General features: G+C 40.8%; 1 protein-coding gene and 1 long non-coding RNA gene across 2 annotated transcripts; both read left to right on the top strand.

Annotated features, from left to right (window-relative positions):
- The first annotated feature begins 44,888 nt into the window (after nucleotides 1-44,888).
- Nucleotides 44,889-54,698, top strand: GHITM (growth hormone inducible transmembrane protein). Its single transcript, XM_014250460.2, has 9 exons — nucleotides 44,889-45,002; nucleotides 46,351-46,510; nucleotides 48,019-48,118; nucleotides 48,363-48,474; nucleotides 49,646-49,787; nucleotides 50,510-50,618; nucleotides 51,711-51,899; nucleotides 52,480-52,651; nucleotides 53,470-54,698. Exons 2-9 carry the CDS (start codon nucleotides 46,382-46,384, stop codon nucleotides 53,555-53,557), a joined length of 1,041 nt encoding a protein of 346 aa, XP_014105935.1. The 5' UTR covers nucleotides 44,889-45,002; nucleotides 46,351-46,381; the 3' UTR covers nucleotides 53,558-54,698.
- Nucleotides 54,699-63,389: 8,691 nt separating this feature from the next.
- LOC148183763 (uncharacterized) lies at nucleotides 63,390-70,957 on the top strand. The gene is made up of 3 exons (XR_015773216.1): nucleotides 63,390-63,798; nucleotides 65,799-65,861; nucleotides 68,402-70,957. It is a non-coding gene; the product is annotated as an uncharacterized LOC148183763 (long non-coding RNA).
- The last annotated feature ends 1,132 nt before the right edge of the window (nucleotides 70,958-72,089 follow it).

Here is a 72,089-nt window from a genome sequence, read left to right as displayed (position 1 = left end):
CCATGAGGGAAGCCAGACCATTTTGAAATGTTATGAGAGCAAGGCAAGCCTCACTGCTGTGAGAGAAATGTCCTTCAGAGCAGCAGAGACACCTAAAGCACAAGAAAGAAAAGTGTGGAGTGCAACACCCTGCAAAGACACGTGAGCTGTGGATCAGCTTTCCCAGTACAAAATCTGGAGTCTGGGTTTGTTCTTCGCAGTGCTGCTGGCTCTGTCTGTCACAATCTGGTCACCCAGGCCAGAGGTGCAGAAGCAGCAGGCCAGAAAGGCTGTGGGGTAAAGGCTGAAGGGATGGCACTGCCATCGGCTGGCGTCGCTGATGTGCCCCAGCAGCGACCAACAAACCCTCAGGCAGAGAAAATCAATAGGCGCTGCTGAAATGTCTGGCTTTTGCCTTTTTGCCTCTCTTTTCTCACAGTTTTCTTCAGGCCACAGGTCTGGCCTTAATCTGCTGGCTGTGGAAGTGCTTGGACATGACACCAGGTCTTTCCAGCTTCTCTACATAAATCATACTTAATTTAAAATAAATTTCTAATGGGAATATATGACATAAAAGTTTTCAGCTGGCAGATCATTGTCCACCACATGCCGTGTCTTTCTTTCTGGAAGCTAGTACCACAGGAGAGTCTGAAAATTACTTTCTTGTAATGGGACTGCCTTCTCTTCACTAGGTTTGCATTGATTTTCCTATAATTTTCAGCTATGAGTTAGAGGATGTTTTAATCCTGCCGCTCCAGCATCTGAAAAGGTAAAGCGTTCTGCCTGTGGTATTGCAATGACTATTTCAGCATGGCTAGAGTTAGCTGAAAAAAGTATTTCAAAGGTGGTTTTAGGATGACTTTTTTTTAGCTGCCTCTTTAAAAAAAAAACAAAATATAAAAAAATAATAAAAGTTATATAAAAGGATAACTAGGTAAAATGTGGACACTCTCTGGAATGAAATGGGAGACCTGGTTACCCAGGACATGAAGAAGTCTGAGGTCCTCAAGGATTTTTTTTTCCCTCAGTCTTCACTGCCCATGAAGTTCAGCAAGGCCAAGGCAAGGTCCTGCACCTTGGTCAGGGCAATCCCAAGCACAAGCACAGGCTGAGTGGAGAAGGGATGGAGAGCAGCCCTGAGGGGAAGGTCTTGGGGTGTTGGCTGATGAGAAGCTTGATGTGACCTGGCAGTGCATAAAGCTGCATCCAAAGCACCGAGGGCAGCAGCTTGAAGGAGGTCATTCCCCCCACTCTGTTCTGGTGAGATTCTATCTGGAGTATTTCATTGAGATCTGGGGTTCCCAGCATGAGAAGGATGTGGACCTGTTGGAAAGAGTCCAGAGGAGAGCATAGAGATGACAAGAGGGATGGGGCACCTCTCCCATGGAAATGAGCTGAAAAAATTGGTGTTACTCAGCCTTACAGTGACCTACAGGACCTACAAGAAAGGTGGAAGAGACTTTGTACAAGGCCATGTAGTGATAGGACAAGAGATGACAGCTTTAAACTGAAGGAGGGTAGTTTTAGGTCAGATATGAGGGAGAAATTCTTCACCAGTGAGGCACTGGCACAGGTTTCCCAGAGAAGCTGTGGATGCCCCACCCCTGGGAGTGTTCAAGGCCAGGCTGGGTGGAGCTTTGAGCAGCCTGGTCCAGCAGGAGGTGTCCCTGCCTTTGGCAGAGGGGTTGGAACGAGGCTGGTCCCTTCCAAATCAAACTGTTCTTTGATTCTGTGATAGACACACCAGTGCCCTTTAGCCACGGAGCTGTACAGTACAACGGCAGCACAGTGAGGACACAACAAATCTAGCCAAAAATCCACAAGGCTGGGGAAAACTTGATAGTGTTCAGACTATGGATTTTTGACTCCAGGAAGTTTTGTCATGAGATGCATTATCATTTGGCTGTTAACATTTTTATCTTCATTTAACATCACAAAATATTTGAGGTGAGCATAAGCAGAAGAGAAGCTAATAGACATTTTGACCAGGTGTTTTAATGAGGAGTAAATTAAGTAATTACAGAATCAAGAAGGAACCTTGCATTTTGGGATCACTGGTTCAGTCTCTACCAAGACCAGCAACAGCCCTGGGATTTCTACTTGCTCTTCGTATTTTTCTCTGCATCTCACAGAGAACGTGGAGGAGGAGATTTTTTCCCAGGTGCTTTTTCCCTCTTTCCTGCTAGCAGACTCTGTTGGGAGCCCAAAGACTTAGCTCAGGCTGGCCATTATTCCCACTGCTAAAATAGGATATGGATAGGACATGTTGCTCCTATACCAAAGCCTTCATACCTGAGTTCCTTCACAGCTGGTTTTCCTCCCTTCATTTACTTATTTTCTTTAACAGGAAAAAAAAAAAAAAAAAAAAAAAAAGTTACTTTCTATTGCCAAGAAAGTAAGGTGGGTATGCAGTTGCTTAGTATAGCTGAGGGATTCAGGAGCATCAATCAGCAGTTCCAAAACACTGGTACTTCCACAACACCTGTTAGAGTATTTAAGATGGAAAATCTTGCAGCAAATGAGATGAGCCTCTTTCAAAAGGTCTCTGTTTTTCAAAGCTTTTGGAAGACTCCTGAGACATGAGCCCAGAAGGCTGCCCATTTAATACATGAGAGACCAAATTTTGTTTAATATTGTCTGTTTCAGAGGAGATGCTCCTGGCAGATGCTGTTTATTGAAACAAAAGCTTGATGGCTTTTGCTAATGATGGTGTAGCCTACAAAATATTTATGTTCTGGGAATACTCCAAGTTGTGATCTTTTGGTAGGAGTTTTTATTGATGGAGTCTAGTACCCCATTATGGTAAATTTATCCTTTCCTTAGAGTTATATATATAAAACCTTTTCTCTGTCATTAGTATTCCTGTCTCCAAAATGAGAATTAGCATTGCAGGATATTATGGTATGGGTGAAAAGATGAATCATTACTCTTTGGAAAGGTAATTAACCTCCAAAGGCATCTGCCAGAGAGCTGCCATTATAGCATCAGCTGCACTCTGTTTCAGTTTTAGCCTTTGCCTGTCCTCCTCCAGCTCTCAGAGGTGCGTTGTTTATCAGCTCAGCTCAGTGCAAGCAGGAAGATGGATACCTTCAGCACAACAAGGAGCTGGGTGACAAATGCAGGGCTTTCACCAGAGGAACACCCTGTGCTTTGCTCTCTTGCCATCAGGATGCAGAGCAGAGCTGTGACCTTGGCAGTGCACCTGAGCAGGTGTTGGCAACATCCAGTGCTGCTGATTAATAGTGCTGGCTCAGTGCAGGGAGGGCTGCTCGTTAATTCAACGAGCAAGAACGTGTCAAGGAAAGAGGAGACCCTTAGGACAGGGCCCTTAGGCGAGGCCTGCTGGTCTGTGTCATGGAAAGACAGCTGTACAAAAGGCACATGGACTTTGTGGGAGAGAGAAGGGGGAAGAGCATCTCTCTGGCTGGCAGTTCAGGTTGGAATCCTGGTACGAGGGTGCTGTAGCACTGAGAGAGAAATACTCACCCTGTCTACAGGCACTTGTTTGCTAGTAAACAAAAAACACTGCTCCAAACAGAGATGATTAACGGTGACAGAAAAATTTAGGAACTGGGTGGAAAGCTTTATTCTGCCTTGATCACAACTACCAGTTATGTCAGTAGGTTCTGATTTTTTCAAGACTAATGGTAGGTGTACACTCATACAAACATTCAACTGTGCACTGATCTCACCCTCAAGGGACTGTGGATTTATCTCGAATGCCGTCAGATTTATTTATAAAAGACAGAGTACACTTACAAATGCTCCATTGTGCTGTTACTTGGAACAGAGTGAAACCTGGTCCCAATGGATAAGGCAAAATGGAAGAGGGTTTTTAAGTCTTTGCCCCTCCCAAATGAAGTGATTTTTAATTGAAACCATTGATGAGTTTCTATCAGCATACATGTAAAAAAGGAAAAGACAGTGAGGATTTCATGCAGAATTCCTGGTAAAGAATGTACATTTTGTGGCAATGCTGGAGGAGTGCTCAACTCAGTGTGTCCATGGTAGCAATAAGCAGTCTGCTGCTGTTGCTGCTGCTGTTGCAATGCATGTTTTCCTATTGTGAAACTTTGGGGTGCTGTCACCCTTCAGTGACCAATCTGTAGCTTAGCTTTTCCATAACAAAGAGCTGGAAAGATGGTGGAGATGATCAAGAGACATCTCAAATAGGAAAGACTCTCATGCTTCTTGGATGTCTTGTCTTCCTGGATGCCCCTAATTGTTTTCCTAGACACTTTGTGTTATTGGCTACCTAGGTTTGCAGTTTCCAGTGCTGGTCTTTTGCTAGTTCAAGACAGATTTCCAGAAATTTTGAGGGGTTTTCTCCCTCCTCTTATATGTCTGTTCCAGCATGTGTATCCAGATCTGGTGCCAGAGCTGTACATGCTTTTGCCTTCCCCATCCATAATGTGGTTGGGTTTTTGTGCAGATGGGCATGCAAATATCTTTGTTTGCAGAAAAAGCATGGCTTCTTGTACAAAAATCTCTGCTTACATAAGAAGCACGTTGTTCTCAGCAGATAGTGAGCTCTCTCTAAACCTTGGCTCTTCAGTAAGAGCCAAATGCCACAGTGACAGAATTAAACTCACTTTAGTATAAAAGCACTAGGGATGCACCTAAGCAGTGCTTTAAGCTTTCAGGTATGGGAAAATGCTGCTGCATAAAAAAACCCCAATTGTTTCCAAACTCTGTTAGTGATTTTTATTTCACTGTTTATAGTGTGTTCAAAGCATGAAATGATGCACCTCCTGAAGTGCAATGTTCATTTGAATCCATGGGTTCCAGCCTCTCCCAGTCAGTGGGAGTCTCTGCATTGATCTTGGCAGGCTCTGGACAAGTGTAGGCAGAGAAGACTGATTGTGTCACCAGAATGATGAGCAAGCTGCACACCCTCTTCTGTTATTGAGAGCTCAACTCACGCAGGCATTCTCCTCAGGTTCTTGTTCAGTTCCAGGTAGTAAGGAGATTTCACACGTACATCCTCACATCCCTATGCAACCCTTGCCTGGTAGTAATGCTTTGTAAACAACCATCCTTTGCCAGAACAGTGCTTTCCTAGAGCTCTGAGTCTGAGAGTTTCTGCAGGGGAAGCATTTCCTCCCAGCAAACTCTTTTGTATCTCCTGACAAACGGCTCTACTAAAAGAATTGTGAATTTGTGTGGGTTTGTTTCTCTTTGCTGCCTCTGCTGTTTCAAGCATTCTCAGGAAGGTCAACTGACCTTTATCAAGCCTTGGCCACTGGCAAGATGATATCCATAATGAGTGTACTTCGAGCAGCCAGTGCTCCAGCGTGAGTGGTTTGACATCTGACCCCTTCAGCACAAATAGTGCAAGACACAGAAGACACTTGACTCCTTTTCCTAGAGGAGAACAAATTCCAACTGTGTACCAGATAGGGTGTAAAATATTATATACTTATGACCTAGCTAGAAGAATCCAGTCTTTCGCTTGACCTAACAGTTCTTGATGTTTGTTTAGTTTTTTTCACTCTATGTGTGAACTGTACAGCTGTCTGGAAAGATGCAAAGGTTACTAATTTCCCAGTATTGTTTAGGTTTCTTTTGATGTCACTTGCCCTACACTTTAAAGGAGAAATTCCTTAATTAAATCATTAATATATGGAGTATTAAAATGAAGGCAAATAAAATGCAGGGGCTGTAACACGTACTTTTCACTTTCTGTGATACAGGCCATAACACCATATGCTCCACGTTGGCCAGGGTTTTTACTAACACTCACTTTGTGTTCCTCAATATCATGACAGAAATGTTTTCCCAGGTCAACAGAGGTGAAAAATCTAAGGTAGGGTATGCACCTTGTGATGAGAGCTGACTGAAAGGTGCCAACATGGCAGTCCAGGCCTTGAGTGAATACAGTGAGGTAGAGCTTAAATGAAGTGCTTCCTCACTACTCTCACATATTTTAATCCATGTTTTTCTTCTTAGGGAAAATGGTTCATATTAAGCCAAGTACAATATAAACATGCTTACTAAAGTAACCTTCTGTCTACCTTAGGGTTTTTTCCACATGAGCTGTCAGGCCAGCCAAACACAGAGTGTACCACAGGAAAGTACTGATGGCAAATCACTTCTTCCCTGTGTTTGAGGGAACAAAAACAGGAGAGATCCCTTCTAAAAGGGAAAGGCCCATGTACTGGCCTTATAATTTTTAAATTTGCATGTGTTATGGCATTTCACTCTCTCTGTGTTATTTCGCTTCTCTCTTCAATGAGCATACCTTTCTGCTCATTGTGAGGGGTGCTTATTGCACTCTCCTTGAGGTTTTCATGTCTGACTGTCTCCTTGGGGAGAAACAGTTGAAGTTTTGAGGCAGGTTAGGTTTCTGGTTTAGTGTCATCTAACACCTTTTAAAGGAATTACATCTTCTCTTTGAGCACTGAAGCTGGGATCTTATGATGTATCATTTAGATAGGGAGAGATCACCCATGCCCATTCCAGTGTCTCTATTTTCCCATTTGTACAGTACATCCAAATGTACTTCTGTTTCATGCTGTATTCATAACTGACCTGAAAGTAACTTGGGCTTTTGCTGTTGCACATTGTTAGTTTAATGGCAGAAAGAGTAATCTGGATTGATTGTTTGGGATGAATAGTCTCTGACTCCCCATCCCCACTCCCTGATTCAGCCAGTGCTTTGCAGCTGTCCTGTGACACCAGGCAGTACAGGAGTTTACTTCTCTCTGAGATCTGGAGGGCTGAATTCAAATCACTCTGTGGAATTTGACTTTCTTTGAAAGCTGAAATGGTTTGCCTCCTCTGTGCAGAAGGTGTTGTTAAGTTATACATTTTTATTTTTTTTTAAGATTAGTTCTGTAACTCCATTCTTGGGTTTCAGTTGTACCCTGTAGCTGTGCAGCTTTTGCACAGCTAAGTGCTCTGCCCAGAGGGTAAGGGACCAAGCCAGCCCATAAGCAGAGGTGGTCCCTGGGAAAAGGGAAGAGGGAAACAGCAATGCACTTGAACTGGGGACTCTGAAGAAGTGAATTTCTTCTCATTTCCTTACCCAGGTGGTACTCTGAGTTTACTGAAGATTCTGCAATTAACAGGGCTAAATGCTTTACGCAAGAGATGGAAATAAATAACTGAGGTTAAAACTTAATAGGATACCTGCACTTCTTCAACTAAAGACTAAGTTTTAAATAAAGATGTTACTAGCGTCACAAATATGTGACTTTTTAAATGCTTTCTGCAAACATTTTTGCCATTTTTTCAAACACAGGAGGGAGGATAAAGCCAAACAGATTTTGCAGTTCAAAGAAACGAAAGAAAGTAGAATTTAATGAAGGAAAAGTCACAGCAAATATGTCAGGAAAGGACCTCCACTAAGTAGTCACCTATGAGGGGGTGTGCCTGCCCCAGAGATTCCACGTGTATATTGTGTAGCTAACTCAGTTGCTAAAGGAGAATTCCATTTCAAAACCCTGATAGAAATCTGTGTGTTTCAGGTTGGTTTGGATGAAAACCAAAGGCTCCAAGTGTTATTTCTGTTCTGATAGGCCGAGTTAAGGTTTAGAACTCAAGCAGGTTTCAAAGGCGTGTTTGTATGTGGGCCATTTGGGCTTTGGCTGCTTTGAGCCATCAGGGTGTGTGAGGGGAGCAGGCTTGGCCCATGCTCTGAGTCAGGTGGCAGCCATACAGTTGCATTAGCAGAAATTACCCTAAATTAGGATAATATCTCCAACTGAGTCTCCACACAGCATCCAGTGAGCTGCAAGGGTTTGCATGTGTTCACCTGCACAGGACTAGCTGAACATGCTCTGGTCTCCTTTTGAATGACAGTCATCTTTGCAGTATCAGAGAAATCTCCATCTCTGTTAAAGCACAAGCTACTGTCTGTTCTGCATTTTGGAAACACAGGTTTGGGGTCTGTGGGACTTAAATCTCTACTAGATATCCTTATCTCAGCAGCATTTGCTGGGATTTTGGTGTGTTGGGGCTTTGGTGGGGGTGAGTTTGTACTGGAGTTTTAAAAAGAAAACTGTTAATTTTTCTTTTTGCTTAGGAGTCAAGTGGTTCCTCATGTGAGGGCCAAGCAACCCTTTTGGTAGGGATTTTATACTGAGACCTGATCATTATGTGCAGGTAGATTTATTGTTGGGTGTAATTTTAAGGACAAGTAGGCTTTTTAAATACTCCCTTCCATGACCAGAGGATACAGAGAAAAGTAATAGGGATGTGATCATTTGAAATACCTTCTTGTACTCAGAAAATTATGATCATTTATTCCCTGTTCCTAATTCAGTACTCATCCTGATTTAAAGATTTTAATTTTACTTGTAATATTATTACCAGTTGTTACATTATAGAAGTCTATTTTTCTTCTGTACCTCTGATCTAGATTAATGCAAAATCAGAAGTTGCTTGAACTCATTTGAGATTAAATAGAAGAAAAATGAGAGAGAAGCTTGAGGAGGTGGAAATATTTCAGGATGTTATCACATACTGCCTGAGCACTTCAATTCCAAGGTGATACATACCTAAAAACACCAAAGACAGATGTATCTGGCCTTATCTCACCGTGTAAATGCTCGGTAAAATTACAAAAAAACCTGAAACAATAGAGAAAGGGGCTTTTTCTTCCTTTTATACCTCCAGCTGTGACAGTTACCCTTCAGAGAGCCTGTCATATCTTTTGATAAAAGGTCCATCTTCAGTTTTAAATGGGAGCTATCTATGCTGAAGCAGAGATTCAAAAGCACTTTCTATAAACAGTCCCTCGGGAGCCTTTCGCTCCCAGCAGGAGAAAGAAGAAGAAGAAGAAGAAGAAGAAAAGCCAGCTCCTGAGTCAGGCTGTCCTTGTCAGAGGGGCAGGGGGAGCCTGAGCCTGCTCCTGGCAAGGCACGGCCACCTAGCCCGGGTGGGCACCAGGGCACACTGGTTCCTCTGCTCCCACGGAGGAGTTCACAGCCCTTCTGCACAGACAGTGATTATCCCAGCCTCCGAGGATTCCAGAATCCGAGGATTCCTCTTCTCTCCTTGAGAGTGTGAGGCAACGCCGTGGAAGTAAGTGATGTGGCACTCTGCTCTCACAGGCGGTTTTAGGGATATGTCAGATAAATGTATGTGGATCTGAGAAAAAAAAGAAGCAAGAAGTAAAGCCAGCTCCTCACCAGGTGTGGCATGGTGCAATTCTCAGGGAGCTGTGAGCATTTAGTCCATGTGAGGATCTGTCCCCAAGGCTGCTGTGAGCAGACAGGCATCTGTCCCTGACCTCTGCAGCAGCAGCTGCAGGAGTTTGGATGAGAGAGAAGCCTGTAATGAGCCCAGGCTGTCCTTCCCCAGCCCCTCCTTTTAGCACAGACTGTTATCCAGGACACTTGCTTGCAGAAAATGCTTGTTATTCAGTGGTGAAAACTCCCTGAATGCTGCTGAAGGACACTTTTTCTTTACCACACATGCACTGTGTCCAGTAGAAATTGATTTAAAGACAGACAGAAAAAACACTATCCCAAGAGCCATCCAGGGTGAATTTTCTAAATCGTTGGTGTGGGAGGGAATGAAAAGGTCTGCATCCTGCTGGTTACTTTTCTGCACTGAAGGATCTCACCGGGTCTGCAGCACAGGAGAAAGGCAGTGATGGACAGAGGCGTGTGTGTGAGCAGGAGGGAACAAGGATCTCTGTGTGGCTGCAGGCTGCAGGATATGAGGAGAAACAGTGAGTAGCAAGAACCTCTCCTTTGAGACAGAAATACTTTAAAACGTTTTTCTGAAAGGGGATGCCTAGTATAGACTTGGTGAGGGAGGGTGTGCGAAACACAAAAAAAAAACCACTTTCAACAATAGAGCTGCTGCAATGGTGAGCTCGATGGTGCCACCCAGAGTACCTTTTTACATAATATATGATGCTCTGTGTGGGTCTGGAAACTGGGAAGATTAAAGCAGATGATCTTTCTGCATGCAAAGCAGCCAGAGACAGCATGATGGATTATTACTGAATACATTCCTGGCCGTGCATAATCGTGTTCTGATCTTCCTTGTTGAAGTTGTACCACCATCTCTCTGCCAGACTATGTTACTTAACACATAAGAGCCAAAAATACTCTTTATGTCTCCATGCTTTGATCATAACTCTCTCTGGGGTCACTTGCATTGGAAGTAGGTTACTGCCAGCTCCAGTAAAATATTAAAACGGCATCAAAACAACTCAGAGCATACCAGCAAATCAAACCAGGTAACTGGCTGCATGTAAGGTCTGGAAAAGAGCTGTCTGTTCAGATTTTGATAGGCATGAGCTTTGTTTAACGCTTAATGGTTATTTCTGCACTGTCTGATGTCTGATTTGCACTGAGAATGTTAATGCAAAACAACAGAGGGGGATTGTTTTGTCATTTAGTTTCCTGACATTTCTATTTGACCTTTATCAGACAAATATTGTGCAACATATTTACTGAATAAGGGTTAAATAACCCTTAGCAGATAGTGGTGGACAGTACAGAAGAAAAATCCTCTCTTTCTTACAAATGAAAATCAAAGTCAAAATGAAAGTGGCCAAGCTTCAGGAGCCCTGAGATCCAGCTGCTGAGGGTCAGGCCGGTGCTCTTGGTCTGCACAGCTGAGCTGCAGCTCCCCTGGGGACAAGATCTCTGGTGACATGGTGTGTACTGCTGCCTTCTGCCTTGGTTAGAAGAGATTTATTGCAGGCTTGTCAGTTTGGATCATTACCTGCCTTTACATCTGTGCAGTGTCACCTACTTCAAATAATCTATAATTTATCCCCTGCATTAAACAACTTTTAATTGCACACGGTACCTATGAACACTTAGGTGCTTTTCACTTCTTAATAAATACAAGTGAGAAATGCAGAAACTGCCAGAAAATGTCTTCTTGCTTTCTCTTCTCTTCCCTAGCTCAGTAAAGAAAACCTGGAAACTTAAGAAAAGATTTAAATCAAACTTATGTTTAGATATCTTTTTCTCAGAAATAAATACCAAAAGTTATTTTGAATCAAGGTTTAAAATGGAGATAATACTCCTTCACTCAAATCCCAGAAGCATTTCAACAGTCTTTATTTCAACACTTATCATATTGGCAATTACCCGAGATTTTTATACATATATATATATATATATGTATATGTAAGTATAGATATACCCACAAGCAGTCTTCAATTTACATTCAGTATTACTTTGGTCCTTAATACCACGCTGTGCTAATTAAGTTGTAATGAACAAATGTGCATCATTTGCTTTCCAAGCTTTTTCACCTAAAAATGCGAGATTTTTACATTCATTATGGCATTAATTCTCCACTTACATACTGTTACTGAGCCTTTTGGATATAACCTTTAAGAATATTGATGCTTTCTAGTTTCAAAATTTTAATTTCTAGCCTTAAAAGGAGATGTCAACAGGTGAAAAGTGTACTTTAATACCTTATTATGCTGCTCAGCTCTGTCTCTAATTCTATGAATATTTTTCATTTATTCAAACTTAAAGAATTTGTGCCATAAATATACCTTACATTATTTTTATACAATAAACAAGTGATACAAATAATAAATTTTTCATTCTCAAAGACATAAATATGATTTAATTATCATATCATGATACTTAAATATATTAATATATTAATAACCATGATCAGCACATAGCTAGTAGGGGTATACAATTTTTGTGATGCTTCCATTTTTTCTTTAAGATGTCTGGAATTGTCTCATTCCAGTTTGCACAGGACTCAACACAAAATGAGACATTTATCGAAAGCGACTGGCTGCCTCTAGACAGCAAAAGCTTGGTTTTTCCCGACCTCAAAATATTTGCTTGTCATGAGTTGCAGAGAAGGGAACCATTTGGCTGGGCTCTGGTTTTGGCTCCCATTTCTCCGAGCTGTTCAGCGAGGCACAGAGTTCCTCCCTGTCCCCCTGCACTGCAATATGTTCAGAGTGGCTGAAAATTCCATGGCATAGATGGTTGCCACGCTGAGCAGAGCATGGTTGCGAGGCTCTGGTGCTGCTGAGCCCACAGCAGGGCCCTGAGCAATAACTGCCCCCAGTTTTCCATGGGATGGGTTTTCCATGGGATGGGTTTTCCATGGGATGGGTTTTCCATGGGATGGGTTTTCCATGGGTGCTCCTCAGTTTCAGCCAGCGCCACGAGAGGCCAACCCCCGGAGCTCCCCTGCAGCTGCACCCTGCTAACAAACACTAAGTTGGTACCTCCTTGCTGAGGACAGGCAGCCCAGTAAGCGCAGCTTGTGAAAAGAAAATCTGCCTGCAGGATTAGTTGTATCTGTGAAATCAAGAACTTGTGATGTTTGTTCCTTTCGAAGCCAATTCTTACCCCTAAAAGGATTCTGAGATGCAGTTTCTTGCCAGGCAGTCCTGTGTTCCAACTTGCAGACCAAACCACAAGGGCTGGCACCAGAAATAACTCCATGCTCCATGGCCTAAAGGATACCTGTACTGAATCCTGTTAAAAATACAGGATGTATGCGATTCCTCTGCAGTTGCAGTTGTTTTCCTGCCTCTGGGTGACTTGTGACGAAGAGCAGCTTCTCTTCCAGGAGTTGTGCAGCCTGCTCCTGCAGCTGAGGGAATCTGGGGAGCGGTGGCAGTAAAACAAATCTGAGTATACATGTCCCCCAAAGCCACAGGGAGGCCCTGATGTGCTCCAGGAGATCAGAAAGCCTGGAGAGAGATCAAAAGCTGTGACAGCAATGTCAGTGTTGAGAGGGCAAGAGAAGCATGAGGAGAGCCTGTGTGTTTCCATCTGAGAGGCTTCAGAATCTTGTGGCTCTCTCTCCACACGTCTTTCCATCCCCTGCTAGGTGCATGTTTCCCCTACATGGCACTAGAAAGTTGCAAGCAGGAACTTCAGGCATGGGGGAAAAGTGGAAACACAAACCTGTCCTGCAGCCACACAGACTTTTTTCTGATGGCAGCATCCTACTTCTGCCTGGCTAGGCTAAGATGTTTTCCCTTTGGGACTTGTGGAGTTTTTACTGGTTTTACTCTTGTCTTGTCATCTATGTCTTGGGCATAGTCCATTTTTCCTCTAGAGAATTGTTTAAGACAATGCACTGAGGAATTAGCTCATGCAAGTCATTCCTGAGCACAACCAAAAAGCCTCAAAAGTGATGAAATGTGTTTGTGTCATCTGTGAATGCATTGATATTTATCCCTATTGTCCTTCACATTTTCAATTCAAGCAGCACATAATTTATCAGCTCTGTTGTCAAATGCTGCATGTAATTGTGTTAAGTAGAAATCTTGGTGGGAGAGAAGGGAGAGCATATGGGGGAGATAACCATTCACTTTTTCCCAGGAGAATTGCAGAGCAGACCTTGCTTTGAATTTGGTGGCCATTCACTCTTTTCAAGTACTCCCATGGCACATGTTGTAAAAGTGGAGCAGCAGATCAAATGTAAGACTGTAGTTCAGCAGGGGCAACACAGGTAAATGTCTTACTGGAGCAATGCAGAGCATGAGACTGGAAACACTTCAAGGGCTTGCCAAGATGAACAGTTGCATAGCAGCCCCTTGCTCATTGACATCACTCTGAAAATGAAGATCACATCTGAAAAGACGCCAGTGCACTGCAGCAGTCTCCTTTTAGTATCACTATTTTGCTACTTTGAGTAGAATTCAGTTTAGTTCTCTAAGTGTCCTTCATGAAAACATGTATACAACACGGTTAACAGATGGCACCACTCAGACTGGGGATGGCAGCTGCAAAAGAGGCTGGAAAAAAGCGACTGACATGCTTTAATTTCTATAGGAGAACATGGCTCTGTCTGTGTTCCCTGGTTGTTCTGTATTCAACAGCTATGGAGTCACAGCAGAAGACCTGGCAGTCAGATCCCTTAATGTGTACTTTGCAGGGTTGCTAATTAAGACAGACAGTTAGGGAGCACACCTATAAAGTATGGCTATGAAAGTAGCAAAGGGGACAATTGTGTACAAGGGCCTCCACTTTATTCCCCAAACTAAGGCTACTGCAGTCTGTGTAACAGCTGGTTCTTCTGTGGCTTCTCCCTTTCTCCATCTCTCAGCATGCCCTCTGACAGAACAGGAAAGTGTTCTTGCTTATGTCTTTGTCAAAAAAGCATGGATAGATTCTCACCAAGATTTTTTGCATCTTGTAGGCCTAAAAAATGACATTGAAATGACATTTAGATCTTCCTGATAGTTGTTATCTTCCACTCTGGAGAAGCTGCAGTGCAGGGAGCATGCTGGGAATTGACAGACATCTTGATGGGTTTCCCTGGACCTGGTAAACCTGGTTAGGAGAGAGCTCTTCTGCAATTCTGTTTTTCCAACACCCTTAGTAAAGCATTGAGGAAGTACACTGTTGTTGGAAGGAACAGTCAGTGCCTGCAGTATGAGGCAGTCTAAGGATAGTAGTATGGAAATCCTTTTTCTTTCTCTTTTTATTCTTTTGATCATGAATGGAGATATGGAAATTGCAATAAAACTGTGTTCTCCCAAGGTGCTTTGCTCATAGGAAAAGGGAACATTGTGACCTGGAACCTCAGCATCTTAAGAACTTTAACATTAAGCCCAGACTTTGAGTGTGATGTGTTTAAAAAGAGGAGATTTCTTTAGTTTGGTTTGGTTTCCTCATGGAAAGGATGCTGTTCCAGTGCAGAGCACTGCTGTGGTATTACTCCATTGGTAGAAACTTTTAGGGCTTTGCCTTTTCCCCTGCTGAATGCTGGATCTGTGCTGTGAACCTTAGCTGACATTGCCTGCTCGAATAGGACCAAACAAGGCAGCTACTGAGCTGTCACAGGGGACAGGGGAGAGGCTGGACAGGGAGCCCCATCCAGGCACCAGCTCCTACCAACCACATAACCCTTCAACCAGCCTGGGAGGGAAAAGCTTTTCCTGCTGTGATAAAACCGTGCCCCTTGCACTGGCTGCACTGGCTGTGAGTGAGTTTGTGCTGTAGCTTGAAAAGAAAAAAAAAAGAAATCCTGAAATAGGATGTGGTCTGCTGTGGTGTGTCAGCCATTTGGGAGCACTAACAGTGACGAGTGCCTGTCTTAAGCAGAACAGGGGGTGTGAGGGATTTGAGCAAAAGGGGTTGCCAGACTGGTAGTCTGATGTCAGCCCTCACTGTGCCAGAAGAGCAGCTTGTCCCCTGCTAATAGATTAGCAGAAATTTCTATGCCTCTCTAGCATATTAACAGCAGTTTGCCTCTGTTTTGTTATATAAATAGATTAAGCTTTAGCTGTCCTCCTATCAGACAAATTTTCTTTGCCTTTTTTTTTTTTTTAATAATCGTCAGATTTTCTCATCAGTTTTGTCCTACAAGCAGAGCTTTGAAAAAACCCTGAAGAGCTAACTGAACAGCTGCTTTTCTTTCAGCATCTGTAGCTGTTTAATATTTTGCTTGTCTGTCTCTTCAGGTGCACAGGGGAGAGGGAGCTGCTCTCTCCAGTCTGTATCAAGACAAGCAGAACTTGATCAGCTGGGGAGAGAGGATGAACTGCCACAGCAGTGCCAAAACTTCTGGCTCCTGTTCTTGAGCTTTGCTGTTTGTGTGTCAAAAATTGAAAGTGTAACTGGGTGAATAATCCTTAGGCCATAAAATTCATAGGTGTTTGGGTTTCAGCCAGCTCTTTAGTGGGGGTTTTGTAGGTCCAGTTTTAATTCTTCCTTCCATTTGACATGGGAATCACGTAATTTATTCAGTTCTGGAGGTGTGGAAGGAGGCAGTGCTTTTTACTGTTGTTATTTTATTTATTACCTCATCTAAGTGCTATGGTGACCTATTACCCTCCTTATAAAATCAGAATTGTACAAGTATGTAAAGCAAACAGACATGTGAAGAAGCTTTGTATACAGTTCTGGATACTCACTACCACAAGCTAAATGGACTTGGATTTGTTGAAACAAAAAAAAGTCCTGATACTGCTGTTGTAACATAAACACCTGCAACGGTACACAAGGATCTCAGTGACAGAGCTTTCTTTAAGCAATTTTGCAAATAGCAACTCTTTCTTTCATGGACAAATTGCTTTTTGTGTTAAATTTCTGCTTAAAAACCTCATCTAAAGTCAAATTACTACAATGCCACTACAGTACTTGTCTCCCAAGCTGAATCCTTTGTTGGATTTAGTATCTCCTATAACTTTTAGCCTAATACTTACCTCTTGGCAGACTCTTCAGACATAGCCAGTAATGAATTCAAGAGATATTTCATGCCTGAGCCAGGAATTTATTTATCTCACTTCTGTGAATCCACAGAATGAAAAGAGAGGGTACTGACAGCATGTCTTGCTGGCATGTACTGAGAATTATACTGAAAACATATCCCTAACTACTTTTTTACATCTGAGTCCTGTGCAATAACTTACTCTCTAATTAGCTCAGAATGTGCCTGACCTTCTGAAGCTATATCAGCATGAAATGAATTTCCCTTAGACAATGGTGAAAAGAGTTAAGTGTGCTTGGACCTTTTTTTTTATTTTTTGACACAGACTTGCATCCCTGCATTGAGGTTCTGGTGACAGTGTAGACTTTTTCTGTGACATTTCAGAAATATATTAGTATTCATGACCTAACCTAGGATGTTATTAATGCACTCCTGCATTCTGCTTACAGTGTGAACATGTAGACAACTGTCACTAATTCTCCAGAGCCAGTAACCCAGATTTAGTCTTGCAGAATTTGCTCTTATACATGGCAATAAAGCTTGGGAACTATATCTGGCTGTGGTCATCTTAAGTATAAAAACATTACCAGCTCTTGAAGTCTGAGCTACAAGTTATTTCCATGAGATGGAAAAGGCTGTCTAATTTTATTTCTCCTTGTACAGAAAGGAGGAATAATAAGAACAAAGCTTTTAAGAGTAGCAGGTGAAGTTTCTTGGAGTTTTTTTTCACCTAAATCAATGACTTCTCTGTAGCAATCAGATGCTGCTCCTTTGCTTTTTTTCTTTTTTATTATTATAAAAGTGTTGGTTTGGTGGGTTGTTTTTTTTTCAAATCACAGCTGTGTCAGCCCTACTTCCACCCCCTCATTCCCTCAGCAGTGGATGAGCATTTGCTGCAGTGCATTCTGATAGCCTTAGTGCTTGTCCTTTAAGTCAGTTCTATGGTTAAACAGATACTTTGAAAAAGATGACAGACTCCAAAGAGGATGAAAAATCATCCCAGTTTTCCCTAGAGAAATAATATCCTTGATGTAGAGTCTGTGTTACTTAGTTTTACTCCTGTATCATTTTTGTGCTGTCTTATTTTTCCCCTTCTCAAAAAGACACAGGCATCTTGCCAGGTACAATATCAGCACACAACTACAAAGGGCCCTAAAATGCATCTCCCTACGTGCCAGGACAGCAGAACAAAATACAGTAGCTTTCTGTGAGTCCATTTTGTACCACTGGATTACCAGAGAGTGTCACATTAAATTTATTCCTATTTTCTGACCTAGAAAGACAGATGAATAATGTAAGATTGTCATAAAAAAAGAAAACTAGCTCAAGATTTATTCTTTAAAGGAAACAAATACTATTAATTCCTTCCTCTCTGGTTCCTTCTTCTTGACTAGCTCCCTAGCAATCACTTCTAAATCTCAAATTTGCATTTCTGCCAACTTGGCATGCTATATAGAAACAAAGCTTTTCAATAATATATGTGCTGTGCCTGCTCTGAAAGCATATTTTGGCTAGGGCTTTTCCGACTCGAACTGGTACCCACTTTCAGAGATTACTTCACTATTTAATTCCAGCACAGCCTGGGCGAGGCTGCTATCCAAGGTCCTGGAGAGCAGTGTCACACAGGCAACTGCTTCCTGCGAGAATTTAGGGGCTATCAAGGAGCCGAAGGAGCAGCCCTGGGAATTCAAATCCTTCATGCAAAGAGCAAAGCTCCTCACTTGACTGTACTCCCAGTGAGGTTCAGAGCTGTTGCTCCTCGGGGACTTGTGGGGATTCACAAACTTGCTACATCCCAGAGAAGCTCGGTGCTAAAGGGCTGTGCTGCTGCTGATCACCCCTAAGGGCAGGGCTGGACTCTGAGGGCTGTTTGGACCTACATCAAGGACCTTCCAATTTCCAGCACTCCATGAGGAGGGTTTTTCAAGAAACAACAGCTTCCTACTGATTTCTACCAGACTGTGGGTCAAAATTATTGGTAGTAAGAAATCAGTAACTAGGGCATCTTCACTTCACTTCTACAAGGAGCATATCCACAGTCCTGGGGGGACATTCTTAATATTTTCTCTGCTGAACGACAGAAGATGGACATGACACAGTTTTCTTGGGTTTTCTTGGGTTTTCTTGGGTTTCCTTGGGTTTTCTTGGGTTTTCTTGGGTTTCCTTGGGTTTTAATAATCTGAAATTATGATGTATTTACTAGTTCTTACTGGAATGAATACAAACTGTCTCTGGATTTAGTCCACTCTCAAAAGCTTACCATTCACAATGTGCTTTAGGATATTCAATTACTGGATCACTTATGATAAATACAGAACCATAGAATGGCCTGGGTATTGGTCATGGGTATGAAACTGTCAAAACCTATTTTAGAAAGTTATTTTAGAGAGTGTGCCACAACATAAAATTAAGCTCCTCAGTATATTGATATTTGTGCCCAGGTAATTCTATTAATAATTTTGTAGAAAGCTATGTGGTACAGTGAGTGCTTTTCAGGAATTTGATGCTAAGAGATACAATAGACAACATTTTTTTAAAAGTAAAATAATTAAAGCCTGTTCTTCCTACAATTCTCATGTCTTTCTTTCTGAAAGCCAACCAAAGTTAAGAATTGCTGAGGCATGAAATGCTGGCAGCTAAAATGTATATTTTTCTTCTATTATAGAGAAATACATGTAAAATAGAAACTTCAAAAGGATGAGGGTTGTTTTAGTAGATCTTACTTTAGAATGAACATTCTTCCCTATTTTGAGGTTTGAGAAGGGTTGATTCCCAGTTAGATTGTTTTTTCTCCTTTGTGACACTGACTGTGTACTAACACAAACAGATGATATGCCAAATGGCACGTTTGTATTTACAAAGCATTGGTAAAATACTCCCCATTTTAAGATAATTTTTTTCTTTGTTTTGTGGCAAAACAGTTTTATTTTTCACAAGATAGAATTGAAAAAATATTTCAATATTTTTACAGAAAGTGATACAAGCTGCATCACAAAACAGCTTTCCACAGAAAATTTAGAAAAAGTGAAAAGCTCTTTCAAAAAAAGACATCAAAAGATGTTTCAACTTCAGATTAAAACCCAGCATTTTTATCATTAGGAAAATAACAGTAAAAATGTATGACCACCATCAATTCTCAGGATCAGCAATCACTGTAGGTAGTTTTTTTTTATTTTCTGTTCCCTTACTCTATCAAATTGTTGCATTTGAATATTTAGCTCAGCTCCTTCGATCCCCTTCCTTTATTCAGCTCACGTTTCTGTCTGTACTTCCTCACGTTGACACATAATGAGGAATTATTTATAGATAATCGAATCTCTCTCAGTTTTGTAGCCACTGTGAGCCTGCTATATTGCATACATTTGTCAATAAACTACAATGTGATTTATTTCGATTCACCTAAAGCCATCTTCACAAATGGAATTCACTTACAAAAAGATGTTCACCTGCTTTGCAGAATTGTTCCTCTCAGGTACTGTTCTCAGTTTGACAAGCCTGAACAACAAAACCAAAGCTAACAAAGTATCTGTAGCAGCCTCGTGACTGTCAGCAGGATTGTGACTATCCCTGGGAAAAACCAGTGGTTCATGTTTTTAGAGCTGTTTTAGCTCCTCCATAGACATGCTCTTCTTGCCTGCCTTCCTCAAAACTCCTTAATTTCTCCATTTTGTCACCATATTTTTGGATGGCATTTACAATACACTTGGTGCATTCTCAGCTGCAAGACTGTGTCTGTGATCTGTGAGCAATAAAACGGGATAAGCTTATGCTTGCACACATTTGTGGAGCAGCCTGGTGTGACTGGAACGCATGCAGAGCACACGTGGAAGAATGGGACAAGTGTATGGGAAACCAAATGCAGCAAAAATTAATTTTGATCTCTTGCTTATTTTCCTAAGCACACCCGCGTCCATGTTAACAATAATGTTGGCCCCACTGACAGAGGATTCTCCTGTTAACAATACTGCTGTACAGTGAGCTTCCTGCTTACCCCAGCAGTCACACTGCTGAAGTGGCCCGGGATATGAAGCTGGCAGCTTGCTGTGTGTGGAGCCAGACCCATGACAAGCAGCTGCCACCCCATATTCATAACCTATCCTGAACCAGTCTGAAGGCTGCTTGCCTAAAGGGAAACTCACAAAGTCCTTAAACACCCAGCTTTTCTTATCTAAAAAGGAGTTATTGTAATGTATAGGTATCATCTTGGTAGGTGTGTATTTAAGGGCCTTTTTTCTCCCCCTGTTCTTCTAACATATCTCAAGTTTGCAGCAAAATCTGTATTTCACCAGGCATGCATATACCCAGTGCACATCCAATCTCTGACTGTCTGTGTGCATGCTGTTAACATTATTTATACATTGCCAGACATGGGCTGGAAGCAGCAAGATAAAAGCTGTGTTTTATGAGTGCTCCCAGAAGCACTACCCTCAGTTGCATAATTACCTGTGGCATCTGCTGGGAGATGTGTGTTACGAAACAGTGGGAGATGTTAATTTGCATACAACCATTACTCTGGTTTTCCCCTGTTTGCCAACTGACCCCAGCATGCCCAACAGCCTCTTCCTCATCTATTGGAGGACATTATCCCTGCTTTCTTCTGAAGCCAGGCAAACAATAAGCAGCACCTGTTGGGAGGGGAGAGAAGGGAGGTGGAGGTGTCCTGCACCTCGTGTCTGTGTGCATGGGGACACACAGGGGTAAGGGAGGCTGCACAGCAACACTTGGTATGTGCCTGTGTGTGCAAGAGAGGCAGAAACGGGTTCAATGTATGCTGCAGGCTTCCTGTTGGCCTCCTGCAGTACTAGGAAGAATTGTACCTCTTTAATCAAGCACATAACTCTAATTAATAATGAGGAAGGCCATCCTGCCTAATTAGGGTTTCCCTGCTGACCCTGCAGGATGTTACTTATGAACCTCATCAAATCTGCATTCATTCACTCAACAAAACATCGTTCATGAATAACTTTCATTTTTACCTGATGCTTCAGCTGCCTGCCTTTCTCTTCCCAATACCATCTTTTCTTGTCCCTCTCCATAAATGTAATGCCAGACAACACCTATTTATTACACTCTTCTAAAGAAAGCAGTACTCCAAACTAATGCACTTAGTACATGCATTTGCATGTTTACAGTGGACAGGAGGACAAGATTTGTATTTGAGAGGAAGAAATGCTTTCTGACAGTGAGGATGATGAAACAGACTTCTTTAGGTAGGTGGTCTCAGTAGGACTAAAAGGCTTTAAGAACAGTTCAGATTATTTTTCACCAAAAGTGCTGTAAGGTGTAGTTGAGTCCCCTGTTTAGGGACAGGAACTTAAACATGGTAATCATTCAAGATCCCTTGCATCATCATTATTCTTCAATTATTCTAGCACAATGAATTCTGCAGGTTCAACTCACTGCCTGTCACTGTTTCCCATTAAAAGTTTTTTGGGGTTGGGGGACATAAATATAAGAGTAATTAATAAAGCTGGAGAAATTTGATTGACACTTTTAGGTACCTCCAGGCATGAGACAGGGTACTAAGCTGTACCTTAGCTTGAGAACATAGTTCTGCATCTCTGAGAGCCTTTCAGCCACCAGGGTATTCCACATCTGAGCTTTCACGGCTCCTGTTGAGGAGCTGTTTCACTGGGGCTTTGCAATGGCAGTGCCAAGAAGCAGACAGGGCACACAGCTCTTGTACCATCACATTGCCCTGCAGGTAAAAGATTGAGGCCCTAGTGTTCCTCCCATGCCCCTTAGATAATTAAGGAATTCAAGCATGCTAAGTTGTGTTAATTACCAAGCAGTCTTCCTGCTGCAGGAATCTCTTCAGGAGAGGCAGTGATTTCAGACTGCAGCACTTCAGACTGCTTGCTGTATGTGCTGTATGCAGAGCACCACTTAGAGCAGATGAATGTTATCACCAGAAAGTGTGATGTACTCCTCCTGTCAAATTTCAACTCTGGTAATTAAATTCTTTCCACCTACATTCCCCTTCCCATTTCAATGGAGAGAGGTATACTTCAATTCTTTTTCTAAATATTTATGTAGGGTTAAGGGGGAAAAATTCAATGTCTCTTGCTGTCCATTCCTCATCTGGTTACAGCTGAGCAGTGAGAGTGTGAGCCATCTGTATCACTACATTTGAAAGGTAAAGTGCTTTGAGAACTCTGGGAGGTAAAAAGCATTTCATACCAAATCTCATCCCCAAAAGTGTTTCATTAACTTCTTACAAAATAATGTCTGCTCTTAATCTTGGTGGAATAACATGGAGGTCTCCAATACACACTATAGATCTGAAGCAAGACAAGATGCAGGTACTAAAAGGTGACCCTGGACCATCAAGCCCAGCAACTGACCAAAACTTGCACAATTCCAGTGCTTCTCCAGGTCCACAATTTTGCTTTTTTGTTGTTTCTGGGTAATTTCTAATTGAATTGAAGGCTTTTCCTGAGATTTTTTTCCAACTTATTTCTAAAGTCACTGATGTTACAAATGAACAGAACAGGCTTTCAGTACTTACTTTTCTATATATTTTATGATTTGATTTTTAAATGAGCCCAAGTATCTACAAAAGGAGAAACAGTCAAAACCCCACATCCAAAGGAATTACAAGAGAAGAAATCCACAGTATTCTAGTACAGAATAAGGCCTAGTATAAGCCTATTCTAGTACAGAATGGTGGTGTCTCATTTTTAAAGCTCTGTTTTTTATAAAGAGCTAAAGCATGCAGTTAAGGAAAGTCTATAAGCAGATTGAATTTGCTGGAGAGCAGTTAACTGGGATGCCAGCAGCTTTGCCCCTGCAGGCTGTATCAGCTGGCACAGCAAGGGACACTGTGGTGACTGCAGGGACATGACGTTGACCTGCCTGTGCCTGCAGCCCCTCTGTGCCACTGGCTGTGCCTCTGTGCTTTGGTGTCTGCTTAAAACTCTGCTCAGTGCCTCAATGTTTCCCCAGCTGGTAAGACTCAGTGTAAGTGCTGGAGAGTTTCTAGAGTTGAATCAATAGTTGCTATGGCTGCTTTCTGCCAAGACTTTAACCTTTTTTTAAAGCAGTTGTGCACAACGTTAATGAGTCTCTGCAAATAGAAGCCTGTATTAAATTGGCACTGGAGTTTGTGCCCTGGAGTTTATTCAGACACTAAATGCAGCTGAAGGGAAAGTCTGAGTATTATTCTAAAATGTTAAGTACCCAGAATTTCCCCTCTTCTTCAGCTGATGCACAGCAAGTCATCCCTTCTAAATGACCCTGTTAGCTTGAGTTAGAGGCGTTTAGTGTTATGACTCAGCCATTGCAAGCGGTATCTTTCTAATTCATTTCTCATCTTCCCTTTCACTCTGAGGGCAGCTGATGGATGCAGAGATGGGGTTAGGTGAAATGCCAAAAGCAGCTCTCAGCATGCCATGAGCCCTACAGGAGCTAGCCTTTACCTACCAGGAATGTGGGCTGAACTGATAGGCCACGTTCTCTGTGGTGTACACACACCTCACACACAGACTTCTGCTCAGTATGTCAGTCTTTATGGTATTTCTGAGACTTGCTCAGGTTACTGAGCAAGATGCCTGACATGATGCTTTACCTTTGAGCATTCTTCATACAAAAGGTTTGTTTAATAATCATTACATCTTCAGTCTTGCACGGCATTCCAAGCCTTTCTTGCCATATCATCTGATTATAGCTCTGTTTGCTTCAAAGACAGAATATGCAAATCCCCACTACATGTCTTTACAATGAAATGAGAAATTACCAGAATTTTATAGCTGGTTTTCTTCTCTGCTACCTCCTGGACAAAAACCACCCTCAAAAAATTGTTTCTCTCATCTGGTTGGTATCAGCTGGGCTGACAAAGTAAAACCATCAAGATCAGAAATAATTACAAAAGCTTAAGGGAAATCTGAAATGTGCATGTTCTCTGGAAAAAGGACAAAGCATATTTTCCAGATCACTGGAACAAGTGAGCATACTCCAAATAGGATTTGTTAAATTATATATTTAAGAAAATATCATCTTGTCAATTGGATGGAAAGAATAAGAAGGATTTAAGTCTGAAAGTGGGGCATGGTATGTGGGTTATCAAATGCAGAAAAAATTAGAAGACTTTGCAGGATGGAAAACCAAAATGTGACAGTCCTGATCCTCTGTGGCACTCAGGCTTCTGAAGGCACTTACGGTTGTTTGGGAACTGCCACAACAGCGTAGTGGGAGGACCAGGCTCTGCTGGGCAAAGTGGACTGGAGTAAATGCTTCCAAGGGTAAAGCAGAGGGAGGAATGGATCTTCCAGCATTGAGGTGGATGAGGAAGGATCTACTTCTGCTTCCATGGACCTATAAAATTTGTTCAGTACTGCCTCCATGAACACTGGGGTCATTCTGGTGGGATGCTGCCCCAGCAGCATCCATTTTGAAGAAGTCATTTTGGCTTCTCCTATCTTCCCCAGCAATATGAAAGGGAGGGAACCTGATAATCCTGAGAGTAGATGCACTGGGAGAACAGAGATTCCATGGTTCTGCATTATGCTGGCAGAGATGAGAGCTGTTTAAGATGGAGCCAACATGCTTGCCATCAACCTTGGGACTTCTGGGCTAGGATGTTTGGGACCCATCTAGAAAATGTTTTCCCTCAGTAATTGGAATATTAGGCACACTTTGTAGGGCAGGTATCAGGCTGGGAAAGAGGGTTGGAGTGGCCTTCATATGCCTGGTTCCTTACTGCTGCAGGGACTGCCTGAATGAGCCAGAGGTGTGGGGACAGCTCTGGCTTCTCCTGTTTGCCAGGCTGGAGCTGAGCTGAGCAGCAGCTCTGTCCTGAGAGATTGGTGAGTGTCTGCACTGTACCTGCATGGAGAGAGCAGCAGCCTGGCAGGGCCACACAAACAGGTTTGAGTGCTTGTTGAGTGTATCCACATCACTGGCTGAATGAAGAGCAAGGCTCATCTCTTCCAAGGACACAGGAGACTTTTGTGTTCATGGAAACACAGGATTATAAAGCCATCAGTGTAAAATAGTACAGTTTAATTTTCTGAAATGCAACCAGGTAGGTGGGGAGATCAAATTTTGGTCCACTTATTCTCTCACCATCTAAATCCCAGTATTTTAAAAATATCACTTAAGTGACAATAAAATAGTTTACTATTTACTTCCAGTAAAATATTGATACAGTTTTCCATTTCATGATGTTTCAAGATTTTCACATCAGGTTGGGTTGGTTTTTTATAGCTTATGCAGCCTGAAGTAGAGGTTGGATTTGTTACCTAAGACTTATTCCAAGTGAAGAGGATTTGGCAGTAGTACGTGTTTGAACTTTCTTGTTTTTCAGAGATTTCTTTACTTTGCACCTCCTCTGAGGTTAAGCTGCCAAATAGCACAGCTTGGGCTCTTTTGCTGGTTTAGGAAAGACAGGAAAAAGTTTCCCCTGAAGACCATTAGAGGTTAGATCTCTTCCTCTAGATTTAATTTGTTGAATTCCACTTGTACAGAAGGAAGGAGCTTTAGTACTCTTGGCAGACAACTGTATTGTCATTAACAGCTCAAAATAAGCAGTTATCTGATAATACTGATAAATGACTGCCTTGCAGGGAGTGTGTTTAAGAGGCATTATCTCAACTGAATTATAAGGTGGGTAAGAACGCCCCTCCTTCTGTGTGAGGGGAACAGAAGGGCACACTGCATCTCAGGTTTGCTGTATGGGATTTATGCTGCTTCATTATAGCAGTTCAGAGCAATCACACAAATATTTCTGAGCTGGTTGCAAACTGTTGGAAAGGGTACACTTAAGAAGGAGAAAAGGATGCCCACTAGTAATGCTTTTATCATGTGTTTATTATTTTGTGTATTTAGAAATATGGGTTTTTAGAAGCTTAATAAAAGTAGTTGCTGCCAAAGAAATTGCAAGCAGACCTCCATGTTGATAATTTTTCAAAGCAGTCAACATATAAATCCCACTTCAAGTTTTACTTTGATGTAATGTTGGCATAGGGTCACATCTGAATCCAGATATAGGTTTGGAATTTCCCTAAACTTCAGGGAAAATTAGATCTGAAATTTGCTTTTCATCATTCCTCACTATTTCTGTTGGAGCAACACCACCAAGAGACAATTGCTAGCAGAGAGGAAGGATGGACAGTGTGTCTGACTCCATGTGGCATTTCCTAGATCTGAGCATAAAGAGCATCAACATTTAAAATCAACTCTTGAAATTGTCCTCTCCTGATGATAGGAGACGTTGACCAAAACCAAAATTCTAGACTGATGAAATTCTCCACATCTCAGTTGTGTGATGAGACAGGCCATGTGGTCAGGTTTAGATTGCTCTCACATTTGTGGCATGATTTAGACACATATTTTTGATGGAATCATGACTTCGCAACAACTACTATCTGACAGGCTATCTAAAAATGAGATTGAAAGATTTTTCATTTTGTATATGTACAATTGTATATGTTTACAAGAGCAGTTACTCTTCTTCAATAAAATAAAATGTTTTCTATTGCTTCTTTATTCACCTGTGCAGACATTGAAACCCAGCAGTTTAGTAAAAACATTCTGGAGGAAGGTGAGGTTATTGAGTTTTATCGTGGCACGTTACATAGTTTTCTGTCCCTGGGGTCTCTCAGGACATCAGGCACCCTTTCTCCCATTCTTATGCCTCATTTGTATAATGGGGGTTTTTCTGGCTTTGCTAAAGCATTAGTAATCCAGTTGAGTTCACTTAAAAGCTCAGGCTTTCCCAGAAGAATACACACCTTCTCAGATGCAGAAAATCCTGCGTATCTTGTGTCATTAAATATGTTGAAGTATTTTCAGACAGAGTAGGGCAATGATCCTTTTGGTTTGGACAAAACATGGGTCTGACTTCCAAAATTTTTCAAAGAATTCAAGGAGTTAACAGGGTTTCTTTTTGTATTTCCCCCTACAGAACCTTGCTATCAGCAGAGACAAACATAATTCTTGTTCAGTGCTATTCCCTGATTCTGAGAGGGTTTATGCATATGATTAGATTTCAGTGGAGCAGCTTGTGTATAAATTTAAACAAGAATTTGTTGCAGGGCTGGAACTATTGTGAATAAGATGCATATTACCCCTGGGATCTTTTGATGAAAGGTGTTGTTATCTGTATCACTCAGATCAGATATGTTGCTTTTACATGAGTGCTGTGGCTGTAATCAATTCATTTTCTAACATTTAAAATAAAAGATACAAACCCTGGATGACCTGAAAAGAATCAACATAACACAGGCACTGCATGTAGATTCGTCCCTGGCACAGCTGGCTGACAGGAGTTAAAGGTCATACATTTTTCATGGAGTTAAAGGTCATACATTTTTTTGTGTGTCAGGCTACAGTTTGCACACAGATCAGGTATCTTTGACGTTTGTGTTCACACACGCCACATAAAAGTTCTTCCTGCTGACCCTTACAGAGCTCGAAATTAGCTGGCTGGCTAAATTCACACAACCTGATTTTTCTTTTGTGTTGCCCGCCACCACTGGCTATTATTAGACGTGGCAGAATTGTCAAAATGCTCATAAGCAGCCACTGATTTGTGGCCAGAGCAGGAACACTATGGATAGGCTTGAAAAATGTCATCTGAATAAAAAAGCATCTGCTGCTTTCCTTGGGAGGTAGTGCAAAAATTTATTAAAATTAAATTAAAGATTTATTTTCTCTCCATGCATTACAGAGATGGAACGCAGAGCTGCTTGCAGCTCTTTTTTCACTGGAGGATTCAAACTCATCAGCCCCCTGAGAGCCCATGACTGAGGTTCTCATTTGCCTCAGTCTGTGATCCCTGTTATATTCTGTGGGCTGAACATCACAATCAGTGAGCTATCAAGATGGGCTTAAGGTTCTTGAGGTTCCTTGAAAGAGCACCCCAGAGTTTCCTTTGTGGTAGTTTTATTAGAAATGTGCCATTTCTTCAGAAAAAGGCTGAAGTCTTGAGCTTATTCAGGATGGCATGTTTTGCATTAAAATTCAGATGAATCAGGATTTCACCCAAACTGGTCCACACATGGTCTCTTCCTAAAGTGCCCACCACCTGAGTGATGAAAGGTGTGTTTTCTTTCAGGAGCATGTGACAAATTTTCCTGGTCTCCTCCTCATTCCTACTGAGATACTGCTATTTGCCTTCACACCCAATCATTCTACATAGAGCTAAGAGAAGCTGTATTTAACATGCCCTACAAAGAGCACCACCAATGTGTTCCACCCTTTCTGAAATAATGCAGAACTCTCAGCCAGAGGCTGAGGGTTGGATGCGTCTCAGAGCCAGTGTGTACATGCTCCCACAGTCAAGGGACAAAAGTAGCTGTTGCTACAGCGTAACCCATCTGTGCTGGTTCAAGTTCTACCTTAGGAGCAGATAAATCTGGAAATGGCAATTTCTCTCTGTGGCTGAAATGAGAACGTAGCCAGAGAGTGCAGGTACAGACACTTGTTTTGTAGACATGTAATTTACATACACAAATCCCTGCCCATGTGTGCTGAGCAGGAATAAAGCCCTGGTGGCAAGTGGGATAAACAGTGCAAAGTCCCACAACCCTACAGACTCAAACAATTTTGTGGACACCACCTGTCTGTGAAGCACATCAGCACATAACTAGATTAAAAAGTCACCACTACACATATTAATGGCCTAGTTTTTCTTCATTTACTCTCTAGTATAACTGTGTGTATAAACCTGAAACAGTAAACTCTAGGAACTTTACCTGTGGGTTTAATACGATATATATCATTTTGTGCTATGAACTTGGAGCACTTGCCATACATCTCAATGCAAACCAATAAAGTATCTTTTGTATCTAAGGCAGGAAAAAAGTATCTATCTCTGCAGTGCAGTGAGCTCTGCCAGCAAAAGAATGTTGGGATACTTTTAACTGCAACAATGAGATTATAAAAAACATTCTGAAGTGAAAAACTCCTTACTGCCACACACTGCATGTTAAGGACCAGGAGTGAACTCTGAGGGCTGCAGAATTCTGTCTTTGTACTGCACTGCCATTGATATGTATTCTCATTAGAGGGAAAGTGATTCACCCAAAGTAGGATGTCGACAACTTTGCTCTTTCCCACACACTTTCTTCGAACTAAGTGTTTTTTTTATTGTCAAGGTCCCTCAGGATCACAGTTTATGAGAAACTTCATGCAAGTTCAAAACCTACTTGAGTCTTTTCTTGGTGCTGGTACTTAAACAAGGAAGGTTTCTTCAATTATTTAATTTCTACTTTCTAACAGCAATGGCTGGCTTCATTTTTTCTTCAGCTGTTTGGTTTTGCGGCACCACTGAAACCCTGATATTGCAGGGTTTTGGGCTGGGGTTCGTTGTTTAGGGATATTTTTCTGAGGGTCACATCAAGGATAGCTCAGCATATTGAAAAGCAACATACTTAGCAGCTTACCTTCCCCCTCAGACACTGAATGAATAAAAACAAATCTAGAAACACATTTAATTCTGACACCTAATGGCATGCCAGGACCAGACACACACTACATACTTGATAGAGAAACAGTCACAATCGAGTGAAAGGGATGTGTCTCGAAACGAAGGTTCTTTTAATGCTCTTGTTGTTGCAGAACATCACCGAATATTAATAGAGACCGGTAAAAAAAACAGTATCACTTCCATCAGGAAAATGAAAACCAAGTTCATTGCACAGTCACATGACTCCCACTAAGGGCTTAATAGAGGTTCCCTTTACTGCTGGATCATGCTATAAATAAGCAGATGGTGGTGATTTTGGGTCCAAACTGTTGGTTTTACATACAAAATGTCTTTGGATAGCAGGAAGAAGGTTGAATAGCTTTAAATTAAACAATAACAGCATATTTTATTTAAAAAAAGAAAAAAAAAAAAGATGGAAGCAAGAGCAACAATGTTATCAGTATGAAAAGCTCAAAGCCCGCAGTTCTGTCAATGTTTTAAAGCCGAGTGAGATAATACATAGTTAAGATTACTCAAAAACAGTAAATTGAAAAATGAGTGCAGTCTTGCTGATTTATAGCAATAGATTTTTGCTGTTATGCTCTTATGATTTTATTTTCAAATTAAGACTTCAAATACATTCATTTAAAAATGAATGCTCTAGCCATAAGCCTGTTTTGGATGGTTCTGGTTACACAGCTTGCATCTAAAGTTTTCTATAAGTAACATTTGTTTTTAACCCTACTTTCCAATCAAGCTGATGGAAGCCTTACTGCCTTGATTTAAACCCTCAGGATTTGTGCCATAAGATCACTCCTGCCTGCTGTTGTAACATGATCCTGCCCCAGCTCTTACAGCTCCTAAAAGCACACACATAAATGGAAAAACTCATGACAGTGTTGCCTACCTGATTGACTTCAGTCTTGAGCAGCAGTGTCTACATACAAAGAGCTTTAATGCCAATGACAAACCATGTTATAACGATGCCTTTTGCTTTTCTGGATTAATTGTGTCTAGTGTGGATGTCTCCTGGATGCTTTTACATCTAGATTCTGATGCAGTGTTTTGTAGAAATATTCTGCATGCAGTATTTGAGAGCAGCATGGGCGATAGCACATGGAGCATTTGCCCTGGAGCTTACGGACCCGTTTGGTTGCCCTTGAATGACAAACTGATCCTCCAAGAGGGACAAATGGGAAAGCAGCCATACAACTGAGGCAGGATAACCCAGCCCAGCATCCCTCTGCAGCTCAGGGCTAAATACCACATGTTGTAGAGGAAGGTTGCTTTTAGCAGCTTATGTTCTCATACAGAGGATGAAACTACTTTGCTTGCTGAAAATGCCCTCCCAAGCATGAGCCTTGTGACCTCATGAGAAGGCACAGTGTTCCCTACAGCTGTGGTTTTCATTTGGGTAGTTAGATTCCAAATGAATGTAAACTACTGGAGGGGAGCAGAGAAGCTGGAGTTTGTCCAGGTAAATATTGGCATGTAATAATTGCAAGTGAGCTTGTGTTTGCTTCTCTGGGAACGGTTCACGAAATTCATGTACAGGCTTTGCCTTGCCCACAGCTTAAATGCAGCTGTCTCAGGGGAAATATGGAGGTTATTTAATAGTGCCCAGCAATGACACAAAACAATTTAGGGCAAGAAGAGAAAGTACCATATTAAATTAAAACTGCACAAAGCAAAATTTAGGGAGACAGAATGTAATTACCCAACTTGGACCCTGGCCAAGATACTGATGCTAACACCTTTATTATTAACAAAAGGAAAAAATGCAATGAGACCCAGGAAAATAAAAAAGAGGTAAGTCTTTGCTTTCAGTCTCTTTTTTGAAAGATGGCACCTCAAGTAGCACAGTGCCTGTTAGCACTATGCCAGGGTATTGATTCAGTACCTACTAAGAAAGAAGAAGGCCACCCACTGAAGAACATGCATAATTAAAGCTGAAAAATGAGCTTCTTTCTCTGTGAAATAGAGAGTTCTCATAGCAGTGTTTCCCCAGGAATACACCATCAGGGAAAAAAAATAGTTTGCACTTCACCTCCAAGGAATTTTGCAAAGGTCAAGCACTAGAGACAGCTGGATGCATTATTTAGTGACTTGACCATTTTATTACTGAATATTTCATTGGGTTTGTTTTTACAATCAACTATTTCTGTTCATGTTAAAAGTAGTTATCACTAAATCCCATTTTTATTGTGGTAGACAGTGAGACAGAGGCAGCCAAAGGAAGCAGATATAACCAGATGTCCTTGATGTTCAGCAGCTTCCAGTTCCTTTGGGTTCCTTTAGTAACTCCCACCCTGCAGTGATTTTCTCTGTGCTATTCTAGGAGATTGCAACAGAAATCAGGATCCTTATTGCTGCCCACCAGCGTTCCAGAGAATCACTCCAATTACACCGTGAGGTCCTAAAGAGACATCATCAAATGCTTGCAAGGTTCTGTGGGCATATGGGAATAGGGAAAGGGAGAAAATGAGTTGAAGGCAGAGGTGCTGTGGTGGGAGCACAGTTTTGTATTCTCTGTGCAAACTAGAGACACACAGACTGGAAGTGACCTATACGTTTACCACAGTTATGATTTCAGTCATGGACTCAAATTCACCCTGGAATTTACCTGGTAGCCATTTACCTTTTACAGAATGGGTGTCTTATAAAAGGAAAGCCCAGAGATTTCACCTTGATCAGAAGTTTCATAGTTGATTGAGAAATCATTTGAGACTTTATAGGGACAATGTTGTACAGAGGTTCTTTTCAGGCTAAAATTAAAAAACCTCTCTTACAAATATATCTTTGACCTTCACCAGGCCTTTGTGCCATTTTGCTGAATGGGTAGATCTAGTTTTAGGAAAACAGACACAGAAGGTATAGATAGCCTATGTAAAAGTTGCACATTGCCATTTATTTCACATTCGAAAATATGGGCACTATTTATCTCAATTCCTTCCATGTTTGGTTTGGGTTTTTTGCTACTAGGATATTTCAATTTTCCTGGGTGCGTGCTAAATTATTCGTAAGATCGAAACTGCAGAGCAGAGCCTGACTTTTATGAATAAATATTATTAAGCACATTATCTAGTTATGTTAAGTCTTCACAGGCAGCAGCTTCTACTCTATAGCTTTTCTGCATATTATGCCCTTCAGAGCCTGTGCATTTACCAATATGATTTTGTGGGTATCTGTAGTAAGCTGGAACATTTTAGATTAATAAATTACATAGCAGCATTATTATGCATAGGTTGTGTTTGCTCCATAGTTACAGCTGAGAATAACTTTCCACTGTAAACACAAAAAACATAGCTCCCTTTATATAATCAGAAAAGCTCTATCCACTTCAAGTTATGTTTAAGTAAAAAGTCACAGGACACAGGACAGGAAAATAAGAGGCTCCATCTTCCTTGGGCCTCATCTTAAATGCAGAAGTCTACACCGAGTTGAAAGAATTTCAGAATATAACAAATAAAGCCACAATATACCTACAATATCTGAGGAGAAAATTCTGCAATTAAAAGTGTTTTTTGCAAACACAGATTTGCACAGGTCCTGCATGAGCAGGTTCTTAATACCATTAAGAACTCTTGTTTGAAAAACCACTGCATGTTTTCAGTATTTGTGATTTTTCATGGATGAAAGGTTTTTCTCTTCACAAGACAATTTCTTGACTTTTGGTAGCTCTTATTTTGATCAATGATGAGCACTTTTCAGAGTCCTTACCTGTGGTGTCTGCATGAAAGAAACAAACTTTTAATCAATCTTCTTTACATACAGTCTTCTTTTGTTAATGAGTAGAAAAGGCTAGAATGCTTTTCTCTTAATCACATAGTAATTTCACTAATTCCAGCCTCCTTAGTGATCATACTACAAACCACAAAAATAAGCACTTTAAATTTCTTATGAGACAGAGACAATACTGTATGTGGTCTTCATTAAGATCCCAGGCTCTACCCATTATGATGAAGCATCATTAAAAAATGAGTGTATATGTTTGTAACCTTCTTGGCCAGTAGCACACAATTACTGCATGTGTATAAAAAGAAAAATAATGATCTGATGCTGTAGCCAGAGATACAGATGTACACAGTCAAGATCCATTTGGAGCTTGGCTGTGCAGGGGTTTCTGCGAGCCAGAGACAAAAAGGAAGCATTGGTTCATAGCTCTGAATTGGGATAACTTACCTGGAATTTCATCCACAGTGGAGACTCACCCCACTCCTCCCCAGTGCCTCTGCTGTGGAGCTGTTCTGCCACATGCAAAGATAGTGTGCAGGAAGCTCCCCAGCAGCTATCACTACATTTCATCCCCTGTTAGCACATGAAGGGTTGATAGTCCCAAAACTACTTTTCCTCATCTTAGCACCAAACTATCCTCCAGCAAGTTCTAGCAAAGCCATCCACAGGGGACTTTGAACCACAGCCAGCCACTCCTGCCGCTACGTGGGATGGCCACAACATGGCCCCTGAACTACAGAAGCAATGCTTTTATAAAGCTCCTATATAAGAAGATAGTGACAAAAATAACACCCAACATTCACATATTGGGATTGCTGTAGACACTTCTGCATGACTTTTTCTTTTTTTCTTTTGCAAAAGTACTTGATGCAAAAAGGTCACATTTTGTTGAAGAGGTACCACCTTGGAAAAGAAGATAGATGAGGGTACAGCCACATTCACACTTCTGGCATCACGTTCAGTATTTAAAGTAGAGGGAAGGAAGAGGAATAGAGGGATATTTGGAATGATGATGTGTGTGTGATGATGACCACACACACTGCTGGGTGTGATGGAGTCCTGCTTCCCCAGGGATAGCTGATTACCTGCTTGACCATGGGAAGTGTTAAACTGATTCCGTCGGTTCTTTTTCCTTGACTGTGTCACTTTTACTTTCGCTATTAAATTGCCTATATCTCAATCCATGAATTTTCCAGTTTGTACCCACCTGATTGTTTCCCCAATCCTGCCATTGCAGAAGTGACTGAGCGGCTGTGTAGGGCTTGGCTGCTGGCTGGGCTTAAACCAGCACGAGGTTACTCCCTACCCAAAGAATAGCCCTGATTCAGCTAAAATTGTCACTCCCATAAAGGGGAAAATACCAGCTTTTCTCTGAGTCTTGGCATTTTGTTATGACTATTGATTTAATAATCACGTTTTCAGATACTGTGGTGACAAGAAAAAAATTACAAAGGGGGTAGATAATAGGTTATCCAGTCCAGGATTTTATCTGATTTCTTTCAGTCTGTTGTAGCGTGATACAGCAAGATAATAGTACTAACTTTAGTGCAACCCACTGTAATAGGGGAGAGTCAGAGCCTGTAACCTTCTCATGGTAGCTTTAGTAAGTACTCCAGTTTTCACTAAAAGAAGAAATCCCTCCTTGTCTTCTTTCTGGTATTTTGTATCTTTTAGTTACAAGCAAAAATGTAAAGGGCTTTGGTTGTCTTATTTTCCCCAAAGAAATGATTCTATAGAAAACATCCATTACTGCTTACTCTTTAACTAGATGATATTCCCAAGTGCTGTGTAATCATTAAGTGAGCTTTAATTTAACAAGTGTGCTGCTCTTAGCACATTTTCACTTATGTAGTAGTAGTAAATTAACTATAACAGATTGTAACTGTTCTCCATCATTTAGCAATAAGTAAATCTTCCCATAAATATATTTAAAACCAAACCAAGGTATTTTTATAGCTCACCACTTGTTCTTATTTCTCATCAGAGCTTAAACAATATCCATTTCAAAGATAAGACTTATTTTTCATGCTGAGGTTCAAAATTTCACTTCATTTGCTTTCTGGTTACTGGGAAGGAAATTGCACCACCTGAGGTATGTCTCATTTGGCCACCTGGTAGATGAGCAATGCTTTGATAACAGGGATGGGAACACTTCAGTGGCCTAAGTGAATTCACTGGACCAATGAGGCATCGCTGCATTTCCACAGTGATTCCTTTTAGTGTCTCATAGTTTCACATATTTATATCACAGATTTTTCCTTGGTAGTAATCAGCAGCAAGTTTTTGAATGACTACAGTGCTAAGGGCAAAAATACAGTAACCAAACCAGAGCCTGACATTTACAGCTCTCCTTTTTTATCCGCAGAGTTTGTATGTTAAGTCAAGGCTCAATACTTGTGTCTAAAGAGAGAAAACTCCTTCTGAAAGACAGTCCTTATGTGACACTTCTTCTCTATGTCCCTATAGAGATAGGAAATGACCATGATTAATTAGAATAGCTGCTAAAGTAATTTCTTGAGAACAACGATGATATTTAACTTGAATATTGTTTTCTCTAGGGCTTTGCCCAGATCCTTTAGGATTGTTCACTTCAAAGGGGAAAAAGTGGATCTGGCACTTACATTTATGCTAGGCTGACATTGTTGGTTTGCTGCCAAAGAGGCATATCACAGAGGAACCAGCTGAGGGATCTCAGCCGCTGAACCTTGGTGCTAGCCTTACAAGAAATCACTTCAGTGGTGACATGGAATATCTCTGTCCATTTTGTCCTTAAAGATACAGAAATGCCATTCCAAGTTAAGTTAGATCACAGCTTTCTCATACAGGTACATGACCCTTCAGAATCCAACTGATGCCATAAGCTTGTTTCACATTTCATAGCCTGAAGCAAAGTCTTAAAGGATGAAAATTTTGGTTATAAAAATCCTGCTCTATCCTCATTCTCTTATTGCCCCCTGTATATCACAGACCTCTTCATAGGACATTATCCTTTCTCTGGAGTTTTCTATATTGTGGCTTTGGTTTGGTTTTTGGTTTTGGTGGTTTGGTTTTTTTAATGGGCAAAAATTAACATGACATTAAAAATAACTGTTATTCTTCCAACCTCAGGAAAAAAAATGGGTCTGCATTTTAAAATAATTGAATTTTCATTTGAAATCTGTTTAACCATAATGGCCTCTTGTCAGTATTCTCATTCAGAAATGTTCTTCTGATTCTTTGACGCCTCTTTCTCTTTCAGTTCATGGGGATTTAGAACAAAATAACTAAAAGAGGCTAGTGAAATTTGAGTTGCTCATGGGTTACATTAATTATTTTTCCACTGAGTCCATATGTTCTTCTAAATATACAGAATGATAGCATTAGATGGGTAATAATCAGTGATTTCTCTCAGTAGTTTTAGCTGAATTGTGAGATAGAATTGTTCCCTGGAAGCTTATTTTCACTTGGCAAATGGAAATACATTCATCTAGTCATGCAACTGCAAAAGCAAGACAGAACAGGAATTTGGCCAGCATTTTCAACACTTCCATTTTTTAACATGTAGAAACTTTTATTTTCCTTTATATGCAACATCAAAATAAAGTCTTTCTTTTGGAATCTGGGATTTTTTTTTTTTGAGGGAGGGTGTTTTGGAAGTAGCCAACTATCACTAGAAAATTCAATAAATATTACTGTATTTAGAACCTGGATTTCTGTCTGGGCAATTTCTATGTACAACAGTACTGTGCCCACTATTCTTAAGTGGACTTAAGTACTTAAGACCTTAAGTACTATTCTTAAGGACTTTGTCCTTAATCCATGTTATTTACATTTTTATTATTTCAGGTCTTATGCTGTTCTGAAAACTGAGGTAAATATTTGTAGACCATCGTATTTTTTCAACAGTAAACATTTTTCATTTGTAAACAGTACCCCTTAGAGTCTGTAGGGAAAAACATGTGTGAGCAAGTCTAATCCAAGTTATTTTACTCCTGCATCTCCACAACGTAACCTTGTTCTCAGCTCATGTGATGCCTCCGTTTGTCTTGCCCCAGTGAATTAAACTATGTCAGCAGAGGCTTGATCTGTGTGTGTTACGTTTATATGGCTCCGCTTAAAGTTGCAAAAGGGCAAGTTCTTTAGGACAAACTTCTCTCAGTAGTGGTGCTTGTTTTACAGTATTTTGGGAGCATGTGTTTCCCTCTGTCTTCTCATTGACAGCAAGCAGATAGCCCAGAGTCACTACACGTGTCCTGGTGATAAGAAAGTGCTATGAATGCCTGTAAAAAGATTGGAAATTTTCAACAGCTATGTAATACTAAAAGCATACTGGATAAATTATGAAAAGAAAAATGGAAAGTAGATGAGTTGTTAAACATCTTAAATAAAACGAGAAAAAACAGGTGGATCAAAGAAGCCTAAAAAGCAAGTCTGTTTGCTCTTTTTTCATCAGATGTTACTTGGATCCTCAGGGGTTTCATTATCCAGATGGAAAGTACGGGGCTTGTCTATCAGCATGCCGAGGCTTACACTGAAATGCCAGCCTGCTCTGCAATCCCCACGGGATGGTGCAGGCAGAGTCATGGGCAGAGGTGAGCTCACTGAGGCCTCACCTTTGGCTGGGATCCTTGAAAACCCTGCTAGCACAAGCTCAAAACTTCACACTGTTTCCTCAGGCCTTCACTGAGAACAGGGCCTTTGACTGCAAACCCCTTCTGCCAGCCTTTGATTTCTTGTCTGCACCACGTGGCTGCTATCAGTTTACAAATAAAGAAAGATTAAAATTGGTTTATGAACTGTTATTATTATAACTGAGTTCTGCTATTAGCTAGGTCTAAATGTTTTCATATATTCCACACCTCTGTTGCCCTTTGAGATTTTTAACTGTTGTTTTCTTGTACATTAATAATTTCCTTGTATAATTGTTCCCAAGAGAAAGAGCTGAAAGAATTATGAATTAATTTGCATCTTTTAATGTACTAATAAACTTTGCAAGTAGAAAATTTCACTCCATCCAGGTGGAAACCAATCACTTCAAATCAAAGCTTACTGAATTTCAAATAGGTTTTTTTCAAGAAGTTGCAGAAGAACAGTGCTCTGCATGTTAAAAGTAATTAGAAAGCACAAACAGCAATTTCAGACAAAGCCCTGGGTCATTTTTTTGCTGCAGCATAGAGTTCACGGGCACTTAGGAAAATGAGTATTTGTTGTATTTAAACAAAATGAATAGCAATTTCTTGGAGGTTGAGAGGTCTCAGGCTATAAACGTAGAGTTCACCCTTTCATGGAAAAATATTTTTAAACTGGTTTAGTGTTTTTATTGTCTGATGTAAATAAATAATTCATGGTATAGCCTCTAAAACAGGGTTCAAGAAAAAGAAATGTCCTTTTATGTATCATTTATTCAAATAGAATCTTGAGTGAACAAAATGTTCTATCTCACATATTCATTTATAACCAAAAAGTGTCAGGTCCTTGTTCACCAAAGCACTCAACTTCATTTATCTCTGAGCACTTGAGAAACCAAAGATCTTCTCCTGAGTAACTAAAGAAACAAGTTCTGAGACTCTGCTCTAAGTTTAATACATGAGAGTGTTATGTAATTATTTACAAGCTTAAGCAATTTACTGAACTGGTAACTTGACATCCAAGTTTATTTACATTCATGTATTGTAGCCTTGGTTAAATCTGGGAATAGAAATGCATGCTCTAGCCCCCATTTTTCACATGAGACACAAAATATATAATTAATGGTAAAGATAGGTCTTGACATCAAGCTTCTGATTTTGGAAGTTTATTTTACTAGGTGATACAGTTTTGCATTAGCATTTGACAGGGAAAAAAAAACCTTTAAATGGCTACAAACGGTCAGGGCCAGAATGAATCCCAGCTGGTGTGGGAAAGGGAGGACAGCGCAGAAGGGGGAAGGGATTGATGAAGGACAGAGAGAAAGCAAGGATAAAACATGGCAGGTTTGGAAGTGGGCAGAGGAGTGTTGGAATTGTGACCAAGGGGAGGCCAAGGGAACGTCTCAAGAGGTGAGGAAAGTCCAGGGGTGCACTTGCTGGGCAAAGATGCAGAGTAAGAGGAAATGGGGATGCCAGGCCAAACAAGGGGTACTGTTTGTTAACAGAGGCAAAGGGAGCTGTGCCTCTTCCCTCAGGGAGCAGATGCAGATTAGGGTCACAAATTCATCAGGATTATTGATAAGGCCATAGAGAATCAAACAAAGAGAAACAAAAAAATATTCAATACAATCTGGGTGATGTTTCCTCTCAGAAAATAGAAAAATAAAGTAATTTCTAAAAATAGGGCCTAAATATGAATGATCAAAAAGCTGAATGCAGGAATTTTTCAGCAGATCTAAATGTTTAGACTTTCTATCCTCCTTAGGGCTTTGAAGAACATAAGCTTCTTTATCAACATAGCCTGATATGATGCTCCTTTCTTTAGCATGCCCAAGGAAAACATTGTATTGACTGAAGAAACCCCCAACAGAACCTGTTTCTCCCACAAAGCTACCAGGCACGCAGGTTTCCACACATTCTACTTGAAAGAGTTTTTCTGTTTTAAGTCTGAAGTTTGCAGAGTGCTTGCAAAGCAAACTTGTATGTGTGCTCAGAGCACTGTTTGTCATGAAAAGTACTGACAACAGCAGAACACCCTAGAAGTATGAAAATACACATTTAAAACAGTTGCTGTTTTTATTCTTTGAGATGTATTATTTGATTTTTCAGTCTGTTGCAGAGATTGCAAACAGATTTATTGTCTGTTTTCCAATCCTAAATTTTTATACAAATGTATATACAAATTAATTTTTTAAATCTCTGTGGTAATTAAAGGATATTCTTCCAGTGCTCAAAACGGCATTTTTACACACAAAAAGATCCAGCTACCCTTTAAACAGCCCAGAAGACACTATTTGACACCAGAAGTGTCTGCTATCATGGATTCATTTTATTTTTGCAACAGACAAAACATGTGAAATTCTTTATAGCAGACCACCTTTCTCCAATTCCACACTGGAATTACTTTTGCTTAATGTAAATATATATGGAAGTCCTCAAAATATACAAGCTGCAGTACAAATCTCAGTGCAATGCTTTTTAAAACGAGCAAGGTGAAAACTTTGTAACAGAAAGGAGGGAAGACACCTCAGAGCCAGCACAGTTCAGTACCACTGAAATGAGGCTGCTGTCTCTTTGAGATGTTTTGAGAGCTGGCCAAATAATCCAAGACTCTGAAAATTATCACACCTGTAAAAAATATGCTTCACTTCTGGCACATCCCAGCCTGCTCTTGCTGCATTAATTCCTGCATGGAAGGACTTATTCTTCCATGGTAAAGTAATACTCTATTTAATGGTTTTTTTCCTTTTTGCCAGCCTTTAAGAAAGTCATCAGTACTGTCTCCCCAAATCCCCTCCACACTGCAGTGTTTAATGATACTTAATCTAAAGTAAGAACATAGCACTTAATAAATATTGATTTGTCACATGAATACCAGAAGATATTAAGTCCAAAAGTCCCCTGTAATCTGCTGGGAGAGATATGTGGAGCGCTGGAGTCAGCACAGCCAGAAAACCTTCAAAATATTTTTCTTCAGCTCTAATTTGAAAACTTCAGTGGCAAAGTTTACCCTAAGGAGAAATGATGCTAAGCACAGATTTATTTATTTCCTGCCGATGAGCACAGCCATGTGAACGACTGAGATGTTTCCTTTGTGCAGGAGGGTGCCAGAGCTGCCGAGTTAAAAGCGTAAGCTTCAAAACTGACATAGACCCTATTTATTAGCACAATAATGGGCTTGTTGTGGCTCCCCTGGCTTCCCAGGATTGCAGAGGGCTATATGAGTGTGGTCTTGCTGTCCCAATGCAGGTGGGTGGCAAGGCAGGGTGCATGGCTGAAAATACATCCTGTGGTGTCTCCTGGAACATCATGGCATTATTTGTGATCCTCGCTTCCAGGGCAAGGCAACAAAATCCCTTCAGAAACTATTTATCTCTAAGAACAGGCTGACTTCATTTTTTGTAAACACATGATATTTCTCCTACAGGACATGGGGAACAGAGCTTGGACTAGTCTCTTGGAGTCAGATCAGCCTTCCCCTTGGGCATGGCAGTTGGAGACCACCATCCCTTAAGCCCTGGCATCTGCCATTGATGGGAATGTCACTGCTGGGAACTAGCAGGGCTGGGAAGCAGGTGAAGAAGGGCTGTTCCTCACCTGGCTCCTGCCTGGAGGAGAGGCAAGGTTTGGAGCCTGACTTCACACTTCCCTCAGGATACTCAAGTCCCCTCATAATGGCACTTTCTGATATTGCAGGATTTCTAATTAGAAGTTAACCCTCTAATATCAAACTGTATTTGACCTTCTCTAGAGAAATGTAAGATCTCCAATACATGCAAAACATGTTGTTGAAAATGTGGCCTAAAAAAAATTTTAAGAAATGTTCACCTACAAGTAAAAATTTTCAGTACAAGTTTTCCTGTTTATTAACTACTGAGGAATTGTTCACCTATTTTCAAAAACATTATCTTTACAAAGTTTCTTTTTTATTACTATTATTTTTGTTGCTTTGAAAATAACTTTTTTTTTAACAGTTATTTACTGTTTTCCAAACACCTCTTATTAGTGCATATCAGTCCTAAAAAAGCTAAAAGTGCTTCAGATCCTTCAGGAATCAACAATACTTTGTATTACTACTTTGTAGATTCATAGAATAGCTGAGGTTGGCAGGGACCTCTGGAGATGTTCTAGGCCAACCCTCCTGCACAAGAAGGTTGTTCAGGCCTATGTCCAGTCAGCTTCTGAAAATCTCCATAGGATTCCACAGTGTTCTGAGCAACCTGTTCCACTGTTCAACCACCCCTACAGTAAAAAAATAAGAAAAAATCACTAAAAATTTCTTACTTTAAAAAAAAAAAAAAAAAAAAGTCTTGTATTTCAGTTTAGGTCCATTGCCTATTGTCCTGCCACCAGAAATCAAAGAGAAGAGTCTGGCTCCTTTGCTCCCTGCCATCAGCTATTTACACACACTGATAAAGTGCCCTGAGCCCTTCTGTCTTCTGATGGAGCAGCCCCACTTTTCTCAGCCTGTCCTTGGCAGCCAATCACCCCTGTGGACTCTCTCTAGTGCGCCTGCATCTTTCTACTCTCCAGCTGGAGAGCCCCAGCCCGTGCTGGTGCATGGGGCTGCTCCTCCCCAGGTGCAGGGCTTTGCACTTCCTTCTGCTCAAGTGCACGACATTCCTGTTTGCCCAATTCCCCGGCCAGTCGACTTCCCCCTGGATGGCGGCACAACCACCTGGTGCAGCAAAACACCCCTTCGAGGTCCGTACCACTGCAAATCTGAGGGCACCTCTGTGCGATCATCCATGCCGTGAACAAAGGCGCTGAACAGCACCAGACCACAGAGCATTTGAACACAGTCCCACGAAGGGGCAGTGCTCCAGAGTTAAAAAGCCAGTTTTTATGTGAGCATTTGGCTGCCGTCTCCCCGCCAAGCCTCTCTATCCTGCTGTTATCCCTGCTCTTGTCGGCAGGAGCTCCAGGTGCTGCACAGCTCGGCACTCTGCAGTGTCACCGGCTGGCACAGGGACCGGAGCCATGGCCTTCCTGCCCTACAGAGAGCTGCAGGGGCACCCCAGACAGGATTCAACCTGCTGCTTCCAACCGAGAAACTCCTCAGGACCTCAGAGGCCGCTGCTGCCCCCAACACCCGCTCACACATTTGGCCAGCGAGAGCATTTACAGGCGTTCACCATCGAGGAGGAAAGCAGTATCTCTTAGCAGGCAAATTTCGGTGGGAAGGCTCCAACAGCTGAGTTTGCTGCCGGGTGGGCCCTGAGTAGATTTGGGTTGCTTCTGACAAAATTATCTATTTAAGAAACAGTTTCGGGAAAAACTGGGATGAGTATCTTATTTGAAAGTCTCAGGAGAGTTCTTTACATGATTATAAGCTGTAGTAAAAGAGGTAAGTTTGATTCCTTGCATAAATTATTACTATTAATAACTTAATTATAAATTTAAATATTAATTATTATAATGAATCCTTTAGTACCTAGCAATTATAGAGTGTTACAAACTCTGAAATAAGCACTACAAGTCCCTAAATAAACAACATATTCATGGGCTGAAACAGACTTTTTTTCTTGAGTTGTAGGAGACCTCAGTACAATATACACCAAAGATCTGGATTCACTTACTCCAACAGAAAGCAAACAAGTGTCAGAGTAAGAAAGAATTAGATCTCAAACCCCGGTAGGTCTGGCCTCTTCTGATGGAATTTACACCCTTCTGTCATGTATTCTTCTGCTTCATGCTTCTAAATTCAGATTCTTCCCCAAGATCTTACATGCTGGTGCATTTTCAGACCTCTTCCATATCTGATCTCTCTTGGCTTTCATTTTGTGAACTGGCAGGTCACTGTATTTCCTTTCTTACAGTTTAAACAAGGAGGCTCTGAGATACAGAAAGGCTAATCTCACAATTCTCAAAAGTGTATCTGTAACTCTCATTCTATTTCTGGACTTAATTCTATATTCAACACATTTTTTTTAGTATATTTGTCTTTGATCCTGCTCAAGACTCTTCAGTGTTTTACTTGGCAGTGAAGAACTACGGCCATACGTAGTGTTAAGCCTGAAAGAAACGACAGAGCTGTGGCTGGAGTGGAGCTGGAAAGGGGCTCCCAAATCAAAATTTGGCTCCATTTGGGGATTTGATACTCCAGGGAAGTGCTGCTCTGTCCTTCCTAAGGCTCAGTTTAGGATTAAACTTGGAAAAAATCTCAGCGCTCCATTTGGAGTGAGGCTGGAAGGAAGCTGCCAGTAGAGAAAGAGTTTAGTCCAGAACGGAGTGTTTAGCCCCGGGAAGGGCTGTGGAGCGCCCCTGCAAAGCTGGGATTAGAGCTGGCAGCATCCATTTCTGTCATTTATGTACACAGCCCTGGCACCTGAGCACCAGCCTTAAAGCATGTACTACATCCACAAGGAAGAGAGGCGTCACTCCAAAGAGGTTACGGAGATTTACCTCCCGCTTCCAGAGTGCTGTGCTGTAAGGGAAGGAAACGCAAAGGTCCTGAGCTTTCTGGCACGCTGGGAAGGACAAGCCTGCAATTCACAGGTAGCGAGCAGCGGCGGAGGCCGCGAGCTGGGTCAGACCCTGTCGGCAGGTTGGCAGCATACCGCCGTGCCCGTGGAGCGCTCCCGCCCTGCCGTGCCCACAGGCCGCGCCATTCCCCCCCTCACTGACCGCGCCATTCCTCCCCCTCACTGACCGCGCCATTCCTCCCCCTCACTGACCGCGCCATTCCTCCCCCTCACTGACCCCGCCGTTCCCCCCCTCACTGACCGCGCCATTCCTCCCCTCACTGACCGCGCCATTCTCCCCATCACTGACCGCGCCGTTCCCCCCCTCACTGACCCCGCCGTTCCCCCCCTCACTGACACCGCCATTCCTCCCCTCACTGACCGCGCCATTCTCCCCATCACTGACCGCTGCGCCACCCGCGTGCGCCCCCTGCCGGCGGGCCCGCCCGCGCGCTTCCAGAACCATCGCTGCCCCGGACAAAGATGGCGGCCGCGCGCGCGTCACCGCCCCGCCGGCCAATGGCGCCCGGGGGCCCGGGGGTCACGTGGCCGGAGCGAGCCAGTCGCGGGGGGCGCGCGGGGTGGCTCTGCGTCACTTCCGCTGCTGGGGCCGGGCCTGGTGCGGTGGCGGAGCTGGGCCGAGCGCGCAAGAGGCGGCGGGGACTGCGCGGGGCCGGCCCGGGACAGGTGCGGGACCGGTACCGGGGCGGGGAGTGGGCCGAAAGCGGGAGAGGACCCGCCCGGGCTGAGTAAGGCGGCGGCGGCCGCCGCCCAGCCGGTGCTGGGAGGGGTTTCTGCGCGCTGTGGGGCGGCAGTGTCACTCCAGCGCTTCGTTACGCCACTGCCAGTTAATATGTGGGAATGTTGTTCTGTTTTTAGCTCTCTGCCCTCCGTGCTCTTGATAAAGGGTTACCTTAGTTACCTTGCTCTAAATACCAGTTTCCAAAAAGAAAAGTTAAATCCAGCGAGCAGGCCCTGTCAGTTCCTGCAGACCGTGTCATCCCCGTGGGAGAGCTGCGTTTAATGGCACAATCAGGATGCACTTCGTAAAGTACTTCCCGTTGCAAAAGCAGCATTTCATAACTGCGCTGCAGAGCAAAGTGACTTTCTAGCAGCAGGATTATTATATTCTCTGTCACTTCTCTGTGATTAATGTGAGCTTGCCAGTGCTGTGCGTGCTTGTTTCTCACTGGTGTTTAAACCTGCTTTTCTTTAGAATACCCTTAGCTTATATTTATCACTGCACGTACAAGGTATGACTGGTCATTTGAAAAAAGGCTCTGGTAGTTGTGGTGTCCCATGATATCAGAGGTCGTGTGTAATTGTAGTTAAAGTACATTAAAGTGACTCAAAGGCCTTGGGGTTTTTTGTATGAGATGCACCATTTGCGGCAGTGAGTTGGCAGTTTTCATGCTACCAGTGGGACACACAGGCTGGCTCTGCTGGTGCTGTCAATTTACCCGTGAGTGGTCATTGTTTTCTGGTCAGAATTGCACCTGAACCTGTGTTCTGGGCTGTGACCTTGACCAAATGCTGTGCCCATAAAGCTAACCAGTTCTTTAAAGGTTGGCTTAAAATCTCTCCCTGAGTATTTTCCACTGTACATATTGTGCTGGTTGAACATTTGGGTTTATACTTCCATGGAGTTTTAAGTAAATTTGGAGAGCAGAGTAGTTATGCAGTGTAGTGTCTCAAAACAGAGGTTAGTTGCTAAAGTAACTCAAACATAAATACATAAAGGGTTTTGATTTAATTTATGCATATGAAAAGTGGTATGTGCTCCTGTCTTTAAGTAAACTGTGAGAGAGAAGTCTCTGATGGAACTGGGAAACAAATACAGGTAAAGCAAGGTTAAACTTTGTATTCAAGAACTGCTATTGCAGTACTTCAGTAATAATACTGTTTTTACTGCAGATTTTCTTTGGTTGATTTGTTTGGTTTATTACTTCTGTCATAGTTGAGAATAAGTAGTAAGTGTACCTTGTCTGAAAACCATGTAAAAAAACAGCAAAAACATTTTCTTGTGCATTTGCAGGATCACAGTGTGTTAAGTCATCTAAGCAACCATGCTGGCTGCCAGGCTGGTGTGCCTGAGGGCACTGCCATGCCAGGCCATCCGCCCCACCATCAGTCAGGCTTCCCCAGCCTTGAGGAGCTCCAGTATAAAAGCATACAGGCTGTGGCAGCCTAGCCAGGTAAGGTAGTTCTCTTTCTGATGGCCCTGACTGCATTTATTTTAAAGGGTTGAGTGTAATGCCAAAAGAATTGCTTTCCATGGAGTACGTGATGTGAATGAGCATGAGGCTTCTACTTGTTTGAGGTGCCTACTCTAATTTACTGAAGGGAGAATGTTTTTCAGTCAAAACACAGGGGTTTTGGAGCAGTTGAAGTGAAATCTTCTGTTTCAGTGACTGACTTGTGTATTGAAATTAATGGGCAAAAGAGGTAGGTAGAGATGGGCAGGCCTTACTAGGTAAGGTGGGAGGAGTAGAAATTATTGTCCTGTCTCCCTGCTCACAAGTTAGAGTCTGAAATATAACATTAAAATGAACACTTTCCTTTCAATTATTTTAATCCCAATATGTGTTTAGAGCTGTTGTTTAGGTTAGAGAAATTTCTAAGCTATGGCAGGACAATCACAGATCTAACCAACTTTTTTAAAAACCAGACTGTCCCTTAGACACTGTTTATTCTTCATTGAGAGAGGATGTCAGACCTGCAGCTCACAACTGTTAAGGGCTGTTGTTGCTCTTCTGACATCTTGATGAAAGTGCTAGTGGCAAATTCTTCACCTCCTTTTTATTTTCCTCTGAAGCATTCTTAAGTTTATAGGTACATGGTGGGTTTTTTCTGTGTGTGAATGTTCTAGTGTTGGGCTGGATTTCATTAGCTGCCAAACACAACCAAACTGAAGGGCTCTGGTAAAACCCTTGAATTGTAGTGTTCTAATGGCTGATGAGAGTAATGCTTGTAGGCTTTGTATTTTAGTGTTGAAACAAACTCAGCTTCATGTCCTTGACTGCTCAGATGCAATTTAATTTAAAAATTCCTGTAAAAAGTGGTCAGAAAACTTTTGGTTTTGAATTTAAATATGAGTGTATTCTGTGTTGCTCTTGCAACTTACTAAGACTGTGATCAGCATACTATAATTACTTGTAGCTTGTTGACCTTACAAATCTTGAGTTTCTAGGCCTTCGTTCAAGGTTTGTTCTATAAATCAAGGTTAGACTTAAAAGCAAAAAAATTATGCTGCTTTTCCAGCTTTAGTGTCTGTAAAATGTAAGTATTGTGCAAGACTTTCTTTTTACAATGAAGTGTTTTCATGAAGAGTGTTTTAGCATAGAAAGCAAAACACATTTTACAAAACAAAAAAGTAATGCTTATGCTTTTATATTTAAAAGAGGTTTGTGGCAGTGTTTAGTACAGTGGGAGTAGAGTAGAAGAAATGCAGTCTGAAAATTCCAGCTTCTGGAATTCACTGCACTGGTTCTGTACTTCTAGAATATGTGAATGTTTTTCACACAGGTTCCTAAATTTTAATGTTCACTTATTTTCCATGAGCACAGTTGCTTTGTGTGTATGAAGGTAAGCACAGATTAATAAGAGATTAATTAATAATTTTAAGTGTAGTAAGTTGGTAATAAAATTGATATCTTCTATTTTATTTCATTAAATATTTTTATGTTATTTCTGAATCTAACAGAGTTATGCCTCCAGAGTAAAAATGGGCACAAGACGTGGAAAACTTAGCCAGGAAGTGAAAGAAGCAGCATTTGAGCCATCTGCAGAAACTGCACTTAAAGGTAGAGGAGCTCTGCTTTAAATACTGAGAATCTTTGAAACTTAACTTAAAACTTCCTTAAAAGAAGTAACATGGTTGTTACTACTGAAACTAGTAAGTGAACTGACTTGAACTTAAGTGAAGCTTTAAGAAGGAGGGGTAAAATGGAGCAGCTACCGCAGACACATCAAAATTCACACAAGGATGTTGTTAACTATCCAAGAAAAAGCATTAATAAGAGTGTGTGTTTTTATTTCTTTACACAGCTGATCGCCTGGGGAAATTCATTGTTGCTGGAGGGGCTGCTGTGGGCCTGGGAGCCCTGTGCTACTATGGAATGGGCATGTCCAGTGAGATTGGAGCTATCGAAAGAGCTGCGTAAGTAAGATGGTTTACTCCTTTAATGAAGCAAATCTCTTTATCTGTCTCTTCTTTAGCTGCTATCACCCAGTATACACTCATATTTTTCTAAGCTCTGAAGAGTAAGCCCCCACCTATGCCTCTGCAGGTGTCTTACAAGGTGTGCTTCAGATAACTTTGGAAGTGTGGTCTTCTGAAAAGCATTGCTAACACCAGTTTCCCTGGTGTTCTTATGAGACTGCTTATTAAACTTTAATACAGCTGTTAAAAAAGTCCTCATTAAACACTGTATCTAGGCATAAGCTTTGATCTAATAAACATGTTCTTAGAACTTCGGTGAATTGCTCCTTGGTCAAAAAAAACCCTGGCTGATGGCAAAACTGTATAGTTAGACTTAAAAGATGGGTAGTAATAACCATGGGCTTGGGAGAAATGTATGCTGGGGACATTTTGCTTTATTTTGCATTAGTATTTGGAAGTTGTAGTCTGCATTTATGCTGAATGTGTGCTGTTTGTGTCTGTGAGAAGCTTGTCATAGATAGAGCTATATCTAATTCTTTTCTGCACGAGCCTTGAATAACAGGTCAAAAGAGTGAAGTGGGAAAGAATGCATGCACTGTGTTTAAATTTAGTGTTAGCAGGGAAGGTTCTCTCTCTGTAGTGTGAGCAAATGATACTGTAGAAACTCACTTAAGTGTAGGTCTGTTGCTATTGTTAGAGCTCTCAAAATGACATTTGTGTCCTGTGGTGTCAGATAACCATGTGCACTGTGACTCAGCAATTAGTGAGCTGCTCAGCAGGCTGCTTAGTGCCAGTACACATTCTGTAGATCTTTACCTGAAACCAGTTCGTTATGTATACACCCCATTCTCTATTTTTTCTGTAGTTAAAAGTGTTCATTACTCTGTTTTCCATGTGTGCTTCCTGCTTAGAATTGAATTATACTTAGCATTATTTGTACTTTTCAGTGTTTCTACTGAGTTAACGTAAGATTAAATCAGCAAGATTGACAAGTTCAGTCCCAATTGTAAAGTGAACTCATGGCAGAAGCTGCTAGACCAAATCACTGTTATGAAACCTCCTTTATATCCATGGCTGTGAATGCACTTAACTGTTTGATTGTGGTTTTAGCTGCTCTCAATTCTGAACCTGGTAACTGCACAGCTCTTTATGACTGCTTCTTTTTCAGTATTTGGCCACAGTATGTGAAGGACAGAATTCAGTCTACATACATGTACTTTGCGGGCAGCATTGGCATGACAGCTCTGTCTGCTGCAGCAGTGAGCAGATCGCCTGCACTCATGAACCTCATGACAAAGGGCTCCTGGCTGGTAAGCTTTGTTATAAAAATAAAAGTATTTGCTGAGAAATGCCCCCAGATGATGGTTAATATAGTAAAAAAAAAAAAGGAGAAATGTAAACTACTTGGTGGAAAGTAAGGCAAAACTTAACCTACATTGCTGTCCTTATCCATAAAGACTATTCAGGTAGCCTGATGCTACTTTGTGGTGTAAGATTTGATGATTCTGGTCACATTCTAACATGTTTTTTCTATACTGCTTTGTTGATTTGTCAAAGACAAACTACATGAGCAAAAAAATGCTATGCTGTCCTTATCAGCTGTATATATGCAAGTAAGAACCTCTCAGAAATAGCTACCTAAAGCTAATGGCACAGTTTGCATTGCTGTGTGTGAATAGAAACTGAGGCCCCTGTGCCTTTTTACTCCTCCCTGTGCTCTCCTGTGTAGCACTTTGAAAGCTGTCTCCTGTTGGCCAAGGGTGAAATGACACTGGTAGGCTTAGTACATATTCAGTGTCTTGAGCAGAGTGAAACAATAACAGTTAAGTGCCAACACCTACGTAACTTAGGGAGATTAATTTGATGAAGTGTCATTGGTGATAAAAGTTGTACACTTCTGACCAGTGTGGTAGAGGAATGAATTGAATTAGGTTGCTGTTTTCAGAATCAGTGCTGACTTTTAGACTAAGAGATTAGAACAGAGACCATATGTCCATAAGCTAACTTGAGCTCTGTAATGCTGTTTCTTCAGGCAATTGGTGCAACTTTTGCAGCCATGATTGGTGCTGGAATGTTGGTCAGGAGCATACCCTATGAAAATAATCCAGTAGCTAAACATGCAGCATGGATGATGCATTCAGGTATGTGGTTTCAGTGTTCATTGTAGAGATGTCTGTGCTTCAGTGTGACCAGATACTTACTTTAACAAAACTCCAGCTTTAAATTTTTACATACTGCTGTAGGGGAGTTGGAATTTTTTCAGAGATCAGCAAGAACTCCTGAATGAAAGGAAAGATGTATTTTAAGTGTCCTTAACAGGACCCTAGTGTTCATAATCTTCTAAAAGTCATGCTCAAGTTAAACTTGAGGTATGTATACTCCAATTGAATAGAACCTAGATGGTTTCATGGCTGCTTTGGTTTTTTGCTTTCTACCACCACTTCTGTAAGTGCTCTTGCCTACACTAACCATTCTTCAGCTGTGCAGAATAGGAGGTATTTGAAAACCTGACTAGAAAAAGTGATTTTAATAGTAGTTCACTTTTGAGATATGTGTCCATCAGGTATTAAAGCTGTGAGCACAGATCAATTTCTCGCTAATGATGCCTACTTCAAATAACAATAGCTCTCATTTTTTCAAAACTGTTTTGCCAGAAATACTTTCTTGTTCAGAAAAGACATGTGGATGTTGGGCACTGGAATCATGTTTACCTCTCCAGAGCTAACACGTCTGCCAAGAAGAAACCGTGTTTATTGCAGTGATTGTTATTAAGTGGAACAACCTAATGAGATATTAATGGGCTAGATACACGTTTCCTACAAGCCTCTAGCAAAAAAATCTGATTTACTTGCCTAACTAATTGTTGTATCAAAAATCTGTCCTGCTTTTAAGTGTTGCATGCTCCTAATGCTGTTATGTAGTTGATTAGTCTGTGTTAAATGCCTCTTCTTACCAGCTCTGTTATGAACCTATCAGTATGTTGACTTTTGTTAATCTTTTTTTTTCCCAAGATGAGCTCACTGAAGTATTCTAGTGCTAAATAAAAGTATGTTGTGGAATTTAAGGTTGCTAATTTATTGTGCTCTTCTACATAAGAGCACAATCAAGTGCATTGGTGTTTTGTTGTGCATGGATTAGTTTGAGCCATGCCATCTGACTGGAGATGAAAAAATCAAGTGGGTTTGGCATGTGCAGTTCCAAGTCCTACATGTGTTCTGTTTTGCTTTGCCTAGGTGTCATGGGTGCAGTGGTGGCTCCTCTTGCCTTCCTTGGTGGTCCTCTGCTGATCAGAGCTGCCTGGTACACCGCTGGAATTGTTGGGGGGCTCTCAACTGTGGCCATGTGTGCTCCAAGTGAAAAATTCCTGAACATGGGAGCACCACTTGGCGTAGGCTTAGGCTTTGTTATTGCTTCTTCAATTGGTAAGATACTGTTTCAATAGTGTCATATTAAGTAGGCTATAAACTTAAGCTGCTAAGGTATGGCTCGCAGTCAGTTGCAGTGTGGTCTGCCCAGTGAAGATTTGCCTTAAATACAGCCTTTGCAACTCCAGCACAGCAGAAAATACTCTTGTCATGTTTGTTCTTGAAAACAAATGTGAAATTATGGTTCTGGCAGATGTTAGTCTGACAAACAGCCAATTGGGATGCCTTGTATTTTAGGTACTGCCAGTGAGTAGGGAAGGCAGTAAGTGTGATCTTAGTTCTTGATCCACTTGTTTTCCTTCACGTGTTGTAGTCATTGTAGTTATAGGTACTTTCACCTGAAGAAAAATGCACAGTTCCATGACCCCATGGTCATGATCCATTCAAAGTGAATGGATCAGGTTGTATATGTGACATCTTCAGTGTGTGTGCTAAAGCTCTTGATATCAAACACACACTACCAACTGAGCCTTGAACACTTACTGAAAAATGCATGCTCCAGTGACTGGAGTTTGGCTTAGGTCAGGGTAGCAGATACCCTCAGTTACCTTTAACACTGTTGTACATTCCTCTCCAGGTTCCATGTTCTTGCCTCCCACCTCTGCTCTTGGTGCCGGCTTGTATTCAGTAGCGGTCTACGGCGGCCTGGTGCTCTTCAGCATGTTCCTGCTCTATGACACACAGCTGGTGGTCAAACGGGCTGAAACTCTGCCCCTCTACGGAGTGACTAAATACGACCCCATCAATGCGTAAGTGTTCTCTGTTGCCACAGCTGATCTCAGTGCCTGGGTAAGAATTTGCCTCAAGTTAGAGTGAAGTATGCTTCAGAAATAGCCTATTGTTTATTGTTCAAAAGTGTATTGCTGTTAAATGTGAAGAATCACAGGGTTTGAAAATAACAGTGAGAAAATAGATACTGAAGTAAAAACTGAAATCATTGTGAGAAATAGCATTGAATGTGTGATGCCTCCAGCGATACATTCTGAAACGTATTTTTGTTTTCTAAAGCATTGCTGACAGAATGTATAGCTGCTTTCTGAAAATAACTGTCAGTATCAGTTGAGACAAAAAAAGTTCATTTTTCCATAGTCATTTAATATTTATCAGTCTTTGTCACTAAATAAAAGCGCTGCAATGGTGTAATAGTGAAGGAAGGATTGATTCCTCAGTAAAAGACAAAGTCTGACTAACAAGTAATTTTTTTGTAAATGTCTGCCTGATCCTAGGTGAATTCTTACCTCCTTGGTTCTGTTTTATTCTAATTAGAGTAGAGTAATACTGATCTTGAAAAATCTTGGAGATAAACAGATCAAAGTTCAATATAAAAGCAGTGGTTCCTCTATGAAAGCAGTATACTGTCTGGTAGGATTTCTGTAAATAGTTCTTGCTGGCAGAGGTGGTAGAACAAAATACAGGTGTTCTTTGACATACAAAGCACTAAGGACAGTCTTAGCTGGGTTTTGTAAAGATAGTTTATGCAGGCTCTTAAAATGAAGTATAATGGTGTGAAACAACAAATAATTCTGTGTCTGTTTAATATTAGTAACTGTGATTTCTTGTTTCCTAGATGCCTGGGTATCTACACCGATACACTGAACATCTTCATTCGAGTGGCCACCATGCTTGCAAGTGGTGGAGGTGGCAGGAAAAAGTAAACAGAGACTCACGTTTGCAGCTGTCTGACAGCCTACCTAGTGCACATACTAAATAAACATTCATGGTTAAAGCAGTAATGCTCCAAGTGAGAATTTTAAAGCATTTCAGCATATTGGTTCAGTGCAATGTGATTCAGTCTTAGTTTCTCTTCAAACACTTTCCAGCTCTGTGTTTAAAATAGTCTGAACTGCTTCTAATTGTACATTATTTTGGGAAAGTAAATTATTTTTAATATATGAATAAAATAGTCCTACCTGCTTTTTAAGGGGCTTGATGACAGTTCAACTCTTACTTTCTTTCTCTTTTTTTTTTTTTTTTTTTTTTACTGTTGTTGCATATTAAAGGAAGTAATTTTTGAACTGATACCCCTTAGGCAGTTAGGGGTACAAGCCACTTCATGAAATGCTGCTTAGATGCATCAATTTTCAGTTAAGTTTCATAAATTTTATTTTAGTGATGTATTCAGCAGAACTGAATAAATTGCATATGGCCCTAAATGTGATCATGAATTTGACCTGGGCAGAAATTTCAGAAAAGTTTAAGCAGTTGTTTAAGCAGGATTTGACAGGTTAGCTGACCAAAAAGTCAAGGAGACAAGAGTGGGAACTATGCAGCATTTGTCTCATATGAACTCCAGTCTCCTTCTGGAGGACCCATGAGAATTCTTTGCTTTAATGTTGACTGGCTATAATAGCTAGCTTATTTTGATACTAGATTTATAAAACTGGTGAATGGTAATATAGCTGTGTCTTTCTTCTGGTGGCTAAATTCATGTATTGCAAATGAAGGTCTGTCCAGAAGAGCTCCTAGTCATCATCTCTTGGAAGTTTGTACAATTGGCACAAAATTGGGAATTGAGGATGTCAGGTAGTAAACCCCAGGATCATAAATTTGCCGTACTGTTGTGTGCTTAACTCTTCTGTAAATTGATACGTTAAACTTGGTCTAAAAGAAATGTTCCCTAACCGTGAAATTGATTTAACAGTAAGAAATTTATAATTTACAGACTCTGTTGCTATATGTTGGAATAAAAGGGGAGTTCTTGGGCCATGAAAATTTTGGCTTAATGTCAGCAGCTCTTAGTTTCTGGCAAATATGTTTATGGATTGACCTATGAACAATAAAGTTCTAGCTTCACAAGTTGACTACTCTCACTTTTCCCCATGTTAACAAATATTTTAGTACCCCTGCACTAACAGCTTGGTGAAGAGCACTATAAATATTTTTTTGGCTATGGTTACAATTTCCTTTGCAAGAGAGTACATATTCCTCTAAAAAAATCTGCAGAGATGATTCTCAGTTTCACTGGCTAGCACCTTTTTGGGAGTGTTTCTCAGTTGGAAGATACTGGCTACACTTGAAGTGGTTCTGTTGGTGTAACCTGTTGGCCACTTACTGCAGCCACTGCTGCTTTTATTTCTGTGACACACTGTAGTATTTTTTGACTCTTCAAACAGAGGGAAGAAAGTTGATTGTGAAGCACCTTGTTGCAGCTCCTTTGTGTCCAAAAATTATAAGGCACAATCTAGTTCCTGGCACTATTAGAGCTGGAGGGGCATCTGTAGTTCTCAGAAGGAAGAAATCTTTGGATCATATCAGTTTTAAGTAGCCTGTTCAGAGAGTTTTATCTTTTTAAGCAATTTATACCCTGAATTTCTCTATACTTTTACTGTAGCTGGACACAGCAGTGTGCTTGTCCTCAAAGTATGAAATACTGTCTTTAAAATCTGAAATATATGGGAAGCTGTCTTAAAATCCTGACATTCATGCTTGTTACAAAAGAAAACTCAGGCAAAACACCTTTTGTCTAGATTCTGAGTTAGAAGTTTTAGAGGTTGACTATGAACCAAGGGAGGGATTTTGGACTGTTTAGAATAGTGAGGTGTAGAAACCCACATTGTTTACGGGAGGTGTTTGCATGGAAAAGTGAGACCAACAGGAAATCTAATAACCTTTTGAGAAAGTACCTGAAGAAACATGAGGAAAGGTGTGATTTGGCTTCTGTGGATGAGATTACAGCACTAGCAATACTTCCTAGTGTTGGTCTCCAAAAAAAGAAAAAAAATTGAATTGTTCCTTCACATTTGAAGTTTTAAGTCAAAAATTAGGATATATCAGATATACCTTAATCAAGACAGCTCTGATTTGATGTGAGATAAAAATATGGAGGCAGCACTAGTGTCAGTGACACCTGGCAGACCTACTTAGGATCATAAAACTGGGATTTTCTGTAGGTCCAGGCATGACTCATCAATACATAAATTGAATTTGGCTAAAAATTCCCCACCTTCTACAGTAATTCCTTATTATGCATTCCAAAGGATATTAAAGACATAAACACTGTGTTTAATCCACAATTTAATTAAATTCTGATCTTTGCCACTGATTTTAGCTGGTTTCTATGGATTTTCATGATGTTTCAAGTAATTCTCCTTTTAAATCATTATCTAAATAAGCGGCTACATAATGTTTAATCATTTATTTCAATTCCATCAAGAATGTAAACCAGTTATTTTCCTAAGAAAGTGTTCTTCACCATCGGCTAGTATAATTAAGATGGCCAGATGTAACTGACACGCATATTTTAAGTTTGCATAGCAGAATGCAACATGAAATTTAGATCTCACCTAATGAAATTATTGGATGTAATTAGCTTTGCAATTTTCATCCAGCTTGCTCCACCTCTAATGCTGCTGAAAGCTGTCAGATAATACGCACGTACCTTCATAAAACCTTTATAATAGTTCACCTATAACAAAGTAACAGGGCATGTCTGGGGTCTTTATGTAACTTGAATTGGTCCCAGGACAAAGATAATTCCTTCCTCTTCCTGCTGTTATTAAAGAGCAGAACATTTTTTTTTAAACTCTTCAATACGCGGAAATAATGCAAGAATACAGCATCATCTTCCTTGAACTTCAGTTCATAGAATTTAGAAGTTGTTTCCATAAGTTCACTTCAAAGTTTGAAACAGACCATCTGGAAATAAAAAATGGGAATGCATTTAAATAACCCCTTAACAGAGTGTTGAGGTAAGAACTGGATTTTTATTTCAATATTCAACCATCTCAGTGACCTTTACCTACTTTAGTCATCAGTAAGAAAGCAAGATGGGGAAAGCCGGAGCCAGGCTCTTGCAACACAGGAAACAATCCATCCATCAGTCTGTGGCAGCCGTGGTGAGGGTGGCTGTCCAGACCTGTCACCTGGAACTGGAGGGCAGCTGCTGCAGAGGCATGTGGCCTTGTGGCACAAGGCGTGACATCGGGCGCTAGCCCAGCATTCACCCACCCTGTTCCACCAAATACCACACACAACTGACATCATTGAAGCACAAACCTGACATGTCTGAGAGTGATAGCTTTGACATCTCTAACCACCTCTCCTTTGCCAGTGATGAATAGGAATAGGTCCAGAAAATACCATCTTTGTGAATTCCTTCACTCAGTTTTGACACCATTTGGTGTGTTCCTGCAGACATAATTAAGCTTCTGAACAAATCTTTAGTACTGCTGTAAGGCATTTCTTTTATGAGCTCGTACAGAACAGCTAAACCTTTACTGAAATATAGTGGTGTTTGTTTTGCCTTGTATGAATGAGCAACCTTGTAATACATTATGTATTACATAATTACATTTTGGATTCTTGCTAGTGAAGAACACCAAAAAGAACTACTGAATCTGTTTTTTTAAATTATCACAGTTTCCTTTATAGAAAAAGCATGACATCACATTCTTGTAATATTGGTCAACAAAGAAATTAAAGTGGGATAGGGAAGAAAACAAAAACTTCCAACCACTATCAGAGAAAAAATTTAATTAAAATTTTAACTGGAAAATCCAGGATTAAATACAACTTGGATGAAAAATACTAACTTTACATTTTTATAAATTGCATGGTGGTCTGGGTAGCTGTGGAAGTACCAGACTTCATCCTAGACACTAACTCAACACCACTGCAATGGGGAGATGGAAGAGGCACGATAATGTACTTGTATCAATCACGGCCTTGGAGTTACAGGTTTACTGTGTGCAAGTCTAAAATCACTGCATGATCCCACCTGGACTGGACACGAGATGTTGCACAGCTGCTGACCCTACAATTCCTGACTGTAGCAATACTCCATTCAGGGATGAAGATCACTTTTTCCTTCCTAAGCAGTGCAATATGTCCTTATCCATCATCATCTTTTCTAAGTAAAATGATGCCACAAGTTAAAAAAACCCAACAAACTGCGAAACCAAACATGATTTGCATGTCTTATAGCCCTACATTCCTTCAGGACTTCTGAAGAACTTGTAGGAGCAAGAGCCACTGATCAGATTCCTTGTCCCACCCAAGACAGTATAAGAAAACAAAATTCCACATGCGTTTACAGAAGTCTGAAGGGGATAAGAACTACCAGCTGAGTTGAAATGCAAAAAGCTCATTCATTTGTCATTTATATCTCAGACACAGATGGATTCATACAAAACTTGGGCTCTTAAAAGCTTCAGCAGAGTTCTCCTGTCCCATCAAATTTTTATGTAGAAGAAAAGTCACTGCTGCTGAAGTCTTTTTTTCTTTTACTCCTTCCTAGTCACATTAAGTACAACTGAGGTGACCATAAATTCTTTGGTGGACAGACTGTGTTCAATGCATTGAAATGGTGCCCAATAAACTGGATTATGGGATTTTAGCAAGCAGACAGTAAATCAGCAGTGGAACGTTCTCCTCAAATGTCTCTCTGTAGGAGGTGGCAGGAAGAAAAGTTGAAATTCATACCATTATAGAAATGGAAAGATCTTTAGCCTCTAAATTCCTTAGTTCAAGTTCTGGGCTTCATTACCAACTAATTTTGCTTCTATGACATGATCTGCATATCTACAATGTACAGAATAACCAGAATGAGGTGACAGTGGTCAAGTAACAGCATCAGGACAAAACACTGTTATCTCTACAACCACCTCCGATCAGATAGCAGAGACAGGGCTTATTCATGTTTTTAAGAAAGAGATGAATATGCAGAACAATCTCAAAATCTTTCCAAAAGCCTACGGGTTGACATCTGCACAGTATTTTCTGTTTTGGAGGCTTGCCAGCTGAAGTAAACACCTTATCTATTCAGGAAAAAGAAGAGTGAGATGCCTGCCAAGACATCTGTTATTGTACCATTTCACTTCCTCTTACCAAGTTTTCTGAATTTAAGCATTGGGCAGCCAGACTAGTTACTTTGTACAGGAGGCCAGATAGACTTCATATTCTTCTATCATCTTTCTGAAAAACAAAACAAAGAAAGTATTGAGTGAAACAAGGACAAATCCTTTAGAGCAAGAGGGAAGTGGCAAGAGGGCTAACTTTCCCTTCTTGGGTGCCTGGTTTTTCCCTACTCTGTGGTAAGTAACATGCAGTGGGAGCAGATCTGCCTCCATAATGAGGTTACACTCCATAATGAGAAGGTTACACAGCTCCTCTCATCATGGAAGTGCGAGCTCTGGCAGATTAACTGTCAAAAACAGTCTTAAATCACACCTTGCCTGAACTAGAAGACTGGGCTACCACAAGAAAGAAGTGTTTCCATCACACACACACACACACTGAACATGGCACCCAATGTAAATGTCTCTGGCCTGAACCCTTGCCTGATTTCATTATTCCATTTAGGAGCCTACAGCAACCAGATAAACCTCATCACAGCTAGACTTTGAAAAACCAGAGAGAGAGCACATTAAGTAAACAGGGGGAAAGGGGAAGCATACTTTGTTCCACCTTTACCACATTGCCAGCAGGAGGAAAGATAAAACCAAGCAAAATAAGAGCTGCAAGTTCCACTTTAATAGAGCTGTCCAGGACAGACCTGTGAATGGAGCTTAGATGCCCTGAGCAGCACACATGAGACAGACACACCAGCTGGCAGCTCTGCAGAGGCTTTACTTGCAGACACAACCTGAGGAGTGGCAGGGCACTCATTAAAAAAGCTGTGTCAAAGATGCTTTAAAACCTGTTTGAGGACAGTTTTCAAAGTGTTTATCAGCTCACCATAAACTGCTAGGAGAAGTTATAACCTCAGTCATTCTTCATTCTGATCTTTGTTACTCTATCCCAGATGCTGTCATTCTGCCTCTCATACAGTGACTGCTACTACAGCCTTCAGTTTCTACACTATGTTTCCTCCTTTAAAAACAGGCCAGCACATGCTCCTGGACAACTGCATTGGTTCACCATAACTTGTCTACCCTTGAGTTAAATTAACTTTATATCCTGAAAGTTTTTAATGTTTCCTGCCTTCTCACAGCTCAAAAGTTAGTTTCATTTAGCCCTAAAATTAACAGGACCATTTACTCCAACTATGTTATTCTCCTCATGTCACAAACAGCTGCTTCAACCTGGTTAGAAGTTTTCATTTAAAAAATGCAGATTCTTCTTAGAATGGCATGACATTTAGAAATACTAATGAATCTTATATTAGCATACCATCTCCAGAAATAGTGACTCTATGAAGATAGCAAATTTAAGAGTTTTGGCAAGCACTAAAGGAGACTCTGGATCATGCCTTAATTTAATGTTAAGAAATCAAACTACTTTCTTAAAGATTTTGAGAGACATCCTATGTGGCTTTTGAACACCATTATGTTGCATTAATGCAAATCTCAGGGTGCATCCCTTATTTCCCTGGATGATTCAGAAATACCCCTGCACTCAATTTCCTTCACAGCCTTTTTTTTTTCAACTGGACAGATGTATAGCAGCTGCTGCTCATTTCATAAAATTAATTTTTTACAGAAGACTATCATACAGATGCCTCAGACTTCCAGCTGACAGACTCTAAGGACACAGGTTAGCAGGCTATTTAGTAATCTGTAGTTTTATTCCATCTCCTGTCTCCAGCCACTCCCTTGACACAGTTCTGTCTTATTGTTTTGTATATTCTGCAACCTTATTTGGAAAAGACTTTTATCTCAGAACAAGTCAAAAGATTATGCTAGGTCATTGCTTCTAGTCTCCCATTTTCAGTTTGCTTAACATTTCTATAACATTAGCATTTATAGAAGCATATGAAACAGGGCATTAAGAATTACAGGGTTTAACCACAGCAATGATCAGCTTTTGCAGCCTGAAATTTAAAATATAAAGCACCGAAATTTCTTCTGAAAGTATTCAGTTTAGGAGGAAAAAAAAATCTTCCTCAGCTATGTTTGTTCTCAAAACTGCTGAGCAGGATACAGTGCATGGACCCCAGTACTTACTCAAAAGAATCTCCAAAGGTCTGCAACTAGACCTCTCAATTGGTGAAAATAAGCAAATAAATTACTTACAATATCCACACCCCAATAAGTTATATTGATAAATCCATGCAGTATTTTAGTTTTAGAAAGTTTTTGGGTTTTCTGGTTGCATTCCAGGAGCAGCCTGACAGTAAGGCAGTGCAAACTCCTCAGACAGATGCTGTCCTTGAAAAAAATGGGCACCTGTTCTTGTTCCTATCAAACCCCTCTGTGGGGCTTTTTGGGTGTGCAATGATGACTGTACAGGTTTGCCTCATTTCACATCATAGTAGCTGGAAGGCTTGGATTGTTGTAACAGAGGAGACCAAGTAGCAGCCTGCCTCTTCCATGCAGAAAACAAATGGGGCATTCAGGTAACACATGCTGTTTTCTTGCTTGGGGTGATTGGTAAAGTTACAGTGATGTATATTTAGAAAAACAAGTCTTTGTAAATACTTCTGTTGCCAATCTTATGTTGTAAATACTTCAAAAGAAAGATGGGGGCTTCTGAGGTAGGTGTTGGCAGCACTTTTTGTTTAAATGAGCATAGTTGGAAATGTCAATAGCCATCATGTGATGAGGTTGTGTTTTGCAAGCTATCTCCCATCTTACCTGGTTGCTTTTCTGTATTCATTTTTTATTTCTTATCATGCACACAGAAAGATGCCTCTAGTTAAGGCTAAAAAGACATGAAAAATTATTTGGGTATTGTTGTGGTTTAACCCCCAACTGGCAACTAAACCCCACACAGCCGTTCACTCACGTCCCCCAGTATATGAGCTTGCCTGGAACTTTCTCAGAAAGTGTAATGGAGATAAAATACTGTAGTCACCAAGTGAAATCCTTGCTTCAGTGCTGCCACTACTCAGCCTGATTGAATGCTGCAGAAAAATTACTCTCCTACCAACCCTTTCATGTGCCTTATTGACATTTCAGATCTTCTGCAAACCTTTGTGCATAGGCTGACCAGCTCCATTTTACATGCTTAGTTGGGATTTATGTTATTTGATTCAATCTTAACCAGCAAAAATGTTGAATTTAAAAGTACAAAATGAGGACTCACACCCATATGTTTCAATATTCGAAAGAAGACAGAGATCATAACAAAACATTGCTGCTCTGCTGTCATTCATCTTTCTCTGCATCTGAGCTGTGAAAGTCCCTCCTGACATGCTCAGCAGGGATGTGAGCTAATGGCCTTACTGCAGGCTGGACAAGGTGTGCCAGTGCTGTTGGAGCCCCAGGCACAGAAAATGTCCCTTTATCTGTACTGACAGGCTCAGACACTCAAGAGAACACTGGGTTTAATTTTAAACCATGGAGTAGGCTTCTAAAACTAGGTAGAGAAACTGGGAATGTGAATGTGTGAGTTAGATAGAATTATGTTAAGTCACCAGGTGAAAAATTTAGAGTTTGAGATATAGTAGTGAATGAGGGACAAGATGGAGGTTCTTGGGCGTTGGCTTGTCTTTGCCTTTCTTCCTTCTTCTTCTTCATGGTTTTGGGTGGTATTGGGTGATTGGATAGAGAAGTACGGAGTGTGGAACACGGGTGTGTGGTTATTGGGTTAAAAGTAAAAATAAATGAGTTGGCATTTGACAGTTGGATAATTTATGCTTAAAAGGCCTCGTGGACAGAGCCCTGGGCTGCCATTTGTAGCTTGTTAGGTTAGTGTGTAGAAGTGCTTACTGTGTGTAAAAATGTAATATAGATAAGAAAAATAAACATCGTAAGTCCAAACACGAAAGCCATCTCTCTGCTCATTAATCCCAATCCTGGGGGAAAGAACTGGCCACTTTTACAAGTGTGAGGCAGAGCTTTCATAGAGCACTCTGCAGATAATACTATCTTGTAGCAAGTTTTGTTAGTGATTTGATTCTTGAACGTTGGTAATGCTGGCCTTGGCAAACAAAAAAAGGCTGTCAGGCATTAGCAATATTCACCATATATGGCTATTGCTAGGTAGGACTGCAGAAATAAGCTTTTGGGGCTAAATTTGGTAGATAAAGGGGTAACCCAATTTGGAAGGCTGCTGATGAAATGCAAGAAACAAGCCAAATCCCAAATCTGAAATAGGAAACCTTTGAAATTGGGGCTGGGGGCAATGTATGTGCACCAGAATGAAGCCTTCTAACCTGCTGTAATTCCTAGTCTGGGTGGCTTGCAGATACTGCTGCCACCTTTTAAGGCTACATAGCTCATAACATATTCTGTTGCTAGAGACCCAAATTTTACCAGATTAAGCTGGGAGAACTGCATGCTGCCAAACTTGAACTTTTTGCCTTTTTTTACGAGACACAGCTTTATTGTTGATCCCTGATTGAAGGACTTTTTTTTTTTTTTTTTAGGTACACTCTGTGAACATTGATACTATGTTGAATTTTATGACTTCTTAATCTGAACTGTTGGCTGGAATCTCCATAACTTAATTATTCAGATATAATAGAAACTGAGAAGTTAATAATAAACTCAGAAATCTGCTGCTTAACCAGCTGTCTTGTTAATTATGATAACAACACACTAGCAATTGCTTTGATTAAAACACCCTGGGTTTGGTTTGCCTTTTCAAGCCCTGATCACTGTCCATGCAAATTCAGTTCTGCTGTGCTCTCTGCCTTTCTAAGCATGCAGAGGAGTGTACCAGGTCCCCTGGAAAGGCTGCTGTGAAGCACAGGACAAGGACTCTGCCTCAGAGCATCCCTGTGTACTTAAATGCTCCTGTGTAACTGGCTGTATGAATATGAGTATATTGCTTCTTGAAATAGGAAGTGCTGTTTCCTTTCATCTGTTGAGGTGCAATCCAAAGGCCAAATCTCCACCCATTCTGAACGTAACATTCCTTTGGCTGTATCTTATAAAAGCTGAGGTTGTGCTGGAAGAGACCAAGACACTCCTTCAGCCTCCTCAGAAACGTCTAGTTGGAAGGATGAAGCTCCTGGCACTTTGTGGCTTTTTGTTTGTTTGTCTTCTGTGCCTCAGTGCCTTTGCTGCAGAAGGTACTGTATATATGGTCTTCTAAAACAGCTTTCTCTTCTGTTCTTTCCCTTTTTGATATAAAATATGTATTTACTCTGTTAAAGGAAACATACAGAGCTTGATAATGAGAAGGAGGATTGGACTTAGAAAAGGACTTAGACTGCAGAATGTGGTAGCATATCAGTGCTTTGGTTTGTACAGTAGCATTTCCTCTGTTATTGCCTCTTGCACAGCATGACTGATTAACTTTTACTTTAATCTGTTTTCTGAAATCTGCTCTCTTCTGAAAATACTTCCTGTTTTATTTTCCCAGTAGATCACCAACCATCCACCAATGTAAAAATAGTATCATTTTCTCAGTAATGGGAAAAGTTTCTACCCTTATGAAATATGGGAACATGAATCAATCAGGTTAACAGAGTATTTGAGAAGTTCTTTATAGAACAGTGAAACAAGTGTGAGTAACTCTTCTGACCATCCATCAGTCTAAATGTTTTTTTCCTTTGTTTTTTTGTTGGTTGGTTGGAGTTTTTTACCACTAATAATCCACACTTCAATTATAGTACCTTGAGGCACTTAGTTACCATTATGCAGTATTCCACATTCACAGAGCAGTTAAAATCTTGAAAACAGAGGATTTTCCATCTGTCTATAGCCTCATCTCTTCAGATGTCATTGCATTTGCAAAAGGGCAGTTCAGTAAAGTTTTTTAAGTGAGAGGTGCAGTCTGGAGTTATCTGAGCAGACCTGAGGTTTGATATTGTGAATCTCTTTTCACAATGTGTACTTTATACAAGATGTAGACAATAAATGTGAGATAAGGAAAAACAAATAAGCTAAGTGCCCAAAGGTCAGGAACAGCAGACTTACCATGCTTGATATTTTCTAGAAACCTTCTAAGAATTGCTTTCTGTGTAAATATGAGCATGGAGAAACATGTGGAAGCTGTTTTTCTATTTGGTGAAGTCAGCTTCCCAATTTTCTCATTTACTGGAGTCTATGCTGAATGGTAGATTTGCTCCTTTCACCTTTTCTACTTCTTTTTATTCTGTTTTTTCCATGATCCTTAAGGAAAGCTTGAAGAACAGTGCAAAGGGAGTTGGAGAATTTTTAGATGTGTCTTCAGGAGCATAAAGGAAGCCTGTCCAGGAAGGACAGGAGACAGCCATGTCAATAAAACCCAGATGAATACCTGCAAGTTCCCGTAACAGTGTTCCCTCTTTGTTGATGTGTATAGTACTTCAGTGAGTCAGAAGGTGGGGAGAAAACGTGCAAAGGACACTGTTCTTTATCTGTAAGCACCGATGTGAAAGTAAAAGTGTCTGGGTGTGCAAGATAAATGTACTTTGCATGTTAAACCTGTTACATCAGAACTAAATTATGGTGATAAGATAGCTCAGCCTATACCATCAGTCTTGGCTGTAAACTGGGCCTCAGTTATTTCCAGAAACGTTGACCACTGAGAAATCATCTGTTTCTGTCCTTTCTGCTCCACCTCAGCTCCAGAGTAAACAGTTTTTTCCCTCTTTATTGTGGCCAACATATACTATGTCAACTGCAGTCAAGAGCTCACTTACTTAGGTGTGGTGGGGAGGGAATATTTCAGTGGCTTTTCCCATCCAAAGCAATTTATTATACACTCCTGTGCATCTGGACACAGAGATGCTCTTTTTTCCTGTTGTTAATTTTTTATATTTTCTTAAAGAAGTATAACTGTAATTGTATTGCCTGCCAGTGTGACATTTCAAAGGATAAAGAAATCTTCACAATGTGTATCTGATGTATCTATGAGTAATAATGGAAAAGAGCAAATAAATTCCTGTTTCACACTAGGGACAAAGCTGTGCAGAGATCTAAAAATCAGTCAGGATAATCCTTTGTTTTACAGATCTCTCCATGCAAGGATGTCAGTGAGAAATACAGTAAGCAAAATGTCTGTGGACTCTGACACATTTACTGTATATGTACAATTATTTGCATTACCTGTCTCCACTGATAATATATTATTTTTCACCCTCAGGTCAGAAGGTTAGAAGACTCTGCTGCTCAAAAGTACACAAACTCAAGAAAAAAACACATAGAGGTAAAAAAGTTTAATTTCATTAGATTAATTAGGTAATCATTAGAGACAAATTACAGCACTCTGGGTATTTTCTATCTGCAAACTTCACAGAATTTTATATGCTGGTATATAGTAGCTTCATTGTATCACTGGGAACGTGTTCTCTTTTTCTTAGGAAATTTACTGAGTATTTGGATTGGGAAGAAATAAGATTAGAAGAGATTAGATTCCAATTAATGCCTGTATTGTAAACAATCAAGAGAAATACAGTCAAGTCTGATTGAAGGAGTATCAGTGCTCCTCATTGATAAGAACAGTTGCAAAAGTGAAATATTATCCTGGCTTTGCTCTGCTGTATTCCATCACCATTCATCTGCGGCTGCATTCATCTTCATACTTTGAAAGATCAACCAAAGTGTGATTCTGTAAATTTGCAAATATCCAATTTTTGAACCCACAGCTCTACCAGGAACAAGAACTGACTGAGATTGAATTTTTCCTAAATATGTGCATCTAAAAACTGCAAGTAGAAGTACATAATATCCCTGGTTTCAGTCAGACCCGAGAGGAAAAAAGCTAAACCATGAACAAGTCTAGGATAAAAGGATTAGTATGCTCTTTATAATCTTAGCATCTTAAATCTTTATGTTTCTAAATACAATAAAATGTCTAGCTGATAAGTTTTGTTAAACTCTAAAGATAAAGAATTTGATCTAAAATAGTTTATTTCCTATTTCTAATCTTTTAAGCATAAAATGACTAATTTGAAGTTCCAAGAAAATTCATTCTTGCTGATAAAATATCTTAAATGCTTTATTACTTTTTATATTTAGATAACTTAGGTGGAAATCTTTGTGTTACTCTACAGTTTTCCTTTAACTGGAGCCTTTCCTTCCTGTCCAGTCTCCCAGTGCTGAATCATGGGCTCTATTTCATAGGCAGAGTCCCATTGGTACCAGAACAAATTGGAGAATTATTATGGGTCAGGGGTTTATAGCTGTCTGGGGCTCCTCATTTAATCAACAGGTGTAGTAGCAGCTGAGGACTTGAGCAACAGCAGGTTCCCAGCTGGCCCACAAGGCCTGGGGAGTGCAATGCCAGAGGCACAGAGGTGGCTTCTGTCACTCCTGGCCCAAGCTGGATCACACGTTCTGCTGCCTGCCTGATCCTGTAGCCTTTCCATCTTACTGAGACTTCATGTGATCAGCACAGCTGTCACTATTCAATCTGAACACTTTCTGCTATCTGACAAAGTAGGGTGTGTTTCAGGCTTTTTTACATGCAACAGGCATGAAAACTCTCTGATTAAAATGCTTGTAAAGAGAATGTTCCTTTGAAAGCAGACTGCCACTTCCTGGGGATGAAGTCCAGTGGTGCTGGTCTCACAGAGCAATGGAAGGTACTGCGCTCAGGGGGAGAGTGGAGTGCAAAGGAAACACTCCATTAAAATCTGTGAATTCACCACAAAGATGTACAGAGGGAATCTAAAATGCTTTCCTCTGCTGCAAACACAGTAATACTTTATAATCTTTGCTTGTCCCATTACACTCTGCTCTGGTTCTCTGAGCATTCCAGTATGCTTACTGTAATCATCTTCTGTCCTTACTCGCAGCCAAACCTTTTTTAGGCCAGGGATTGTTGTTTATTTGCTTCCGTATAGGGTGCATCTTTCTGCTGCAAATGACTTCCTCAGTTCTGTTTGTATCAAAATGCTTGATCTGAATTGGTTTCTACTCTTACTGAGAGGAAATTGTAAAAGCTTGGGCCTAATGCAGCAATTGCCCAAAGCTGAATTCTTCTTTTTAATGTGAGGTTCCTGCCTGGAATTGTCCAATGTTTGGTTTGTTTTGTGTTGTTGCTATGAGATTTCTGGGTGACTTTTGCTGCCTTTTTTAGGGGGATATTACTTGTTTTATAGTCTGCAGGCAAAGCACAGGGACTGTTTCTCAGCATTGCTCTGCTCTGCTCTTTGTGCTGGGCACGTGCCATGGGCAAGCTGCAAAGCCACTTGGAGATCTGCTCCGTGTGGCTTGAGGAGAAGGTTATGTATAACCATATATAACCACACTGGCTACTTCTTTTGAAGCAAAACCTCTGATTTCCTAGAATATTGTCAATCCATCAGGAAAAAATTGCTGTCCCAGAAAGCAAATGCTTCAGGCCAATGTTAGTCTATGTGAGAAATAGGTAGAGTGTGATGATAGTAAGGGGAAGATACTGTTAAATGTGTCAGTTGCAGAATTCAAGTTGGAGACACAGTAGCACAATCCTGTGTCTATGAGGACCTCCACCTGACTATGGAATCTTCCAGCAGCAGCAAACGTTCAGTGATTAGGTACCCTCACTAAAGGGGAAATAGGCTGCTGGGAGTCAGTGACCTCCAGCAACCTAATGAGAAGAAAAAAATTGCCATCACATCCCTGTTTATTTTCAGATCACTGCTAATCTAAGCCTGCCCATACAAACATGGTTGAACTTCAGATATTAAAGTTTTGTGCCGTTCTCCACTTCCAATTAAACAAATCTCTCCATTGTCTCTCTTTTTCATGTTTGTTTTACAGGTATAAGTTTTCAAATTACTCAAATGGAAAAAAGGAAACACTGCAGGCCTTGTCCTCAGCAAGTCTCTTCAGTGATTCCTGGACCACTTCCACAGCTAAAATGAGCAGACTGAGAGGAAGGTGAAAAACATCTGCCTGTACACGCACAACTGACAGTGCTTCACTATCTTGAGGACCCTCCTTTCACAGATAGGGCATGAGTGTGCATTGCTTTTTTGCGTCAGTACTGTTTATTCATTCCTTCAGTCAGGCATCTTTGTTAATACTCACCTGGCAGAAAGAGTCAGACAAAGTTGTCTGGCTGCCACCAAACTTTGTGTCAGTTGAATATTCCTCTGAACTAAGCAGGGATTTGGCTTCTCAAGTACAAGAATGAGGGGAGCTGGTTGAAAAGGTAGCTGAATTGCACTGGTTTGCATTTCTAAATTGCCTAAAAGGTGGTGAAGGGCTGAAGCTTTTGTTTCTAGTCTCAATATATATGCATATTTAACATTTTCTTTGAATCATTTATTTTATATTAACAAAGGGGTTTGTTTGTATCATCATCAATCACTGATGATTTTTCCTGCAGCCCTTGTGCTCAGTACTTGCAATCCACTTGGAAGCAGATTTCTACAAATGATAAAAATCTCATAATTTAGAAAGGGCTGAGAAACTAGATAATTAGGTTGTTAAAATAGTGGTGATGGGCCAGATTCAAGTAAACTTTTCAATATGTCTTCTAAGGGGGCTAAATCTGACTTTAAAATCACAGTGACCTGGTTTTTTAACTTCCTTAAGAGTGTCATCAGGTGGTTATTAAAGAGCATACTGAAAAGATATTAAACCTAATCAGATTTAATCTGTTCCTCTGAAACCAGAAGGCAGCTGTTCTTTCAAGACAACGGAGTTGTGTGATCACCTCAATAAACAAAGCTTACTGGAGCATGAAATAAATGCTAAGAATAATACCAAAGGGCTGAATAACAGAGAAGCTGAAGCACCTGCTGATACTTTAGTCATGTATCTTCTGTCCTTTCTTCACTGTCCTCTGCATTGCTGCTATTTCTCTGCCTGGGGGAGAGTCCTTAAAACTGACTTACTTGGTTGTTCATAAATTCAGTTTTCCTTCTAGTGAATATGAGGAGGAGGAATAGAAACCTTTCCTGCTGCTGGGCAAATTGCAGACTGCAAATAGTAATTTTTCTGTCAGTACTCGTAGTACTACTCTTTCTCTTAACGTAATTGTCAGTGTGATAGAAATGGTTTCAGTGCCCTTCACAATTTGGGGGAGTTGAATGGGAACAGTCAGAGGTCTGCTCTAGCACACACACAGGCAAATGCAATTCCAAAAGGTCAAGTTTATGGGCACTTACTCAGGGTCCTGCTCTTACAGAGAGTGTTTCTATCGTACTGAGCAATTGAACCTATTTCTGGGTCTTCTGTGTGCTTGCAATTACTTTATTTTCATATTGGTTTTGAGATTAGATAGATCTGACATTCGGCTTCCTATTTTTGAAGACCTGACCATGCATAGCATTTTTTATATCAAAGATAAAGGAACTGCCAGTCCCCCTTGCAAGACCTCTGAATCAGGAGATTGGTGAAGGAACTGCATTTCATTGTTTAGTTGCTGGTCAGGGGGCCAACATATTTTATTGTTTTGTAGAGCTCACAGAAACAATCTGTAACATATAAATGACAAGTAAATGTAAAAAGCATTTTTGGTATTTTTTGCAGCAGTGTTTTTCTCTGTAAAATATGGCCATGTGTTTACAGCTCTGTATAAAGCATCACTAACAGGTTTGAAAATTCTGTTCTCTAATGTGAGTTTAAGCCCTATTTTTATATCTGAAAAAAGCTCTGTGATTTTCCTCTTTGCCTTACACCCTCCAAACAGCATGATCCAAGCTCTCCAACCCTCCTTCAGGCAAAATGTTCTCTCTGATAACAAAAGCATAAGCCCCAGAGACCATTAACACAATTATTACAGAAATACTCTGGATCTCTGGAGAGATCCCAGTACATAATTTAATGCACTTAAGTATTTTTACTCACTAAGTTTCCCAGACTGGCCTCAATCCCTGCCTGGGCAGTTAAAGGTGCTGCTTGTCTAAAGTCCTAGCCTTGGCTGAGCAGACTACAGCTAGAACCTCCAAACTGAAATATGGATTGTGACTGCTGCCTAAATGCTTTGTTGCTTCATATAGGAGAATCAGAATGTTGTGTGTCCTCTTGAAAGTAATTCCTCAGCAGAGTTTGACTTATATACCAGGCCACTTCCCCATGTGGTAGAACAGAGCTACCATCTGATCATGGTTTTCCTTAAAGGCATCTGTTCTTCCTTTTGTTTTCCTTTCACTTCTACATGTATTTGTCTGGCATTACTGGAAGAGAAACATATTTGCTCAGTGGCTTTTCAAAATACACAAGCTGTATGCTTATATAAAGTAGTAAATTTATCTTGTCCAAGCTGACAAATGCATTTTTTTGTATCTTGAGGTTTGTGTGCATTCGGCTGTCAAGCAAGAAAATTGCACAGCCCTTAAGTTTCAATAAAGATGTTTCTGAAATGTCTCTATGCCTGACAGAACAGATGTTGAGTCCTGGTCTGACCCTGTCAATTAAGTGAGCCAGGTGGCTTCTCACTTTGTTTACAGTTTAATACCACCAGCTAACACCAAATCAGTCTGTTTTATTTGCCACTATGACTCTGAATTGTCAGCAGCACAGGAGAAATGACCTCTACTGACAAGGGAGTGTTGGTGTAGAGGCAAGATTGGGGATCTCTTTTCCCCTAAGTGGCTAGTAGGATAAATAAAAGTATCTATTCTTTATACAAAATATCCCAAAAGATGTAATGGGGGCTCTTGATGTTGGCTTTTCAGCTCTCTAGACTGGCTCGCAACTGATGCAAAGGACCAGGTATCCTCAAGGAATTCAGGATTTTGTTTCTGGAGAGGTTCTTTCTATCCAAAGTGTGGACTACAGGAGTGACTTCTTGTGATCCCATTTGCCAAGGAAAACTACACTTCTCTGTGAACAATGTCATCTCAAACAATAAACTCAGCTGAAATATAAAAACAGAAGGCTAAATATTTTCTGTGTAGATACATAGCTAACTATTGCCAAAACTGAATAGAAGTCTCAGGGTAGCTTCAGTATTCATTGGATCAAATCTGAAGACCTCTTGCCTGACTGTTTTGTCCAAAGTTTTTGCTAACTTGTTTTAGGAAAATATTGTCAGATTGTGGAGGCAGGTCAGATGCATGTGCACTTTTTACTGAAGTTTTTTTCTGAGAAGAATTTATCCAAAGCTTGTCTCTTTTGTCCCTCTTGTAGATTGAGGGGAAAACCCAGTTACACAGTCTTTTTTTACCTCAGATCAGCCACTAGATGTAAGTGGTTATCTTCATCATAGCTAATTGCACTTCAGGACTCATTTTTTAAATTGCTGTTGGGGAGAAAAAGAGCTCCCTAATGGCAGGAGCAAGGGTGTTGGTTCCAATCCACATATGCCTGTTGTTCCAGTAGCCTTCCATGTTGCAAGACTGACAGCAGTCATTGGATAATCTAGCTTGCTTTTGAGCACATAACTGTTCCATCATGATTCATCTTCTGATCTTAGAGCAAGGCTATCAGCACAGAAGGAATTCCCAGGAATTACTTCTGGTTTTAGTGTCTCAGTGGTGGGATCTCTGCTAGAAAA

The sequence above is a fragment of the Pseudopodoces humilis genome, chromosome 9 (assembly GCF_049639895.1).
Source record: "Pseudopodoces humilis isolate 2021_Gansu_Grassland_sample_001 chromosome 9, ASM4963989v1, whole genome shotgun sequence".
In the NCBI taxonomy this organism is placed as follows: domain Eukaryota; kingdom Metazoa; phylum Chordata; class Aves; order Passeriformes; family Paridae; genus Pseudopodoces; species Pseudopodoces humilis.
The sequence above is the reverse complement of the archived record's forward strand: the minus strand, read 5'-3'. Positions and strand labels throughout refer to the sequence as shown.

Coding starts and splice junctions, on each gene's coding strand:
- GHITM (XM_014250460.2), top strand. CDS start 46,382: ATGCTGGCTGCCAGGCTGGTGTGCCTGAGGGCACTGCCATGCCAGGCC. Junction 48,119..48,362: donor TGCAGAAACTGCACTTAAAG/GTAGAGGAGCTC, acceptor TTCTTTACACAG/CTGATCGCCTGGGGAAATTC. Junction 50,619..51,710: donor AGCATGGATGATGCATTCAG/GTATGTGGTTTC, acceptor TGCTTTGCCTAG/GTGTCATGGGTGCAGTGGTG.